Genomic DNA, 72,089 nt, shown 5'->3' with positions numbered 1-72,089 from the left:
TCTTTTCTTTACCAGGACATAATGGCCTTCTTTGTCTCTTTTGTTTAATTTTTGCTTGAAATTAGCTTTTATCAATATGAAAATAACTACTTGGCTTTTTTTCAGACTCCTTTTGCATAGATTTTTTTTCCCTATTCTTTTACCTTCAGCCTATGAGTATCCTTACCTATGACATTAGTCTCTTACAAAAACAGCATACGGTGGATTTTGTTTTTGATTCATTCTGCTACTCTTGGCCTTTTATTTTTTTTTTAATTTTAATTTTGTTTTCATTTTTTAAATTTTTTTTCTAGTTAGGTATATATAACAGCAGAATGCATTTCAATTCATTGTACACAAATGAAGCACAACTTTTCATTTCTCTGGTTGTATGCAATGTAGAGTTGCATCATATGTGCAGTCATACATGTACCTGGGGTAATGATGTCCATCTCATTCCACTATCTTTCCTGCCCCTATTCCCCCTGCCTTCCTTTCTTCCCCTTTGCCCAATAGAAGTTCCTCCATTCTTCCTATGCCCCTCTCCCCTCATTATGGTTCAACATCCACTTATCAGAAAGAACAATCCCCCTTGGTATTTTGGGACTGGATTACTTTGCTTAGCATGCAAATTAATTAGCAATTCAATTCACAGTAGCTAAACTGTGGAATCAACCTAGATGCCCTTCAATAGATGAATGGAAAAATAAACTGTGGTTTATGAACACAATGGAATATTACTCAGCATTTAAAGAGAATATAATTATGAAATTTGCAAATAAATGGATGGAGTAAGCCAATCCCCACCCCCACCCCCAAAACAAACAAACAAACAAACAAAAAAACGAAGTTCAAATATTCTCTCTAACCTAGATCTTTTAATTGGGAACTTGTGACCATTTTGATTCACTATTATTATGAATACATGCTTTCGGTTTGTTCACAGTTTGATTTTTTAGTTACATTTAAATCTATCTAGATTCTTATTTAGGTGATTGGTATTCTAATGGTATTCACTTATTTGGAAATTTGTGGATTTTTTTTGGAGGGTACATCTGCTTACCATTTATATTTGTGTATTCTTTGTAGTGTTGGCTTGGTTGTCATTTATTTTGTCCTTGTCATGGAAAGTTTATAATTCCCCACTAAATATGAAAGAGAGCTTTACTGGGTACAGCAAACTTCCTTGGCAGTTGTTTTCTTTTAGAAATTGGAATATCTCATTCCATGCCCTCCAGGACTTTAAGGTCTGAACTGAGAAGCCAGAAGGGAGTCTTCTTGGTTAGCCTCTAAATGCAATTGGGTATTTCTCTCTTGCAGCTTTCAATATTTTTATTTTTGATGTTGTGAATTTTGATTATTATATGTCTTGGAGAACTTCTTTTCTTATTCAATCTACTTGATGCTTCCTGTACTTGGCTGTAAATCTCATTTCTGATATGGGGAAATTGTTCTGTTACTATCCCCTTGAAAAGCTTTTTAATGCCTTTAGCTTGTTTCTTCATGTTTGCTTGTATCCCAGTGATTCTCAGGTTTAGTCTCTTAATATTTTCCCAGAGTCCCTGTGAATTCTGATCATACTTTATTCTTCTTCCACTTATAGTATTCTGTGTACTCAAATTTATGTATCCTGTCTTCAAGGCCTGAGGTTCTGTTTTCTATGCAATCTAATCTGTTGGTGAAGCTTTCAAATGAAATTTTAAATTGATTCACCGTGTTTTTCATTGCTGGCATTGGATTGGTTTCTTATCAACATTTCTATTGAAATGATCTTTCTTTTCCTATATTTGCTCTCTTACCGTATAACTTAGGTCTTCTTTTAGTTCATTGAACATTTTGATGATAGTACTTTTGTATAATTTCTATATTTCTCTGGAATTTTCTCCACTTCCATTTCTGGTGGATCTTTTGTTGGGGGACTGTGAATTGCTAGGAGTGGGGAGTATTTGTCTATTTCTTCACATTTTCTGAGGTCCTGACATTGTGCATCAGTTAAGTTGGTTTCCCCTTCCTCTTTTATATGGATGTCATTATGTGTATATGTTTTTTACTCCACGATTTCTCTTTCATATATGAATAGATGTCTAGGTAAAAGACTTGAGGTTCCCTTTTTGTAGTATTTTCAGGGTCGGGTTTTTGGTTTGGGGCTTTTGTAGCTCCAATTCTATGAGATGAAATAATATTTAGGCTCAAGTTATTTGTGTATATCATTTGTGGAATAAGGTTCACTGTTCATTGGACGAATTTTGAATATTTATTGGCAGTTATGTCTCTACTCTGTAATCTTAAAGTGTCACAGTCACTTTCCAGCCCCTATTAGAGGGAGAGGGAACCATGAATAGCACTAGTGTCAGTAACAGATGTATAATTTTAAGATAAATATCCAGTATCTACTCTGATATCTTTAACCATAATTGCCACCTATATAGAAATGATGGAGTTAGCATTTAACATCAGTATCAGCAAGAGAATATGACAACTAGATCAGGCATTCAACCTCAAGTGTTTATTATGTCATCCAATGTACTTATAATTTCATCACTATGAATGGAGTGAGAATTGCATAAACTATATGATTTATTATTTAGTGAGGTTATATTTTCTTAGGTAAAGAGAAAATAGGGGGAGTTGTAAGATGTTTGCAATACTTAAAATGTGATTACAGCAGGTATGTAACAGATGTTGGCTGTAAAAAATAAGAATAAAAGATTTACTGAAATAATAAAGAATAAGAGGATGTGGGGGAAGAGAGTGAAGAAGGGGTAATAAGAAAAGAAGGAAAGAACCAAATATGAATAAACCCATGAACTTAAAGCAACTCAAAACTATCAAAACAACTCAAACCCATTAATAATTGAATCTCACCTAATACAAATCAAGACTGACTAATGAACAAATGCAGAGAGAAGCAATTAATGTGAAAGTTAAATTTTATGGATATACATATATTTTTTGAAACCCCATAAAGACAGTATACACACACACACACACACACACACAAACACACACACCCGTCCTCATTCATGCACACAAAATTATGCATAAAGAAAACAACTGAGGAATAATATAATATGATGAAATGACATGTGAAAAATTTTTAAGTTAAAATTTAAAAGAAGACAGAATAAACAAATAGATTAAAAATGGGAGTGTGTTTGAAAGTATAAAAAAGATAAAAACAAAAATCTGGATGAGAAATAAAGACCTAATTTCCTCTGAGGAATTCAAAACTGTTGGCAGGGATAGATGTTCTTTCTTTATATACATATATATATAAACAATATATAGAATATATATATATATATATATATATATATATATATATATATACACACACACACACACACAAAGAATGTGTGTGTTTGTGTATGTATATGTGTATGTGTGTGTGTGTATGTTTGTGTGTGTGTGTGTGTGTGTATATATATATATATATATATATTTTTTTTTTATTTGTAACCCTTGATTTGAGTGTGGGGGATTGTGAAGCCCAACACCTTTGTATTCCTCACTTAGCTGCCAACCTTTGTGGCTAGGTGGTATAGCTAGTTGTAGTGAATCTGTTTCCAGTCACTCAGTATGTGGTAGGGTAGTGCATTTTGGGTATTGGCAAATTGTGTTTTTCTTTGGTTGTGGGGAGTAGACTTTAAATTCAATATTCTAGTAATTGAGGTTTAGTTTTATCACCATGATCTGCACAATGGGTAAACAGTTCTCTAAACATAGGTGATGGGCAGATTAAGAAAATGAGAGATTGTAAGAAATAAAAACACCAAGACTCAATTATAGGTGAAAAGCAGGATTTGGTGTTTGAATCAGCCATGATGTGGTATGATCTAACAAAGAGCTAGGCTCTGTATGTTTATTGTATAGAGTTTAAACATCAAAGGGATTCACTATGAATGGCTTCTTAGGTAAACCAGAGGAGCTGGGATTTCAATTCAGGGCTTTTGAACTAGTAAATTCTGTGACAAGCATGGAACTCTTCCTATCAACAGGAGTCACCTGCAAATAGATGTTTCTCTAGGTGCCCTGGCAGGGAAAGATTGCAAGGAGAGGCATCTTGTTGTCCAGGGTTAAGTAGTTCAAAGCAAGGATGCATTCACACCTCCCTTGATCCAATTTCCATCTTTGGGTGTCTGGATCTCTGGGCTCTCCAGTAAAATCTGCTTTTAGGACACAGGGATAAAATCTCCACAAGTTTCAACTTCACTGTTAAGATTTTAAAGTATGGGGTATCTGCTTTGGAGTGCAGATGTTCTTGTGTGACCCCTGTAGAGCCAGCAACAGTGTGAACTTTCTTACTTTGGATACAGAGTCTAAATGGGGCCAGGTAATTTTTTCTTTGTTTCTATTTCAGTGTCTGGTTCAGGCGCTTTCCAGATTTTTTTTTTTTTTTTTTTTTTTTAATCTAGCTATAGGGCTTCCCAATCTCCTATCCATGCTAGATGTTGCCTTGGGTAGCTGCAGCAACTATTTTCCATGCCAGAATCTAGGATATGGAGGCAAGGATAGGTCAGAGCACCAAGGCCACTCTCCTAATGAGAAGATGGGAGGGCAGGGCACTCAGCACAGGCTGGCAACAGAGCTACCAGGGGCACGGAACCCTGAGGTAGCTTTCTCCACTGGGAGTGCAAAATAACTATAAACAAAATTCCTTTACTTCTACTAATCTTTTGCATCTTTTCTCACATTGGATGTTGTTAAAAATTTAAATTAACACTTTGGTGTGTATCATTGCATATATTTATCTATTCGTAGGGCAATGGCTCATAGGACATATATATTTCTCCAACAAGCATTCTTTTACCTAGTTATTATAGGAATTTTAATCATATTTCAGTTTCAGGTGGCACAAATGTAAAATGTTGACACTTTACATCTCTTTTCATTCTATCTAGAACTTAAAAATTTCTATTCTTCATTGGATTTCAGAGATTTCAGCAGCAATAACATTACAACTTAGTAATAGTAATTTTCTCAATCTGGAAAAACTACTTTTTATTTGGTTTAGGATGTTCTCCTGTTTTTATTTTCTCTTACAACTGCTTATATTTACTTACACTGAAACTTCTATCATTTCACTTTGGCTTTCCCTGAACTCTTTCCTATATTTTTTCATTTAGTCTCTTTGTATTCAAAAATCATCCTTTGTTCTGTGGTGTCTATCATATTCTTTTTCAAATTACATTCCAAAACACAAAGTTAGCTTCCATCTTTTTCTGAAATAGATGATTTCTTTAAATCATATTGTTTTTCAATTTTCAAATTTCTTTTGCACATCTAATGTTTTTCTGAAACTCTTTATATAATGTCATTTTTTTCCTTTGCTTTCATTAAATTCTCCTTTATAACAATCTGCTCTTGTATTCGGATTGATCTTTTTTCTTTTTACTGTGTCAATCATGATACTCCAGTCTTTGGGTGTGGGATTCCTTAACATCTGTTTTGATCTTTCAGTTTAAACAGACAGTAAAAAATAATGAGTAAGTACTTTTCTCATGTTATCAGATGAATAGATAGTTCTTTTCTTTTTAGAGAGACCTCTCTCTATAAAGGTATAGCTTATGAAAGATTACCTTCAAATTGGGATTTTCCTCCAGTGCTAATGAAACAAACATGAATATCTTAATATCCCTATAAATATGCAACGAAGGCCCCACCAATATCACTCATCCTAGTCTGCTCAGAAAAATCAAGAAATTGATTGGATTTAACACATGCTTCTTTCATAGGAACAAAAGTCTATTAAATTCCCTGATAGTAAAAACATTAAACCCATATTTATATTTTTTTTGTTCAAGTGAGAACTCAAATTATTAGATGTAATGAGAATTTTCAGACTCCACAAATTTGTGTTGGTTAATTTAGTTTTTTTAGTTGTTCTTCCTGGAATGAGAAGAAAAAAGATGTCTTTTTTCTTTCCCATAATTACTTTGTGTCCTTATATTTTAATAGACTTTGGTATCATTAATGAAATACCATGAGTTTAAAGATTTAGTACTTTTTATGATATTACAAAATAATGATAATGTTATATTGTTTCAGATATTAATCTCATACATAGGAATCATATTCTCCTCCATTTCAATTTCTACAGAAATTATTTTCTCTACATGAATTTAAATTTATTTATACAACCAGTTTTAATAATTTATTCAAGTTAAAATATGTACTTATAAAATAAACATAATCTAAAAACCCAAGTTCTGCTTAACAACTGAGCATGAGCATGTCATGTTTATGTGGAAGTATTATAATTATTTAGTAGTGGGTAAAATAACATTTACATAAAGAAGAGTAAATTGCAAGACAAAATCTGAAGATAAACAAAAAAATCCTAAGCATTTTGGTAATAGAGTTTCTCTAAGAAGGTTGACTATTTTTATTTTTTAACTTTAATTTTTTTTTTTTAACTTTTAGAGGAGATATTTATTTTGGTCCACAATTTCAGAGTGTTCAGACCATCATTGGCTGGCTCCAAGGCAGAAATATTATGGTGGAAGGATGTGATGGAGGAAAGATACTCAGCACATGGGAAGTGGGAAGCAGAGAAAGAGGAAGGGAACAGGACACATATAGCCCAAGGTCATGCTCCCATTGACCTTCTTCCTCCCATCATGACTCACCTGCTTACAATTACCAACCAATAGTTCATTCAATTTTTTTTATTGTCATTTGGAAGTGATCTTCCTGTTTTATTGGAACAAGGGTAATGTTTGCACATATGAGATTAACAGAAATTCTAGGAGGTCTGTCATTATGAGGCACTAAATACTATATGATAAGAGATTGAGAAGAAAACCACCTAATAATAACAAGCTTCAAGGAATGGAGATAGCCAAGGATCTGGGGATTAAAGGGTAAAGATAACCAATATTTCAAAGTTCAGTTCAATTTTTATTACAAGAGCAAAATCATTTTCCTTCTTTTTTTTCCTGAACTTAAACGTTTTTAACTGTTATGTAAAAATATAAAATTGTACATATTAATTAGTATCTTGTAAGAGTTAAATAGATGTATACATTACATAAAGTTTAAATTTGGTTAAACATAACTAATGCCTCAAATGTTTATTATATTTTTATATACTTATAGTAATATATATTTTATATATTTGTAGTAATATATATTCAAAATACAAATTACTATATTTCATTATAGTTAAAACTTTTCATATATTTTACATTTCAAAACACTAGAAGGATGGATTTAAGTCTTTTTCTTAAATTGACAGATAAAATTGTATGTGCTAATCATGTACAATATAATTTTGCTCATAACAGAAACATTTCTGCACAGTGATCTAAAGGATTAGAATTGGATTCGTGAAAGTATCAGAATAATGATCCATCTGAATTACCAAGTAAAAAAATATGGAGAGTACTTGTTTTGAATCATCTTGGCCCAGAGACAAAAGTCACTTATAGGAATCAGCAACTGGGAAACAGAGATGACAAGTAACACTCAGTCTATGGTAGCAACATTTCATAATGCAATGATTAGGGAAGATTTTCATCTGAAACAAAAACAAAATGAAAAATTCTATAAGTAGAGAAATATAGTTAGCAAATATAAAACAAAGTAAACACTTGTGAGGAGATAGAAATGCGGAAATGACTATATGTGGAACAAAATATGGAAGAAATGGGAATAAAGTAGAGGACAAAGTTGAGAGGTACAATCAAGTAGAAATAAATGCAGGAAGAAGTGCCAAAATATCAGACTCAAGAAGAATTCTTAATGCGTTGAGCCTAAGCCTAATTCATTCTAGAAATCTTAATTACAATCTGAGAATCTGAGAACATAACCGTTTTTTAATATTTATGTATTTTTATTGATATTTAAAAATAAATAAATAGATAAATGACAGCAGGATGCATTACAATTCTTATTACACATATATACCACAATTTTTCATATCACTGTTTGTATATAAAGTATTTATGTACTTCTATTACAAACTTTAATCATGAACCCTCTTAGGAGCTACAAGTGAACTATATTTTTAAGCTTGTTTTGATAACAGGTTCATATCTTCATATGGAACTTTCAGAGTGTTAGAAAAGATATGAACATCAACAGTAAAAGATGACTGAGGAAATCATATTCTACCAAAAAATCAAATTATAGAATGAATGACCTAGAAACAAATGAAAATCTTCCCTCAAAGAAAAAAGTAATTATATCAAATTATTTCAAAATTGAATTTTAGAATAAAATTTGTTCTTTATTAGTGTACTCAGTGGCATACTGATATCAAACATGTTTCCTAGAAATTTTTGTAAAGATAATCTTGTTCCTTCATTGAAAGGCTCATTGAAAATTAGTACAAACTTTGTAAATCAATTTACATTTCTGAATATTTTACCTCATTAATTTTCATTACGTTTATATCATCACTTGTCCATTTTCCTTCTTTGACATTTTGCCTTCTTTTTTAATTTCAGTTACTTTCTGCTCCTTTGTAATTTTGCCTGGCTTATATTGTTCCCAGTTAAAAGATGCTTTGCTATGTGTTTGCCACTCAAAAAGGGCATCAAACCAGCAAGTATTTTTTTTAAAGAAAAATCGTAAATTATTTTGATACTTTGATACATTTTTACTGAGAGTAATTTCAATGCCATTTTTATATTTTCATAAATAAATCTAAATTTTTAAATTTATTTTTATTTTATGAATTCTTTGAACCATTGAAAACAAAAGCAGTAAATTATTTCTAACATGCTTTAACGAATTTCCTCATTTTACATATGAAGAAATTGAAGTTCAAACTCATGTGGTATCTTGTCCACAGTCTCATGGACTGTCAGTATTAACACCTAAACCTTCTAACTTCCACAATATTTGTTAGATTTATTTTTATGGAATGAACTTAGGATTTCCAAAATGTTCACAATTTCATATAGCTGAGAAGTAAAAAAGGGAGGCTAGGAAGATCAAGTTATAGTGTCTTCACAGTAAAGGAAAACTGTTTAGGATTTAGAAGTAGCTGAGGCTACTTTACAAAAATCACACAGCTGACAATATTCTGGGTGCTGACAAGTCTGTTCTTTTGTTCTCATCTCATATAGTTGTTTCCAAGTTGCCATGTTGCTTGGTGAATGCACATATATAGCAAGTCCAATGACTGATTTTCTAGATCCATTATTCAAAAACAGTTTTATGTGGAAAAATCAATAATGTTGGTTCAAATCACATAAACCTCCAAAATGACTCGTTTCAAAATTTCCACTTCATAAAACATATTATTTAATTGCAAAATAATTAAATGATAAATAATGATTTTAAGCATGTTTTTTTTAAAAAAAAACTTTAAAATCATGAATTATTCCATTAGTTGTATGGAATCAACATAGCACCAGCAACTTTAGGAAAGCTTAGAAAACTCTAATTATATAAGACAAGTTTACAGTACTTATCAAGGATATCAGAATCAAGTTGGTCCAGTATTTGGTAAGTACTGGAGCATGATGAAAAGACTCTAGCAAACCCTATGACACATAGTAGTTGTTGCTTAAATTCAGGCATTTTTAGAATAGTGAAAACAAAGTAGCACTGTTGTATGTGATTGTACAGTGTATTTTCACAAAAGGGGAAATAAAGCAGATATCTTTCTCATTTTTTTTTTAGGAGAAAACATGAGAACACAAGTGTCCATGTAAGGGGGGGTCAGTTTATTCATCCTTGAACAATAAATAGCTCATATATGTAGCACAGACCAGAATCTATCAATTTGTCAACTAAGTCACCACCTTCCATATGTGTAATATTGCTTTTTAGAATATACCAAATGCAGAACACACCTATGTACAGAAAACAAATTGGCAAACTTCTTTCAGAAGTATATGAGTTCTGAACATCCTGAAGAGTGTTGGACACTAAAGAAATATAAAAGACTACTGTGTTCCTAAAAAGAAAATTTCTTTCTGGTAGAAGGTGCTGGTTGTATGCATTCTTAAAAAAAAGTCTTAAATATCTACAACAAGAATTAAAGGTAATGGTAATTTCCAACCCTTATGTGGTTGGAATCTAGACCAGGAATCTAGCTGAAGAGCTCATGGTCTTAACAAATGGAACATCCTACCAGTGTTGTATTGGTTACATAAAAGTGTTAACTTTATGCTGTCACACAGTATTTCTTAAATTACAATAGCACAATCACATTACTGTAAACTGGCAACTATAATGACACCTTCACAACTATTCTAGTTTTACACCCAGTATTAGAGAGCTTGAATTTTAAAATACAGTTATAATAGCATTTATGTAATAATCTACATCATTCTAAGAGGAATGCATAAGATTTATCATTGGCCATTCACTGTGCCATTTATTTCACATTATTTATTATAAACAAGAAAAAGCAAAAACTTTATATTTCAATGTAAATTAAAGATTAAAAAGTACAAATTGATTAATTCCTAGTGGGAAACTTTTATATTGTTGCATGATTATCAGCTTATGAAAATAATAATTTTTAAGTATATTTACATTGCCTCTAGTGACCATGCTTAATGACTTTTATATAGTAATGGGAAGATTTTGTATAAATAGCCTGAAGTCCAAAGTTAGGTAATCTACATTTCTGCATTCAAGTGCTACATTCAATGTACATTATTAATATAAAATTATGTTTTAAAAATATGTCAACTCTGTGAACTTTGATATGTAATGGCATTACATAAAACCAGTAATAATTAACATGTTTAACATGATTTGTGTTAGATATAGGGTTCAGAAATATGTATTCTTTAGCAATATGAAACAATCATACTATTTTCATTTATTAAAATGAAGAAAACAGACCTAGATATGTTAGTTATTTGTCCAAGGTCACAGAGCTCATGGTAGACCAGGATTTTAGCTGAAGAGCTCATTGTCTTAACAGATAGAACATCCTACCCAGTGTTGTATTGGTTATACTAACGTCCCCAGGGCTTCTTTTCCTTCATTTACTTTTTCTTATTTATTTACATAGTACTAGGGATTGAACCCAGGGGTGTATTGCCACTGAGCTACATCCACAATCCATTTAATTTTTTTTAATTTTTATTTTAAGAGATGATCTTACTAAGTTGCTTAAGACTTTGTTAAACTGAGTCACCGAGATTAAAAGTATGTGCCACTGTGTTTTGTTCTTTGTTAGGTAAGGTAAAATCCTCTGAACCTCAGTTTTATCATGTGATCTGTTTTGACCGATGACAGAGCAAGGGTAGTGAACTTGACATGATGAGTATGAGTTATGAAAAGCAGTGATATGTGGGCTCATCCTTCTGCCGCTCTCTTCTAAAGAATGCTGCGATGCATTCAAATTTACAGCAAAGAGAGGAGAGATATGTGACATTGAACTTGGTTGGTTCAGTTGTCTCAGGAATGAGCTAGGCCTACATGAATTTACCCCTGTGTCACATAAGCTATAATTACACCATGCTGTTGCATTATTAGTTTGAGTTCAGAAATCATTTATTATAACTCAACAGCTAAATGTTATATTACCCTTCTAATTGTAAAACTACAAAAATAATACCTGTATCTCAGGTTTATGGAAGGGACTGGAGTGTGAAAGTATTTGTATGTGGAAAAGACATGTTTACTTTTATTTACTTTGTGCTATGTAGTTTCCTGATAGGAATTTCTGTTGTGGTTTAAGAGGGAAAAATAAACTGTCTTAGGACCTCCTACACTTAATGTGAATATGGTTCATCAGGGATCATATTGAGTTATCTCTTAAAATGTAAAGAACAAATATTTGACAATTATCCTGATTTCTTCTTCTAGCTTCACCTACAATAAATATCCAAGTAGTCACTATATGTATTCTATCTTAAAATTATTTTCTATAGAGGTCTTTCCTCTCCAATTCCATTTGGACAGGTATAATTCAAACTTTCATCATCTCTTGTCATGACGAGTTTAACAACTCCAAAGCCTGTTCAATAGATTATCAAGTTGTTGCTTCTATGCTAATTCCTCCCTAGTTTATCCTCAACACTACCATTGAGTAGCAAATACATGTGAAAACCAGATTCAGGTATTTTCAGAGACTAGGCACACCTTACAGGATAAATACTTAATTCCTCTGCATCACATAAAAGACCATAGCTTTCTCTTTTGTCTTAATTCCTAATAATTTACAATAGTACACAACAACTTTCCTCCAATAAAAAAATATTAAATTTTTAAAAATGCAAGGTTCTGGAACAGAAGGGAATTACTTTTTTGCTTTTTGGCAGTGCTGGAGATTGAACCCAGGGACTCAAGCATGTCATGAACTGTAACCTCAGACCAAAAATTTCTTATTATTCTGTTTTTTAGCATATGCTGAATATTTAATGATTTTCACATATAAGCATATATACTTAGAATTATTTTCCCTTTTTTGACGTCCAGGAAAACCACAATACATACTTTTAATTCTCTATTCAGGTGTCAAAGACATCTTTCCTGACCCCCTTTTTTTCATGTTCTCAATTTAGCTCCACTCGACTAATATCCTTTCTTAGTACAATTATAATTAATATTTTTCAGGATTCATGTCTCTTAAAATAATGATCATATATTTTCTTGTTTTTAATCTCAGCATATAACACTTGAATATAATTAAGAATTCAGTAACTAGTGGTCAGAACACCTTAAGGAGGTGATTATATAGATAATATATTCATGATTTTTTCATTGTTGCCTTTCTTGAATAAAATATATAGACTCAGGTTGCTATTAATGTGATGAATTTAAAATTATTGAATGATGCAGAGGATATGTAGAGTGGCATTAAATATTTACCCAGGATAACACTGAATAAAATTATCTCAAAGACTCACAAAATTATCCAATGAAAAATTATATCATTGGATGGATTTAAGGTGCAGTTTTACAATGGTATTTTGCTGTTACAGATTCACAGACTTCTCCTAGTGTTGTAATTTAAAAAATAATATTCATTCATAGGCCAGATTTCAAGACTATCTAAATTTTATGAGTTAATTATGCCATTTAAAGATTCCAATTGAGAACATACTTTGGTCTCTCTAATATCTGTCTCCCTTGATGAAGTCAAGAGACTACAATATATAAATATGTATTTATATATGTAAAATATACTATGTTAATATAAATTCACTTTATTAATACTGGCAATAAGTATATTTACACCTAGATACAATTATAATATTGTAAAATTATAACCTTAGTTTCAGCCAAACAATCATATACTAAAAATCGTTGGCCTGGGATTGTGGTTCAGTAGTAGTGTGCTCACCTAGCATGCATAGGGTACTGGGTTCGATCCTCAGCACCATATAAAAATAAAATAAAAATATTGTGTCCACCTAAAACTAAAAAAATAAATATTAAAAAAATTGTTAAAGTGGTCATTTTACTTATCAGGCTAATTTATTTTTCAACAGATATTATTAAGCATTCTCTATCTAAGCAAAGATGAGGTAGAAGCATCACAAGAACAATTTTTAAAAAGAAAATAAGGCAGGATATGGTGAGCCCATGCCTGTTATCCCAGGTATTTGGGAGACTGAGGCAGGAGGATTGAAAGTTGAAGACCAGCCTCAGCAACTTAGTGAGACTCTGTCTCAAAAAATATGTATAAATAAATAAAAAGGACTAGGGATATAGCCCAGTGATAAAGTACCCTTGGTTTAAATCCCTCATACCAAAAAAAAGGAAAGAAAATAATATGTTCTGTAACACACACACACACACACACACACATACATAAATGATAAGTGGTAGGGTAAGTCCAGTATTCAAACAAAACAAGGTTAGAAAGGATTTTTTTAAATCTATTTTAAAAAATCACTTTCAGCTTCCATGCAGAATCTTTTTATTCAGATAGGGAAATAGTTGAGTATAGAAGGGCTAGAATGTGAACTTGCTACTCATCCACTATCCATCCTATTTCTGATGGGAAAAAAAAAAGCAGCAAGATAGAGCAAGAAAGCCTGACACCCTTGATAAATTCCTAACTATAGAAGAGTTTGAAAGAGCACAAATTCTAAATAATAATAAAAGTAACAGGCTTTACATTTCAAATAAGAGCAACCATTTTGTAGTGTGCTAATATTTAAACTTCCTTTCAAATGATAGAAAGAATAGATTGAATGAAGTTATACTAATTTTCTATCCCCACTAAAACAGCAAATGCCTTAAGCATTTTGCATACAGAATCTAACTCAGATTGAAAGGTCATGTTTGTATCTAGAAGCTGCAAAGTTATTTGAATAAATACAGAATGCATATCAACACATTGATAACCTACAGAATTTTAAATTAACACATGGAATAATCCAGCATGATGCTCATAAAGGTACTCCTATTTTCTACAATGTTTCAGCTTTGATAAATATTCATTTTATTTAATTCTCAAACTAAATATAAAAATAATACCAGTAAAGTTTAATAAGCAATCCTGGCATCTAGCATAAACAATTAAAACACTGAAAACACCTACCCTGATGTTTCTATATTCTATTCATTTGATAAGATAATAGCAAATGTGTTGATAACACACTAATGGGTGGTTTTAAATGAGAACATTCATGTTCAAATAATTCTAACCATTATTCAGTAGAATAGATGCCATTCATTATTCCCTTTTGCGTATTAGGAAACTAAGCAAAATAATGAAACTTGTTTACATCATACATAATAAATAGCAAAATATTAACCACATAAAATCATCATGACACATATGTAATTGGAAAGCAAAGAAGAAAAAACCAATTAATATATGAGTAGTATAAAAACATAAATAATAAACCGTGATCAAAATTAAAGCAAAAAACCCCTAGAAAATATTTCAACACATATAACCAAGAGTTTAGTTTCAAAGCACATAGGTATCTAATATTGATAAGAGAAGCAGCCTACAAAAGAGTATATAAGCAATTCAAAAAATGAATATACATACTATTAGAATGCACAAATTAGTATGCATATATTATATGCATATATATTTTGACTACTAAAGAGTTGATTATATTAACCATGTTTTACATATATATATATATATATATATATATATATGTATGATCATATCCCTTAATATTTAAATAAGTATAAATCACTAATGAAACTTCACTTTAAAATTATTACATTAATTTTGTCTCCTTTGGGTATACAACAAGAAAAGGGATTTCTGGGTTGTATGATAGTTCTATTTTTAATTTCTACTTTCAGTTTTAGTCCCATTGACCTTTTTTGGTCATTTAATGCATTGACTTGGAGTTACATTTTGTCATTTATGTACTTGTGTGAAATAATGTTTTAAATAACAAGTATATAAAACAGTCCCTTTCCTCTGAGCATCTCAGAGGTGATAACAATAATTGATAATAATTAAACTACAAGCATGTTACAAATGTGCTCATATTTTTATGAGGGCAGAGGAAATCACCACAGTGAAATCTCACAATGAAATTTATTCAAACATAACAGAATGGCTCTTGGCCTCTGTCCTTTGTAACACGCTCACCCAGGCATTTCTTCCAATGAGAGTATGGCAGAATTTTACAGGGAAATTTCTATTCTATCAAATTAGAAAGTTCTAACATTAGATATCATACTTTGGCCTATGTCTAACATGATGAATGGGGCTCTAACTGATGGAAGCAGGTAAAAGAATTCTTAAATTAAGCAAAACAAGAAAGGCTGGAAAGATAATATGTATTCATCAACTGGTATGCATTTTTTTTCTGCACCAAGTGTAGTTTTGGTTATGAAAAGAGCAGGATATAATCCTGTATATAGACACAACAGATTGTGAATGACCTTATTTGCTGTGATGAGTTTGCTTGCCAGGGTGAAGCTTCTAAAAGGATTTTTTAACAACAACAACAGCAACTATGCATGATTAATGAAACAGACAGTATACAAATTGGAAAGATTGCTGGTAGGGAAATATGTTATTTTATTACTATTTTAGCAGTCAATATAAGATAATGAGGACTAAATAGAAATTAAAAGGAGGTCACAGTATTAAGAGACCCTGAAAACATAATGAAGTATAATTGAAGAATGGGAGTTGAATTAAATGGTGAACACTTTGGATGTAAAAGTGCCTTAAAATATGGTAGAAAAAATGAAGGAAAACAAATAATTTTGTGGGACATGATAGTCAAAAGGCTTTGGAAAGAAGTTAGGAGACAAATCTAGGTTGTTAGGTATATGATTTGGAGCTGGTTATCTAACCAGTTGAGTCTCCAGTGAGTTATTTAAGTCAATTCATAGGAAAATGAGAGATTATTCAAGGAACAAATACTTATGAAATGTTAAAAAATATTTGGGATATATATTGGTTTTCTTTACTATGTTGTGGTATCTCTAAGTTTTTATGTGTATTTAAATGAGGCTTTATTCTTAAAAATAAACTTATTCCTTAACCACTAAATAATTACTGTATTTTCACTATTGCAATTACAGTAAAGAAGCTGTGGTTTGCCATCAATATATGTTTGTCAAAAGAACCATAAGGAGATATCCCGAATTCTCTCAGTTGCCACATAAAGTGTATTTATTTATGTTAACATGTCAACAATTTGAATCTTTAGTCAACAAACTTAAAAGGAGAGGGGGAATTAAATTAGATGATATCTGTGGCCCTATTCTAATTTAAAATTCAGAGCATTTATCAAAATATTCACTTCAGTGGTATTTATCTTCATAATCGATAATGAATATAAAAACTCACACATATTTACTTTCATTCCAAATAGTGTAAATTACATCTACTAATTTTCAGATAAGTTTTAGGAATGGTTGAAAAAGGTTAGGAATACATTCCTGAGTAAGTAAGTAATCTAAGTGTACTATAGATATGATTATGTCAGTCTCATGGTTTAACAACATTAAAACTCATGTCTGAAATTCTTTCCATATTTCATACAAGGTTGTAAGATGGCTATTGTAGCTCTCACCATTTGTGTTTCTTTAAGAAGGAACATGAAAGAACCAGGAAGGCTGTTTCAGTCACCTTTGTCTCTTTTTATAAGGTTATTAAATTTTTTTCTAAAGTGTCTACCCAGCTTTTGTTCAGTTCTCATTTCTTATTTTCCATGGAAGTCAAAGAAGTTTGAGAATGCAAATTTTGATTTTTCAATTTGTAAATTAGCAAAAACTAGAGAAAGATACTGGGAAAGGTTTTGGATTGCAAACTAAAATTAGATTTAATGGCAATGTAAAATTGTATAAATATTTTCTACTGGGTTATAACTCTAAATTTAAACAGCGTTCCAGGTTTTAAAAATATAACCTATGTAAAGCACATATGTAGGATAAATTATATAAATATGAAATATGCTATATTAATTACTAATATTCAATTTTAAAGTGTTCCATTTCATTTTATTGAAAAACATAAATGTTTCACCTCTTTTAAAATATCATTCTCATTCTTTATTGCAATTATTTTCTCATAATCATAAAAGTTAACCACATATTGTTATTTCATTTGAACAACTGCATGATCCAGAGCAAAGCATACCAGGCCCCCCCCCAAAAAAAATCATAAAACCCATATGTGAATTCTAGATAATTCATTCCCCAGATGTATTAACCTTAGCAAGTGAATAAAGCTCCCTATTAATGAAAGTTGGATGTCTGTAATATCTCTGCCTAACTCAGAGAACTGTTGTAGAATTATAGAAAAAGCCTGTGAAACTGCATTGAGATTTAAGATGGTAAACAAAATTTTGATACTGATACTTGGGATAAAAAGGTACTTTTATTCTTAACCAAATAATGGTAATTCACTAATTTTTCAGAAGACATGATATTCTTCTATAGCAGAATTACATTACTTGAGCTAAAATAATCCATCTTCCTGGGTCATTAGTTAACATGAAGATGCCATTGATAGCAAACATGGGCTTTTCAACAGATTTACAGTGAATGTAAAAGGTGATGGAAGGGGTGATAGAAATAAAATGCCTTAAGTCCAGAGACAACACATCTAGAATAATTTTGTAGCATTACCATGCTAAATCTTGAGTTCTAAAAAATGTAGGCTGGAGGAAATGACATTAAAAAACTAAATTGGAAAAGATTTAGCTTATTAAGCATGTTGCCTAGAATAGGTATGATTTTTAGTTGTTCATATTACAATCCAAGTAGATGGGTGAATAAATGAAAATATTTAATACTGTGAAATTTAATATAATATTTTGTTAAACCTTTTATGCAATAAAATAATATATATATATATATATATATATATATATATATATATGCAGCATATTAGCCTAGATCTAAAGAAGGGTTTATTGAGGATTGTCTATGGTGTTATACACCCCTTAGAGCCTGTGAGTTTAAGAAGCATAACAAGTTTCATTCATGTCAAGATCATGATAAAACTAACATGCAACCTGTGAAAGCTCAGATGGGAAATATAATTTGATTGTTCAACTACTATGTAAGGAAATTTATTCCCAAGCCATTTGAGTTCAAATACTACTCTTATGCTCTATTAATTTATTTAAAAAATTAAATAACTGTAGATGTTGATAGCATTAATAGTAAAACCAAAAGCTAATACCAATGCTTTAGTCAATAAGTAAGGGTTCTGTTTTTAAAAATAATGTGGTTATGATCCTTAATAGAAAGAATCACCTTTCAAATCCCTTAGGAAGGTATCCAGGTGGAGATCCTCATATCCTTTCTCAAACCAACAAAGCCATTCTTTTCTTCCAACAGAAAAATGAATCAATATTTCTCTGCAACAATATGATATAGATAGTTGACTTGCATTATAGGGATGTGTTACATAAAAATAAATGCTGCACCTTTAAATACCAGAGCCACATTCAGGTGGAGGGCAACTAACAAAAGAGAGGCACCTGCTGCTGCTGCTGCTTCAGTGTGTTTCTCAGAAAAGGTAAGGTCACTCTCCTCTTGGCCTTTTACTTTGAATGTTAGCCATAGGATAAACCTCTAATCCCAATTGATCCCTTTGGCAAGAGAAGATTTATATAACAAAGAAAGGCAAATGCTTGAAAATTACCTAAGAGATGTAGCAGTGCCAATATATCAACATTGCCAGAAGACAGATTTGAAAACAGGAGCATGTATATTGTGGCTTATCTTTGTATAAAATGCATACTGACTTTTTACAGCTTTTATTACTACCAACAGTGACTTTCCAATGCTTACTTCATAGCAGTTCATATGAACCCGGGTGTGTGTGTGTGTGTGTGTGTGTGTGTGTAATGGATTTGTTCTGTCTTTAGAAAAGAGTCACATTAATTCTTATACTCAGGGAAAAGGATCCCATAAGCATGTGAAACTCATGAAACATTTCAAAAGGTGCCTTTGCAACTATTGTTATTATCTTCATGGAAATTTACTTTTTAAACATTGAATATGATTTTGACCCAGGGAATGAACAGATATCACATGCTTATAAAGTCACACTGCAATTATTTTTGCCCCCAAAAGGAGAAATAATATGTGAAGTACTGGATTCTTATCCCTATTGCAAACTCAGTCATCTAAAATTTACTTTAGATACTTTGATTTTAAAAGTATAATGAGAAAAGTGAACTTGTTCCATTGGTGTCTGGGACTGTGGCTCAAATATTGATAAATGTAAAATGTATTTGAAGCCTGATTTTATTTTAACATTAATGTAATTATATTCAACAGTCACTAATATGGCATTATGTAAAAACGTGGATGTGTAACCGATGTGATTCTGCAATTTGTATTTGGGGTAAAAATGGGAGTTCATAACCCACGTGAATCAAATGTATGAAAGATGATATGTCATGAGCTTTGTAATGTTTTGAACAACCAATAAAAAAAAGATTAAAAAAAAGGACTTAGATCCAGTCCCATTTAAAAAAAATATCTGAATATTTAAACAATATATTTTCCTAAACATTCAGAAAAATTTGACTCTGCTGAGAAAAAAACAATGGGCATGTTGCCTTGTATTCAAGGCTATATACTTTCAAAATGTTTAAATCTAAAGTAACATATATTGTCAGAATCCCAGACTGCAAAGTCTGTGTAGAAGAACAGAAAACATGGGAAGTTCAAGTGAGAACCTCTTAAAATTATACTTTCTGCAATGTTTTAAAATATCTTAAAATAAAACAGGAAAATAAAGGAGTCAGTTTTGAGAAAGGTGTATATATGTTGAAACTGCCTAGCATCAATATATCAATAAAGGGATGTGACACTAGTAATTCTATTTCTGATAAAAACACCAGTGTGGTAGAGTGTAAATGTCCAGAAAGGCATATATTTTAATGGGGAGTTAGCTATAATAATATCTATGTATAACAAGGAATTTTCAGTTAGTTTAGACATTAGTTAAGTTTCTATTATTATTATTGCTTCAAATTCAAGGTAATGTTTCTGAGATTATAAAATTTAGGAAATAAGAGTCAGAATTTAGAGTATTTTTACCTCAAGACTTTGTGATCTTGCATGGTGGTATAGTTGGGATCTGAAATGTGTCCCCCAAAGACTCATGTGTTGAAGCCTTGGCTTCGTTACTAGCCCAAGGCACTATTGAGAGAAGGTAGGATCTGTAAGAGGTGGGACCTTAGTGGAAGGCAGAAAGGCCATTGGGAGCATGCTCTTGAGGGGATAGCCAATCTCAGTCGCTTCTCTCTTTTTGCTTGTTGGCCACTAGAAAGTGAGCAGACTTTCTTCATCACACACTCCCACATTCCTGCCAAGAGATACTGTGCTCCCACAGGTGCAAAGCACCATGAGCAATGAGCTATGAACTACTACTTCTAAAACTATAAACCAAAATAAATCTTTCCTTCCTTAAGTTTTTTTTTTTTTTTTTTTTGGAGGGGGGGGGGTATTTATCAGTGCAATGGAAAACTGACCACACATTTGAGAAGTAAAAAATGTGAAATTTTTGTTTTATTTCAATGATTTTTAATTTTTTTTTTTTTAAGTTCATTTTGGGATTGGCCCCGGGACATTTTACCATTGAGTTATCTTCCAGCTCTTTTTATTTTTTGAGACAGTCTCCAATATCCTCTTTCCTCAGCCCCCTGAGTCACTGCAATAATTATTTTTAATAAGAAACAAATAGTAGTTTATCGAAAAAAAATGCATCATTAATAAATGTCAATGAAAAATAAAGTAGTGAGGAAAGAGATTGGAATACTGATACCTTAGCTGGAAAAGTCCAATAGCACACAAGGTGAAATTTTTAAGTGATAAGATGTTTTAAAGTGCAGTATTTTGTATTAGTCTTAAAGGGATGTTCCAATATGACAAGTAATTAAACTGCTAAAATCTTCATGAGCAAGGATCACCCCATTTTATAGAGTTTATTTTGCACCTCCATGTGAACACTGATCTTACTAGAACATCCAATTACTGTGTTGTCACTGGTATAGTAAACCTATACAGTGCTCTGTGGAATCACATGTTAATGGTTCCTACCAAATACAAAATGAAAGAGGTGGAAACATAGCATATTCCTTGTGCAGGAGAGTAACTTGTAATGATAACCTACTTTTCATTCTGTATATGTGATTTTTAATATTTTTTTAACATTGGGCTGCAGTTTACCACACTGCTGTAAAGTCTGTTATATTACATTTCAAACAACAATGTATGAGGGTTCTAAGTTCTTCACGTGAACCCCAATACTTGGTTTTATAATTATTTTTATTCTTAGCTATCTAAGGGATGTGTAGGTATATGTAATTGTCACTTTATTTTTCATTTCACTAATAACTAATTAGGTTGAGCATATTTTAAAGGACATATATAGCATTTATTTCTAGATTATCTCATTTTTTTTCTTGATTTTTATGCCCAACCTAATGATAATAATAGCATCTTGATTATTTAGATTATTGTAATTTTTGAAACTAGAAAATTTTGAACATAGAAGCTCTTCTTTTTCAAGATTTTTTCTTGGTTATCCTAAATTATTTGCATTTCTCTATAAATTTTAAAATCAGCTTGTCAAATTTTGTAAAAATAAAGGGTACTAGAATTTTGATACAAATGTCATGGCATCCCTACATCATATTATGGTGAACATATTAAACTTCATCTTAACATTTTGAGACTTCTGATCAATAAATATAATGCATTTTTCCATTTTTATGGTTTGGATGTAAGGTGTCCCCCAAAATCTCACTTTTGAGACAATGCAAAAAGGTTCAGAGGGGAAATGATTAAGTTGTAAGATTCTTAACCCAACCAGTGATTTAATCCCCTAATAGGGGTTAACTGAGTGGTAACTAAAGAAGTAGGGTATGGCTGGAGGATATGGGAATTAGGGCGTGACTTTGAGTATATATTTTTGTATCTGGTGAGTGAAGTCTTTCTCTCTGCTTACTGGTGTGAGCTGTTTTCTTCTACTACACTCTTCTGCCATGATGTCCAGCCTCAACCTGAGCCCCAAGGAATGGAGTTGGCCTTCTATGGACTATAAACTTTTCCTCCTCTACAATTGTGCTGGTCAGGTCTTTTAGTAACAACAGCAAAAAAAGCTGACTAAACATCATGTACTTGAATTTTTGGAGCTTCGAGAAATATATTGTAATCTATAGTGTTAACAGTTCTTTTTTTCAATTTATTAAAAAATTTTGAATTTATTTTAAAGTAATGTTACCATGAATTATCTTCTTAAGTTATAGATTGTTTCTTGTGAAGGTACATGTATTCCATTTTCCACAGTAATATGCCTTCTATAGGCCCACTAACCTTGCTTTTATTATATTATATTTTATTTTGTTATGTTTTTATGGGAAAAAGGTTTTGTAGATTCCTGAAGAGTTAAATACAACACGAGCATGTCTTCTTTAAAGAAGCTTAAAAGAAAACTGTTTTACTTCTCATTTGTTTTTCTTCTTGATTTTAGACTCTTAGGTTATTTTTCTAGCCTCCTTTCCTGACTAAAATATGTTATTTTCTTTGGTCATGTGGCTACTCTAGAAATTTTGCTGAGAATGGATGTTGGCTTAGGTCAGAATGTAACAATAGATGTGTGAAAAGATCTAAGATTATTTTTAAAATATTTGGAAAAACCAACAAGATTTTCTAATGGGTTGGATATGGCACAGAGAGAATAATAATAAACATCAAAGAACATTCCAAACTTTAATATGTAATCAGTTTACTTAAAGAAACATAATCATAAATATTAATATCTATGTTACACTGATAATACAGTGCAAAGATATTGAATATTATGCAAAATATAAAAATCAAATGGAATGCCAATTTGAATAATTATTATCTAAAAATATACCTCACTGATCAAATTTCTGAGAACCTCTCATTTGAAGAGAAGAATGGTATCATAAGCACTAAAATTGGCAAAAGTCGAATTTTTCTCTCTTATCAGCAAGATGAATGGGCCAGATGTGGAAACCCATACTTGGGTAGGAATTCCTAGGAATGTATTTCCACACCTGAGAGGCCAAGGTAGGAATATGGCAAGTTACAGGCCAGCCAGGGAAATTTAACAAGACCCTGTCTCAACACAAAATTTTCAAAAGGGGCTGGGAATGCAACTCAGTGGTAGTGTGTCCCTGGGTCTAATACCTAGTACTGCAGAAAAAAGAAAAACAATATTAAAGGAACACTGACCATGAGCATAAAGTTATGAACCTTCTGGGTGTAGTAGATGATAGGAGATGAGGCTATTAAAAGGGCTAAGCCTAGAAACTTCTCAAGAGAATATAGTTGTGATGGTAAGTTAAAGGTTTTTGTGATGTAGAGGCCAATAAAATAATGTTCTTGTTAATTTGAAATAATATTGTGTGTCAGGTGTGATAAAATAAGAGAAAGAAACTGAGTGATTCTGTTAGAAGGAGATAAAATTATAATTATTTTCTTAGACAAGATAAAATTAATTTGTCTTTGATAAAGGTATACTGAGAATTGGTTTTGAACTATTTAACTATATTACCCTGGTGACTTTATAATTTGGGATTTTCTTAACAGAAAGAAGTATTTAAATTATTTTATTCTGACTTCATATTTTACTGTGTTTGGTGTCTAGTGATGCAGAAATTTACTTAACATTGCCTATTCATAATAAACATTATTTAAAACTATTATATTACTGCACAAATAGAAATAATGTTGATATATTTAGATAGTACAAAATCTAATGTGGCAACTGCAACTAACATCAAAATTTAAATATAATGACTTCTTTATTCACTCAATTCCTGGAAGATTGAGATGAAAAATTTGAAATATTTGTGAATAAGACACTTTAAACAAATTCTTAAGATTAAAAAAGGTGTAACTAATTAATAATCCTCTTTTTTTCCCCTTTATGGATCTACGAAGATTATAGTTCTGTAGTTCTATAATGCCAATTCCCATGCTTTCTCTTGACGTTTCTGCAGAAGTTTAAGTAATGCATTAGATTCACAAACATAGGCAACATAATTGTTTCTGATAGAAGAGACTCATATAAATCTCTTAAAAGTTCCATAATTCCACTTGGCAGGAATGTAAGGGAAGTTGAGATTCATTCATTTCCCATTTGGAAAACAGCAGAAATAGATATTCTTATGACATTCAACTGTGACTAATATGTTACATATTTCAGGCATTACACTGAATATGAAGTTCTGTCTCCCCATGTCCACCATGTCTATTTGATATCTATGGTACCTAAGAATAGTTTCATGACAATAATCAACCCTCACTTACTTGCATGGATTTCATAACAGAGAAATTTCACAAAATTTCCAGCTTTGATCACAAAATTAAACTCTGTATTTCTATTACCTAATCAACTTTATAAATGTGAGTATAGCCTTGAATTCATGAACCTTTTTTCTTATCTTTATACCACACTTCATATCATATTTCAAAATGTATACATGTCTGAAATGTGAGAGGGGTAAAATTGAAATATTTAAGATTCATTCCTCAAGATGTTTTCATTTTCTGTAAAAATTACTAGATAAACTCTACCTATGACCAAAGACTCATTTATTAAGTACAAAAAAAAATATGTGCTTGATTTCATCAAAATTTAAAATTTCTCAACACTACAATATATTGACACAGATACCAACTGTCTTAAAGCTGAAGAAATAAATCAAGAATTTTCATCAAACTGAAAAAACTTCTTCACAACAAAAGGAAAAGGAGCTTGAAGAGAAAGCCTTTGGAATAGGAGAAAATCTTTAGCATCTACTCTTCTGACAGGGATTTAATATATAGAACATATAAAGAACTCAAAAAACAAAAACAAAAACTTAACACCCACACACACAAACAGACACACAAAATCCCAACAACCAACAAAATAACCCAATTTATAAATGGGCAAAATATCTAAACAGACATTTCTTAAAAGAAGAAAGACAAGTGGCCAACAAATATATGAAAAAAAAATGTTCAACATCCCACAGGAAAATACAAGTCAAAAATACACTGAGATCTTATTTCAGTTAGAGTGACAATATTCAAGAATAAAAATAACAATAAATGTTGATGAGGATGTATGGAAAAGCTACACTTGTATGTTGTTCATGGAACTTCAAATTAGTACAACCACTTTGGAAAGCAGTATGGAGACTCCTCAAAATATTAAGAATGGAATCACCATATGATCCAGCTATCCTACTACTAGGTATTTATTCGAAAGAATTAAAATGAGCATATTATAGTGACACATGCATACCAATGTTTATAGCAGTACAATTCACAGCAGTCAATTTATGGACTTAAGGTATCCTTCAGTAGACAACAGAATCAAATAAATGGGGTACATATACACAATGGAGTTCCACTCCATCATAAAGAAGAATCAAATCATGGCATTTGCTGATAAATTTATGGATTTGTAGAACATCATGCTAAGTGAAATAGACCAGATTCAGAAAGTCAATTTTTTTTTCTTATATGCAGAAGCTGGATAGAGGCGGAAGTTTTTCAAAAAAGAGAGCTCATGAAAATATAAGGGAGACCAATAGCATAGTAGAAGGAAATTGAGATGGAAGGAGGAGAGAAGTACTGGGGAAAAAAAATCTATCAAATTATGATACGTGCATATGCAAATATACCATAATGAATAATGAACCTTGCATATATATACATAGTCTTATTTATGTATATTTTTATTACTTTAATTAAAATATAATAATACAAGGTATATCAATAGAGTAGAGCAAGTATATCAGAAGGAAGGACAAGGGTAAGGGAAGGTACTAGTGAATAAGATTTATCATTATGTTACATGCATGTCCAAATATGACATAATAAGTCCCTCTCTTATGTACAACTATAGTATACCTATAAATATTTTTAATTAAAAAATAAAAATTTCTATGCATCAAAGAACATAATAAAAAATAAAAGACAATAAAATGGAAGAAAATATATATGGTATCTAAGAAAATGCTTTTGGTATGATATTTAAGAGAGTATTATGTTATCAAAGGGCAAGAATATCTACCCATGTTTTCTTTTAATAATTTAATAATTTTAATAATTTATCTTTTTCTACTTGAAGTTAATATTTGTATATATTCTTGAAGTAGGGATCTTATTTATCTGCCTGAAAATAAATATCCAATGGTTCTAACATCATTTATTGAAGAAATTATTCTTTCTCTTTTGAATAGTATTGTCATTTTTGTCAAAACTCAATTGGCCATAAAGGTATGGGGTGAATCCTGGAATTTCAGTTCTACTTCACCGTTCCATAAGTATCTTCTTATATCAATACCCCAGCATTGTGAATACTGTAGAATTATTGTAAGATTAGAAATTTGAAAGGATGAGCCTTCCAACATGGTTCTGATTCACTATTGCTTTGACTATTTGGAAATTTCTTCCCATATGAATTTGAAGATCAGATTTGTATTTATGCCAAAAAGTAATCCTTGGGATTTCAGTAGGTATTATATTGGATCTATAGATCACTGATTATCATTTTCTTCTGAATAATATTAATCTTCAAATTCATGAATATGAGATATCTTTCCATTTACTCAAGTTTATGGGATACAAGTTCTTCACTTTCTTGGTTCAATTCATTTCTAACCACTTAATTAATTTGGATTCTGTTGTATATGGAAACATTTTCTCAGCTGCTTCTAGGACAGTTCATGCTAATTTACAGACACTTAACGATTTATGTGTGTTTATTTTGTATTGTGCAACTCTGTGAATTTTTTAAAACTTTTTCAGAAAGTTGCTTGGACCTTTTTTGAATTATCAAATGTTTAAGGGAGTGTAGTTTAAATATATTTGTGAATTTTCTAGGTTCCTCTGCTTTAAATATTTAGTTTTATTCCATCATAAAGATACTTTCTGAGATTTGAAAATTTGAAATATATTGACAAATGTTTTGTGGTCAAATACACAGTTTATCCTAGAGAATATTCCATGTGCATACATACATACCTTAATGTTATATGTCTCCATTTATTTAGATCTTCTTAGGTTTGCACAGATTTCTTATTTGATTTATCACTATATATGTGGATACTATTGTAAGTAGTGTTATTGTTAACCTATTCCACAATAAATGTTGCTAATATAAAGAAACAATCAATTTTATTGTTCTTTTATTCTACAAGTTTGCTAAAATTATATGCTAATTTTAGTAACAGTTTTATAAATTCCAGCTGCTTAACAGGCAGACAATAATTTTGACATAAAAAATTATTTCTTTTAAGAAATTTGAATGCTTACTTTCTAACCTCCTTATTGCACTTGTTAGAACCTTCAGTACAATATGAAGGGCACAGGGGAGTATTTATTTTTATGTGAGTTATCTTCTGTGAGTCAGGGTTTAAAACACTGACAAAAGTACCTAGAAGTACATACACTCTGGGAATAATTTCTTGAAATGTGGTATGGTTTAGCCATGGGTCAAAGAGCACATCCAATGGTAAAATAGAAATACAACTATAAGTGGAAATTCTCAAAAAATAATGTTTTCACAAGTTCAGTGAATAAAATGACATGAATGTGACAAGAAATACAACAATTGAGGGTGTCAAATTTTGAGGATGAAGTTTTAGGGAATCCCAATTAATAGAGTCCTGTGTGTTCATGTATGCTAATAACATTTGAGGAAATGTAAAGTGGACTGTAGAATAAGGAATGATGGATACCAATAGGAATAAGTAGCAATAGCAAGGTAAAATGTAGCTTTAACTATGAACTATTTAGTATAAGCTACGTTTTTAGAGATTGCCACCAAATATTCCCATTAAAGTTTTTTTTGGTAGACTAAATTTCATGTAGTGAATGAGTATGTCTGAGTCACAAAAGGCATAGACAAGATTGTGAATAATTAATCATGATCTCACATTTCCCTAACCTCTATTTGGTAGGGTCATTGCTTTTGCAGTAGGTTTCAATCAATGTACTGGTGGAAACTTTCTTCAAATGTAATAGATATCTCTAGCTTTCTGCCTTGACATTTGTTTGCCTCTGAAAACTAAATGAATCAATTGTACTAGTCTTCACAGAAACCTGTGGCAAATCTGGAAATGCAAGGGTGTGAAAACCCTGGGGCAAACATTGATCAATAGGAGATGAAAGTCCCTGATAAACACTTTCTTTTGTGCATCAGGCAGACAATTCTGAGGGGATTTAAAATGGTTCCTCAGATAGTCCCAAAGGAAGTTTTGTTCCAATTTTCCCTTAGTGTTAACCACAGTAACAGTGCTACAACCAGGATTTGTTTTTATTTCATTCATTTTCACTTTCCCAATTCCTCTAATCATTTTGTTTGGGTTCATTTCCTTTAAATTAAAAATTATTTAATGGATTCCTTGCCTTAGATTCTGTGATTGGAGAAACATAAAGTAAGACAAACACTTAAGTCCAATTCATGATCTATTAAAAGCTTAGTTGAGGGCTGGGTTTGTGGCTCAACTGTAGAGCGCTTGCCTAGCACATGTGAGGCCCTGGGTTCGATCCTCAGCACCACATAAAAATAAATAAAATAAAAGTATTGTGTCTACAACTAAAAAATAAGTATTAAAAAAAAAAACTCAATTGAGAACTAGAAGAAAAGTATGTTTTAGCCATGGGTCAAAGAGAAACGCTGTTCATCAAATCATAAATAGAAATACAACTATAAGTTGGGATTTTCAGTATATAGTTTTTTCAAAAGTACAATGAAATAGACTGTCAAGATGATCAATCATATTTTGCTGAATGCATTAAGGACACAATTGGAAGAGATTTAAAGGGAAAAATTTCCAGCTAAATATAGAAGAAGAGAAAGATACAGGTTTTCCTCACAGGGAGTTTAAAATGTGCCAAGTGATAATTCAAAGCCAAAAGCAACAACAAAAAAAGTGGATTAAGATAGTCATGGTGGAAGACAAAAACAGGTAAGCAATGTGAAATCAACAGCTTTTTTGTACAAAACCATGTGTGCTGTAGAAAAGAAATGATTATATTTTCTGTTTACAACAATGTACTTAAATGATCTGTATTTTTACTTTAATTCATACTCAAACACAGGAAAAAAGAACCCAACTGATTATTATCTGAACAAGATATTTACATTATTTTTTTCTGGCATTATAATGTTAAATACAAAATGTTATTCTTACAGAAAATACATTATTTTTAGTTTTCCAAGTGAATTTTCTCATTTTTCAGGATGACCATTGGTCTACTCCATAAAGTGGACAATGCTTTTATATACAGGAGATTAAATGGATTAGAAATTTTAAAAAATAAGAAAAGTTAGGTCATCAAAACAAAATTCAATGTACTGCAATGTAGATGACATTATGCAAGAAATGTTACCATGCAGGACATGTGAGTTCACTATGTACATTGATATGGCTGTATGTTAATTAGACAAAATAATGTCTTCTCCGTTTGTTTACTTATACAGGTGGCTAGCTACCATTGGCCTTGAAAAATTCGCTGATAAAAAATAACAACACATTTAGAAAATGATAGGGTTTTTTAAAGATATAATTTTGTAGGGTCTATTCTTCCACTTGGATAGATTTTCACTTTCTATTGCTTTACCATTATATTTTAGAGCTGCATATATTTTAACACAAATAGCATTCTGCTGTCTTTCATGAATTTCCTATGCAGGACTAGAGAAGAATAAGAATTTGTGCTTACAAAAACCTTGAAAAAAGTAGTTTAATCTTTTTAAAGTGTGTTGCAAGAGAAAGATTGTTTGGCATTATATAAATAGTGAATATGATTATTTGATTAAATTATGTACTTTTCTGATGGCTGTACACTTGTTCAGAATGTGAATGGCTTTTTGTTGGATTTTGTTGGATTTTAGGAAGATATCCTTTTTTCCCTCTGCAAAATAGCACAGTTTTCTCTACTTAGAAATAAATTCTACCTGCCTTGCATAAAATTAAAGTTTCAGATGATTTCATTCACCTTTTTGAAGCTTCAATCATTAGCACAGCCTTATGCCATATTTGAAAATTTGAAAAATGCTTTGTTGAATGAAGTGAAGGCCAAAAATCAGTGAAAACCTTGTTAATTATAATCTTCATTTATGTAATGCAGAACAATTATTACTTCGTTTTGAAATTAGCTCATGAAGAATTGATATTTTTAGCATTAGATTTGAAAAACATTTCAACTATTTTCCTAGAAACTTATTTATATTTCTGCCCAGAACCTGTAAACTTACTGTAAGTATATTTTGCTTACATCTGATACTCCATGAAAACCCTAAGCCTCACCTCCTGCCCATACACTTCCTTTCAGTGCAGCCCTTGGTTGAATGAAGAGAATGGCCTATTTCCTGGCTCTTGGCACATTATAGGATTTTATACATAATGCTATCTTTTTACTGAGCTGCTGATATAGTAGTTGGTCTCCAATCTGAACTTATTATTCATGCATTGGCACAACTGTTTTTGTTGGTGTTTTTATGAATAACACAGTAATAAGACACATAAATATAATAAACACATATATACCTATGTGTATACAAAGGTGTATATGTACATATATATAGTATAATGCATATTTAATGCAACATATTTTCATCACTTTGTTCATTCTGTGTTTTGGTGATATTTTACTTAAAGATTGTCAATCCAATAATTCAGTTTGGTTGAAGTTAGACTTAATACTCAAGCACATTTCAATGTTAATTTGTGTTACAGCAGTGGTACTGTGGATAAATTACATAAACAAGAAAAGCTATTATCCTAACAAAATACTAAGGATATTATCCTAAAATAGCTCAAAATATAAGGAAAAATTCACAGCCTCTTATTGGGTCTCACCAGATTTGAATATTTAACTTCTATTTTGAATTCAATTTCATTTTGCACTAATATTTATAATACCCCTCCTATAATTTATAGTCTTAAATATCTACTTGGTTTAATGAAACTGAGTCATGTATGTAAATATCTAGGGTAAATTATTTTCATAGACAGGTGGAGAATAGATTGAAAATGTCAAAGAAGAGAAATAAATCAATAGTATCTGAAAGAGAATCAAAGGGAGAGGAAGAATGTTTTTAAATGAATTGGAAGTTTGTAGACAGGGCCTAGATTATACAGTAGGTCTTTACTTAAATGTATCTTGGTGCTAGGTAGTACACTTATGTGTAAATACTCCAGACAGAAGACAATAGGAATCAGACACTCTTCTTATAAATTGAAAGAGGCATGCTATGCCTTAATCAGACATTAAAATTCAATGAAAACAACAACAAATATTAGAATGGGTGAAAGAACAATAACAACAAAAAAGGAAAATTAGAAATCAGAAACACCACTCACACCCCTACATATGTATAAAGATACGTAGACACATAAATTTGAACACATAAAGATTTTTTTTTTTTTTTGTAACTAAAGCATATTGATCTTCTAAGTCTTCGTTGACTGTTACTTTCCCCTAGTAATCTCTGTTTGGCTCCTCAGAGTAGGTTAAATACTTCATTTTAAACCCATTTGCAAAAGGCATAGACAAGGTTGTGAATAATTAATCATGAGCTCACATTTCCCTAACCTCTATTTGGTAGGGTCATTGCTTTCACAGTAGGTTTCAATCAATGTACTGGTATAGTATTTGAACATTTATATAATTATATTTTAAAGAAAATATTTGAGACTACACTGTATCCTTTGTAATTAAATGATTCTGGTATTTACCAGAATGGTCCCAAGCTTATGCATAGCACATTCAGTGAATTAGATGATAATAATAATAATAATAATAATAATAATAATAATAATTTTGCCTAAAAAGGGATGCTGATAATTGCCAGGCCCCAAAAGCTTTTTTCCATAAAAATAACGATCTTATAAGAACATGGACAGGTACTTACAGTTGGGTAAAGAAAAATTAAATTCAGAAACAGGCAGAGCTCATAAAGCATTAAATATTGAAAGTGTTAAAGAATAGAGAAAGAGAGTTGGAATAAGCATAATTCCAAAATATGTGCAGAGAAATGCATATATTTCTTTGGGTGTTGATTTGATGCTTTGCTGATTTTGTGAAATTTTATAGAGTGATGTGCTTGTAAAATGTGAAATTTTCCATATATGTGCATTTCAATAGACTGTGTACTATGCATTTGCAAGTATGGGGGAAAAATCAACTAACTTTTGTGACAAAAGGAGCTGAGACAGGCATATTCAGAGAATTTTGCTTTGTCATAGTGACCCATAGCCAAAACCTATTGATGAAAATAAAATATCTTGTTCTCTGAGCTATTCCCTGGATTATGAAACTACTTCTAGACCCTGATCTAGGTCTTAATCTGAGAATCTGGCCCTTGCTTATCCTGGACTTTGGTGAGATTCTTGGATTCATTCTGTTCAAGTATGGTTCTATGATTTCCCAATTGGAAATGTAATTTGTTCTGAAATACACGCACACACAAATTAAATACTAATCTAACAATAAATTATCCATTTAACATCTTCCTTTCATAAAGAAGCTGCCTAGAAACACTGCTAATACCTATTTCCATTAATTTCCCTAATTATAAAAAAAATCATGAGAAACACACGTGTACAACAGACCAAATAAAACTCTTCTTTCTAATCTTAAATACTGTTTGCAGAAAAATTTTAACTACTTTATTTTAAAATTTTAGAGTCTTGGTTAAACAAAGAAGGTATCGAAATTCTCTTCAGTAAATTCTCTTTCCACCTTTTTTTTTAGAATTTCAAACTTAGTACTGAAAATATCTTTCTATCTTTTGATGATTAACTAATGAAATTAAATGATAAGGTGAGATATAATTCTTAAATTTAATTTTAAGCAACTGTAAACTGTTTAAACAGAATTTGCAGATTAATTTTCTTAAAATAATTGCAAACATGTTTAGAACCCACACATTAAACACAAACAAAAGCTGTACTTCAAATTTTCCTTGCTCAAGAGTTTAGATTTCATAATATGCTTTATGCATTATTACATTATTTTAGTTCATGTTTTAGCAATAATAAATATCTGAATAAGAAATAAGTATTTCCCAGCTGGGATTGTGGCTCAGCAGTAGAGCACTCGCCTAGCACATGTGAGGCCCTGAGTTTGATCTTCAGCACCACATAAAATTAAATAAAATAAAAATATTGTGTCCAACTACAACTAAAAAATAAATATTAAATTTAGAAAAGGAAATAAATATTTCCTAGATGTCTTTGATTCAATGTATTGATTTAAAATGCATTCATAAAGGAATGATGAGCTAAAGACTAAATTTAAACTGGACACAGAAGCAATCTCTATCCAGAAGTTTAATATTAATTAAATCCATAGCTAGTACTCACAGGAGTTTTTAAGTGCATCCATCTTATTTGTGAGCTGTTACTTGGAGGTTTGTTTGGATCACCTCCTGATATGGTATGAAAAGAAAAAAGTTGACTTTCAATCATGTGGTATAAATTTATACTATGAATACCTAGATAAAAAGAGTTCCCTTTTCCCATTATCATTTTAAGGATGCCTTATGTCTCATATATGCTTGGCTTAATATCTATTGTAACAGATTTACCTGTCGTGAAAGTTCTAAAGAGTGATGATAGTACAAAAATATAATTTAACTGCTCTCTTCGTATATTTCATTTGATTTAAACAACAAGTTTCAAAGATGGGAATAAAAAAGATATCCTAAGCAAGCTGGGGTTAAAATAGAATGAAAGTCTTGAGGAATAAAACATAGAAGTCCAGATTTTCTTCATAAATAATACATAGGCAAGGACTTATTGAACATTATTTTGGAACTTGTATGAACTTATTCTATTCACCAGAGAAAGCTATTTCCTAAGTACTGAAAAAATAGTAGGGTTAGACTAGGGGATATAAAAGGATTTGCCAGAATAATTTCCTCACTTTCAGAAAGCAGTTTGTCTGGTGGGAATTTCCTATAATAAGTAATAATCTTTCTCCATTTCATAATCTCCCCTTGGTGAAGTTAAAAAGCATCCAAGAAACAAAGCAGTCAAATTCAGTTTTTGTTGAACTAAAATGAATAAAAAATTTAATAAAATAAATACAAAAAATAAATTAATTGCATCATCTCTCATATAGATGAAATTTTGGCTTACAGATGGATGCTAGATCTACACCAAAGACTTTCTGAAAAGACTCCAAAGACAGGACACACTTTGTGCTGGATCACCCCCCTTAAATCACAAGGTTACCAGCTGTGACTCTGAGGAAACAATATTTCATTTCATGGTCTATGGTAAAAATATGTAACTCAAGGATGGTATCACAAGTATAGCTCCAAATTCTATGTGGAAAATGGCTCCATCATTTGCCAGACATTCAGAAAATAATTATATAAATTATGTGGATTTGAAGATTTGCTTTTCATAGCCCTTTTCAAAGAATAACTGGACAACTCTGAAGCACAAAATCATACCCCTCCCTGGAAAGCCCAGCTCTGTGACTGAGCAAGATGAGAGCATAAAGGTGTTGTCTGCAGTCTCGCAAATATTATATGACTATTTAAAGTTAAACATATCAAAGCTATGAAAATCATATTTCTACATATTAATAAGAATGATAACGAAATTAATATTCATAAGACAATCCTATTACAATAGCATCACAAAGGTTGTCACCTTTGAGATAAATTTAACAAAAGATGTACAAGCCTTAATACATGAAAATTACACACCACTGCTAAAAAACTGAAGGTCTAAATAAAGGTAATGACATTCCCTCTTCATTTGAAGACTCAATGACTTTAAAAGTGGCAATTCTCCACAGATGGTAGGCTAGAGTCAAGATAAACTCTGAAAATACCAGCAGAAGTTTTTAGATGGACTGACAAATTTTTCATACAACTTATGTGCACATGCAAAGGAACAAGATAGCCAAAACAATCTTGAAAAAGAAAAGAACAACCTGATTGATACTTCATTGATTTTAAAACTTACTACAGTTCTATAGTGATTGTATGGTAGAAGCACACGGATACATGTAAATCAATGGAACTGTGTTTAGAATTTAAAAATAGACTTTTATATTTACAGACAATTGATTTTTGACAAGGATCACATAAAAATTCAATGAGGAAAAGATAATCTTTGCAATAAATAGTGGTTGGAAAATTGGATTCCACACACACACACACAAATACATTAAGACATTTACTTCAGATGACACGAAGCAATTATTGGTAAATGGATCACACATAAATGTAAGAAATAAAGCTATAAAATTTAATAGAACCTGTGATAGAAAATCTTCATGAACTTGGTAAGGGAAATATTTCTAGGAAGAACACCAAAAGCAAAATCCATAAAAGAAAAAATAAAGATAGATTGAAACTTTTTCAAAATTAAAAATGTCTTCATCAAAAAGATGATAAAGCACACAATGAAAGAAAATAATTGCAAATCATTTATCTGCCAAAACACTTGTCTTAAGAATTTATGAAGAATTTATATAGCCCATTATTAAGAAAATTCCATTTAGTATTGGAGAATATAGTTGAATAGACTTTCATCCCCAAATACAAGAAATGTCAATAAACACATCAAAATATGTAGAAGGTAATTGGTTGTTAGGGAAACACCAATTAAACGCTAATGTAATCTTACCTATTATCATAGCTGTTATCAAATTGATAAATATATCAAGTGACAGCAAGGGTGTGAAAAAACTGGGATATTCATATGTTGCTCAGGAAAAAGCAAAGTGCTGCACCACTTTGAAGAACTTTTGGAGAGTTTCTTAAGATCTTATTCATTAATTTGATATAGTTCTAATACTTCTAGACCTAGATGTCTAAGCAATAGAAAAAAATGTACACACAAAAGCTTATATGCAAATTTCTGTAATATGAATTATTCATAATGCACAAAATAACCCAAATAACTCTCACATTTTAAACATGTGATCTGCTTACACTATGACACTATAAAGGAGAAACTACTGGTACATACTGCAACATAGATGAAATAAGAAATATTACACTAAAATATTTCTAAAATCATAGGAAATATAACAGAAGCTTGGAGACAAAGGGTAGTTTAATATGTCCTGGGTGTGTGGATAGAGACATAAAATGACTCCAAATGAATAGCAAGAATCTGGTTGGGTGACCAAAATCTTCTAAAGTTGGAATTTAGATGATTGCACAAATGCATTTACAAAGCTCATTGAAATTTAAACTTAAGTGAATTTTTGGTCAATAAATAGTGCTTCAAGAAAGCTACATAGGAAGCATGGAAGAATTCATTTGATGCAGCATAATCTCAACCATGATATATATTTATATGAATATACAGACACATGCACACTTTTGCACATGAACATGCAAAGAGGATATTAACTAACATATTAAACAATTTTTAGAGAAAGATGGGATTGTAAGTTATAATCTTATGTTTTTTTCTGCATGTAAGTTTTTGTTATTTTCCTAGTGTTATAAATTTTTGTAATTGAAAAAGAAAATATACTCTTAGAAAAAATGTTAAAGCATATTCTTAAAAATTAGAGATCATTGTAATAAGAATTTAGCATATGATTTTACCAAACTCAGAAATTGAGTAGAAACCAATGGTATAGATACATTTTAATTTGTCAAATCCAGTGTAAGAATGTTTACAATATATTACTTGGCATAAGATGCGTATTTACTTAGAGCCATGCAATAGTGATATAATGTACTTTATGAAACTTAAAAACCAATGTTGTATGTCTATTAACTAAGGGGGTAAAGAAATGTGTGATGTGTCCTGGGAGGATGGCAGCGGGGATGTAGAATGTCTGAAAGTTGCAAATCCTTCAAGCGGAATTGCACATCATTTAACATAGCACACTAAAATATTCATTGATTCTATGTACTGACAGTGATTATTTGAACAGCATGCCATGCACATTATCCATTCTTGAGTCTTTCTCTTATTTCATATTTGATGTGCAATATACTATGGAAATGCACTTACACTTCAAGGAAAAATGCTCTTAAGAAAAGAATTATTTTTTTTTTCAGAAAAGATGTTTGCCACCATAAATACAATTAATAGTCTGTAGTTCAAGCTTCTGATTACAAGTTCCAGCCCCAAGAGCTGTCACTCACAAAGGATGTGCCCATCATGATATAGGTAGGAAATAGAAAAGTAGTAGGCATTACATCTTAGTTCAGTTTTGTTTTTTTTCCAAATATATTCCTTTGAATTTCTATATCAATATCTCTCTTATATGAAACAGAGCATTAACCATGATGTCAACAACAAAAACAATGAATTCCTAAAACTTCTTTAATTTTATGTACTAGCAGTTGATTTTTTTAATGTCAAGAGATTTAGTTAGATGTGAGACTATAAAACATCTTGGAAACACAGGAATTAATTTCTACCCTTATTTTTCCAATAGAGAATCCTGGGATCAACTGTGTTGTAGGTTAATTCAACCTTACTTAATTGTTAATTTCTCCTCAAGAAAGGTGTAATTATGTACATGTATGTATATAATTATACATATTGTTATTAAATACAAATTATTTTCATATAAATTAAATAAATGATAATTATATATAATAAATGATAAAAACCATATAGTGATAATTATATATAAATGATTTTCACTTTTTTATATTAACACAAAATCTAAGTTTTCTCTCATATTTATGATTTGTGGAATTTATATGCAAACATCAGTAACTAAAGACAATTGGTTAGATTTGTTTTTATATTTTAGTTTTATCAGCTGAGTTTTACTAACATATATTCTGATGATTTTAATTGGGTAATGGTTTCATTTAATATCTGTTATTTCAGTGAATATTTAATAAGACTCTACTATGTATTTTGATGGGTCCTTGGAATAAATTACTGAATACAAAATAAACGTAAATTCTGTATGAGTTAAATTTCTGGACCTTGAGATGGAAAATAAACTGATCACAATGAAAGGAGAGAACTACAGAATAGGATTTTGAAGGCCACTCAGGACAACTAAAGAAAATACTTGACCAAGCTTTGGTAAAGACTATGATGACAGTTGCTGGTGAATGGATGGATCTGGATACTATTATGCTAAGTGAAATAAGCCAATCCCCCAAAAACCAAAGGCTGAAGGTTCTCTTTGATATGTGGATGTAAACACACAATAAGGGGTAGTAAGGGAAGAATATAATGATTGTTATAATCTTTTTTTATCATGATAAATAATTATAGTATATTTTCATGCTATAGATATCACTAAATATAACAATCCTCTAGCAGAATAATTTTGGTTCACAAATGATTGGTTAATTGAAATATTTAAACATTTATCCCCAGAAAACTGTAGCACATTTCCCTTAATTTCTTAATCTTGTACCAATGTTCATTTAATTCTGACAAATTGTTTTTTGTTCTATAAAAGTACATGAGTATAGTTTCATTATTAGTGTTTCTTTGATTTAGGTTGAGGTTTTTAGTCAATAATGTCTATTTATTATAATCTAAACTATTAGATTTTTGTATAAAATCTTTAAAATATTAAATGATTAATTTTTATTGAGGCAACAAATTATATGTGGTTAAGAAAAATAAGAATATTTATATGAAAATGTACAATTATTTATTCTCACATTATAAATAGTGAATACCAAGTTACTTCTGATGACCTAAGAATAACCTGAAGTGGGAATTTATCACCACGGAAATTCTCTTGACATTTCCTAGCCAATGATTCAACTTGCACTGCACTACCTCATTAAGGAATGACATTCTGTGAGTCATAAAGTACTTAATTGAACAGAGCCTGTAGAATGCACATTAGGTATAAAGGCTCTCTTCTTAGCCAACTGATATGTTTATTCATATATCTTCAAATTTGAATCAATACAGAGTTATAGATGGAGAAAAATGTACTGCCTTTGTTCAAAAATATATTTTGTGACCCTGAACTTGAGTACATGCTTAATAGTGATTCCAGTTTTAAAATATATTTCTTAAAGCTGGCAGGTATAATAGGTAAGCATGCTGATTGATGGGAGTATTAGATTTAACATAACTTTCTCTGGCAAGAACTGGTTTTCATGCACACGAAACCAGTTCTTCATAACTGCCTCTTTTTAAAAAGTTTCATTTCTTCTTTTTAGTTACACACAACACATTTATGCAAACATGGAGTACATCTTATTCTATGTAGCATCCAGGCTTGTGGTTGTAAATGATGTGAAGATTGACATTGGGTATATATATATATATATGTATACACACACACACACACACACACACACACACACATAGGAAAATTATGTCAGATTCATTCCGCTGTATTTTTCATTCTTGTCCCCCCTTCCTTCATTCCCCTTTGTCTAATTTACTGAGCTTTGTTCTTCCCCTCCACCCCCTTTGTTGTGTATTAGCACTCACATATCAGAGAGAACATTAGGCCTTTGGTTGTTTGGGATTGGCTTATTTCACTTTGCACAATGTCTGCACATCCATTTATTTACTGGAAAAATCAGGAAGTCGTTCTTTTAATGGCTAAGTAACATTCCATTGTTTATATATGCCACATTTTCCTTATCCATTCATCTGTTGAAAGGCACCTACATAGTCTGTCTCGAACAGCATTACTGACAGTAAGATATTTTTCTATATTAACATGTTTCAGTTCACGAAACTCAGCTTATAACATGAACCTGATAATATTTTAATTTTGAGCATGAAATTACAATTGTATCAAATAATTCTATTTGTTTTTAGAAGTTGTAAATCTGAACCAAAAATTATATCAAAGATAAATTTTCATTCCACCCAATTTATACATTTTAAATCTCATTCATATTTCCTGACCCTTCTATCCATCTCTTCAATGGATGACTGTTCCCCAATCCCTGCTTGTAAGTAGTCAGAATAGGCACCTATGGGATTTGGGATGGGGAAAGGGAGCAAAATAGCTATATTCACTTATGAAAGTGATAGTTGCCTCCATTTTATGGTCTGAATATACTTGATGTTTATTTCAAAAGAAAAAGACGGAGGGTGGAGAAGAAAGTGTTACCATCCCCTTTAAATTCAGCAAATTTTTTGGTTTGTTTTGATTTTTGTTTTTGTTTTTTTAATGAAGGTATAGAGTGAACATCTCACAAATAACTTTTTTTATTCATTTGATTCCATTCATCCTTTCAATTAATGAAACTCTTCGCCCCCAATTTTTGTTAACATATCGGCAATGTTTTAGTACTTAAAGCTTCTATCCACAATGCCTCACCATCTTACATACTTGTGTAGAAAATGCTAGAAATAGAACACCAGAATTGTAATACACATATTGGATGCTTAAAAATGAATGCCTTTTTGCCTAATACAATTACATTTCTCTTTTGTAATTCAATAAATAATCTAAGCTTCAAGTAGCTGTCTTTCCTGGAAGATATACATGTTAATGTAAGTAATAAATAAAATATATCAAAAATTTTCTCTAAAACCACATTGATTCCTCCTCCCATTTTCTGCATTTCAATAAATAATTGTGTAAATTTTAACTTTGTGATTTGGACTTCCTTTATACTCTGTGTATTCCACTTTTTAGTGATTTTTTCTTCTTCATTTGTACTACCAGTATTGTTATCACTTTGTTTGAAATAGTCACCCCATAGTGACACTCTGATGAATTACTTATATACTCTCCACCTCCCTACAATCTGCGATTTCATTCACATGATTCACTTTTTTTTTAACCCTACATTACTCTGGAGTGGTCCATGAACTATCTTGGAAATTTTCAATTTCAATCCAGATCCATAATAATGCATATAATAATGAGAAATTTCAAGTTATTTTCATGTTTTAAACATAATGTGAATAATATGACAAAATATAATTATCTCATAATTTTGAACCATAAATGATTAATTTGATATTTCATTTTTGACCATCATAAAATAATTATGTTAATAATAATAAGCTCTTCAGACACCAGGTTTAAACTTATTTAATCAATTAATTCACTATAGTCTATTATACATTCTATTTTATTTATTTTTTTGGAGGAAAAGTTCTTTTTTGGAAGCTTTGTTTGTCAGTAGTTACTAATGAAATAGTTTCTGTATAAAGGGTAGTGACATACTAAAATCATAAACATATCAATATTTCATGACATGGATAAAAATTATACATTATATTGTAATGTCTACTGATTGCCATTAGAAATATTCTTTCAATATATTGATGTTATTAAATCAGTCTAAGTTAACCACACAGAGAAGAATCAATTCACTCTGGTTATTCAGGGCTGAATTTAATGGGGTCACATGTATTATTTAGAAAATGAACAAGTGTGTACATTAAAGACAAGGTATGATTCAAAATACCAATTTAAACCCACTCTCTTTAGTTTTGCAAGGTTTTGGGTTTCAATACTATAATTATACTCAGTGAGAAAATATAAAGGTAAATTTTCTTATTTCAAATGAAAGGGTAGAGTGCCTCAGTACCCAAGAAGGATCACCTGAAGGAATGAATGAGAATTGAAACATCAATTTTTAAATAGTTGATGAATTTCATAGTAATCTGAAAATCATATTTCAGAGTATGAGATTCCTTGGACTATGAATGCAGTACAATGACAAAAATTTAAATCCCCAGCCTGCTAACATTTCATTTATTTCAGGTCATCTTAGGCATATTTAAATTTTACTAAATGTCAACTGTTCTAACAATTAGCAGGAGCATTGTACATAGCCTTCAAGTATAACTGAACACTGATTTCACTTAGCTACATAAAACCAACATCTAACATTTCTTTTCTAAAACACACACACTCACTAATAATTGCACTGTAAAGAGCTTTATATGAAACTAGTATGTCATTTTAAGTGAGACATTTGTTAAATAAGATTATCATATTATTCTAATTAATGTTTATTCAAGAAACAAATGTTTTCTTTACTTGTAGGGGAATCTATGCATCTTTGTTCCCAAAACTCAAAAAGAGAAATTAAAGTTTAAAAAATGTACTTCTTACTTTTTAATCTAAATAAGATCATATTTTAGGCTTAGAGTAAAAACTACATATTTTAAAATAGTTTTCTTTGTCTTTTATTTCTAGATTGAGTCCTGAAATTTATTTACTTTGTAAAAATGGATGAGTCATAAATGCTTACTTAACTTAAAAGTTACTTTCAGTATATTATTCCATTAAGGAAATATATATATATATATATATATATATATATATATATATATATATATATATATATATATAAATACTTAAAATATTTATATGATACAATACAAAATATATATTACATTTAAAATATAAACAGATTCATGCATTTGAAAAGTTTCAACAATGTATTTATATTTAGTTCAACTATGGAAAATTGTTAATTTTGCAATATAAAACCTGTAATTTTATATGGGTTATCCTAATAATATGTACATTTTTGTGTGCATATGTGTGTGTGCCTTAAACTGATTCCATCACTTGATGTCTTTACAAATATTATAATACAGGATAAACAGATGGACATTCACTATTACTTTGTGAAAATACTGTGTGTATTCTTCTTTCAGTTGTTTTTCAATAAAAATGAAGCCAGCTAAAGACACTTAGTTCTTTATTTTAATGAGAGAGTGAATCTACTTTCTTTTTATTGAGCATGGTAATTTAGATGTCTTTCAGGTTCTGGATATCCCAATTAGTGACAATCACAGATGTGATATATTTCTGTTAGCAAAAAGAATCATTAAATTGACTGACAAATATCACCCCAGTCACAAACACCAACCTCAATCATGCCTAAGGAGAACAAGAGAAGGGCAGACAGGTTTAAGAAAGCAAATCTGGCTTTATGGGATTTTCTAGCTGTTCCTCAGTGTGTTAACATATGAAATACATGCAAAACACAAATAAAAACAAAACTTTCTCATGATATTCTCTTTTCATTTTACTTAGAAGCTCTGCATTGTGCAGTTTCACTGTGCACAGGACAATTTTTTTGAGTCTAGTGAGATGGAATACTTACTCACACAAACATTTCCTGGAGTGGGATTATTAGTTACAGATAGGCAGCAAGGGACAATGGAAATCATTTCCAAAGCTCAGGAAAGCTGCCTGCAGTGGACAGAGATCTGCCTGTGCTCCACTTTGCACCACAGCTGATGGGATTCCAGAAGGCTGTGCTCCCTGGGTTTCACACATCAGGAAAACAGGGGTTGCTGGGATTAAGTATTGAAGGACATCCTGTTGCCAGTTGGGTATTAGTATAGAACCCAGGGTGGTTCATCTGGTTCCTCCTTATCTCAGGACATGATATTTCTAGCATATTCTACAGTTATTCTTAAAAACTATGAGCAAGAAGTGAGGGTGAACTCAGTCCAAATCTACTGGGCAACCTACCTACACTCATGGTATGGAAAAGAGGATGAAAAAAGAGAGAAGCTATTCTTTGCTTTAGGATTTCTGAAATTTATCCAGTCCTTAAACACCAGAAATATATCTTTGGAAGCCAAGTATCATCCTAGAAACTAAGACAGAATGTCGTTCACATCAAAAACGTGATGTGGGCGGATTATTTAAACTCCATGAATTTTGACTTACTAATCATACATGATTTTTATGAGACAGAATGAAATATGTATATAAAATTTCAGGCATATTGTAGGCACTCTAAAATAGAAGTATTAGTATATTCTAACTGCATTTTGTTCTTAAATTTTCAGATGAGCTAATTTAAATACAAATCTTTCTTGTGTATTTCTGTTTTTCCTTGTTCAAACATGCTGAGAATAGAATTGCAAAATAGCAGTCAGTGATCTGGTTGCTTCTGGATTCTAAGGGATTATTTATTTTTATCAATGCATATTTCACAGCCTGAAGTCCAGTAAATCTTAAAAGAAATATGGGATTCAGAAATCATTGTTATTAAAAAATATATATATTTTCCAGTTAATTCTGATGTTCTTCCACATTTGGAATCTACTACTGTAGACACCTATCCTATTATTACATTTTGCACATATACAGAAAGGTCATGTAGTTTTGCATATTCACCAGAATAAATTTTATTTGCTTCAGTTTCCACACAAAGGATAGCAAGCACATGTGCCATTCTCTCCATGACCCATAATCATCTATCACTGTGTTCTTTCTAAACACCTGCTCAAAAAAAATCTACCAACATCTTACATCAGCAAAGTTAATAAGCAAGCTTTATATCAAATTTGTCACTGTGTGTTTTGGTGAATGACATAGACAGTGCAAAAAACTCTTCATCAAAGAGAAAATAGAAGATGTATCTGTGTGAGTAAAGCTATTCCAAGTAGAAGTGAAAGTAAAGTGTGTGTTTGAAAGGGAAACTGAATAAAAGGTTGCAGAGGATATTCTGGGTTACTTAGGGTTAAGACTTAGTAGTTATACTCCGTGTATTATAATATGTCAAAATACATTCTACTGTCATGTATATCTAAACAGAACAAATGAAAAAAAAATAGACACCAAAAAAAGTTAATGCAATTTAATTTAATACATGACTAGAGTTAGAGCCCAACAAGACTCCTGATATGAGAAAGGCCAATGCTCACACCCAAAGATACTTCATATTATTTCCAAAGATATCAATAATCACTATTTTATGGTATATTGGCATCTTATCTTAGTCCAAAAAGCATATAAAAAGTAATTGCTACACTGTTCTATTTCTCTCTGTCATGTTTCTTTGAGAATAAAGCTGAACCTGTAATTGGATGCCATAAATCTGACAAACAATCTGTGTCACAGAGTGTTCAAAAACAGATTAAAATTTGAATATCACTGCTGTTTCTAATACACTCTTAGGCATATGTGTTACCTTTAAATGCTGTATTTTCTTGTCTTTCTTTAAGTGGCAATGTGAATCTTAAAATCAGACAAATGAATGTGCATGAAAATCTTGTATCTAATTCTGATCACTCTTCATTAAGTTACATCCATGTCATCATTTTCTTGACTTGTTCCCATGTCCATTATGACCTGTGCTAGTGTACTCACATCTGTCCGGAGACATTGGTGATATTTCCGTATCAAGTATATATTGCATCTTTGACCTCCTCTTCGATAATTTGGATGAAGTTCTTTCCTCTGAAATGCTGAAATATAAAGTGAAAGAAAATTTATGCCAGTTTATCAAAAGAACAAAACTATGAATAATGCAGAAATACAATACAAAAAAATTAAAGACTAACCAATGAAAAATGTGACAAAATTTTAAAACAAACAAGATATAGTGCCTGTCTCAAAGTTTACTGCGAGCATGAAACTCTTCACATAAATGACTAGATTATAAGATAAAATGCATTTTCCAGACTAGTAAGAGCAAAGAAATAAAAAACCACTGACTTATAAAATGTGCTCTGGAAAGAGATGGAAAGAAGGACAATAAATAGATGGTAAATGTCTGAAGCTAAGCCTCAAAACAAGGGTAAATGTTTTATCAAGTGGATATGGAAAATTAGGAGCTACCACCAAAATCAAACAAAGAGAACCAAAGACAAAGTAAAATATCTTTGGTTGTGAGTGTACTCTTTACATTGGCCTTTTCTCATCTCAGGAGTCCTGTTGTGCTCTAACTCTAGTCATGTATTAAATTAGATGGTATTAACTCTTTTTGTGCCCATTTTTATTCTGTGTAGATAAACATGACAGTAGAATGTATTTTGACTTATTATCAAGGTGAGAAAATGCAGGGCATAACACTGTGCAAATTTTAGTAGAATATATTTCAGGGAAGAAATCTGCTGTGATGAAACTGCAGGGTCAACCGATATCATCTTGGAATCAATTATTTTAGCTTTCCTGACATGTCTTCAGATTTTCTAGACACAAGTACCTAGGATTACTCAGTGGCTGGGTTCTTCCCTGAGACATGAAAGGATAAAGAAGGCATAGTTTAAGGTGGACTTGTTTCTGTCTTCTTCAACTTTTTGTTTCCGTGACCAAAATAAGTCATGATATAAACAAGCTAAAGGAAGAAATGTTTAGTTTCACCCTATTTCAGAGATTTCAGTGCATGGTCAGCAGGCTCCATTGCTTTGGGCCAGAAGCAAGGCAGAACATCCTGTTGGAAGGATATGGCAGCCAGGAAGTATAGAGAGGCAGAGAGAAAAAGACTGGGGATAAGATATCATCCACAAAGAACTCCCAAAAAACTTCCACTAATACTTGTTAATCCACTGATGATATTGTAATCCTCAAGGTTCATTATTTCCCCACAGACCCACCACTGAACATTGCTATGTTGGGGATCAAGCCTTCAACAAATGACCTTCTGGGGGACAAGCCAGATTCAAACCACAACAACTTGAAAGAGAAAATGCTTTTTATTTTGTCTGTCTTCAAACTGTAGAGTTTCTAGAATAAATGCAAGATTTGTTTCATAAGCATTGAAAAATAAGGATTAAAAATTTTGGAAATGGATAGGGACCATAAAATATCATCATAACTAATGTAAACATTAATAATAATAGATAAAAATTTAAAAATCCCTCTGAAGTCCAGAATTGAATCAAGATAAGAATAAAATGACAATAAAATATTAACTCCTGACTTGTCTTAAGAAGCAAAGGAGCTGGGCACGGTGGTGCACACCTATAATCCCAGCAGCTTGGGAAACTGAGACAGGAGGATCACAAATTCAAAGCCAGCTTCAGCAAAGGCGAGGCACTTTCAATTCAGTGAAACCCTGTCTCTAAATAAAATACAAAATAGGGCTGGGGATGTGGCTCAGTGGTCGAGTGCCCTGAGTTCAATCCCTGTCCCCCAGCAAAAAAAAAAAAAAGAAAAAAGAAAAAAAGACTTTGACGTCAATTTGGCTGAAACTTGAGCTCATGTATTCCTTGTATTTAAAGTGAAGCAATTCCTGGATTGGCTGTGAAGTGTCTGATACTGAAGAAATCAAGAAGGCCAAGGGATATGTGTCATTTTGTTTCACTGATTTCATCAACAGCTATGCTTAAACTTTGAGACGATGAAGAAGAGGTGGACCATAAAAGAAAGGACTACAGTATCAAATTAAGTGAGAATCTTTGAGGAAAACAAAATATGAAGTTCTTTGAAGGAAGCAAGATCAAGGGCAAGAGTGAGATTTAAAAGCTTTGAATGGATCTTCATGGCATCATTATCCTCTCAAACATGGATACAACTTCTTGTGCATCCACAACCTTTGACCTCATCTTCACATTTCTCTGTTAGTCACTATGTTCAAGCCACCTGCCTCTCAAATACAGTAGTCACACACCTGACCCTGGATTTTGCACTGGTTTTTCTCTTTGCCTGAACATGTTCCCCTTAGATAACAGCAAGAATCATTCTAAATATTTTAGCAAATACCATTTCTTGGTAAAGTCATTTTTTTAAATTGCAAAGCCAGTCCCCCAGTGCTCCCTTCTTTTCTTTACTCTTCTAGAACATACTATATAATTGACTTTCTTTTATTGTAATTTTTAATAGTTTTCTTTCTTCTCTTACCAGAACAGGGATTTGTTTCTGTTTTGTTCACTGATACATCTCCAAAACTTACAGTGATTTTCTTCTACAAGTCTCAATAAATATATTCTAAGTGGATAAAATTTAGATTTGAGAGTTATTGTCACTTAATGAAATGCTATTTACCTGTTCAAACATGTTAGTTTCTTGCCCAGCAGAAAAGGTACTGCCATTTTTCTTGTTCCAGCCGCAGCTTATTTTAAAAAGACAAAATTAACCTAAATAAGGCAACTGGTGCAAGGTATGTCTAAGCACCTATTATATTTTTGCTTGCAGTTGTTTATTGGTAGTGTAAATATTCTTGGTCATGGGCACTGAAATGCAATCAGGGCTCACATCCACGTCGGGCTACACGCAAACAAAATAATCCCCTAAGAGACAAGGAGGTAGTGAAGAAAAGAAAAGAGGCCACAGGGACCCTGAGAGAGAGCAGGGAAAGAATATATACATACACCGAGAAAGGACAAACTGACTTCAGCAACTAAACTTTACTAGTTTCTTTTCCTCTGAAGCATGGACAAACATTATTTTTGCAATCCTGAGAGATTTTGTGTTCTTCCACTGTTCCTTTGCTCCTTTACTTGAGCTAGCTAGCTAAGTCACTGTACCTGATGCACAAAGCTGCTTGAAGCAGTACAATTTGGGAGGGAAGGAGCACATATGCTAATGATGCACCTATCTTAACATTTCCTTCAATAAAAATTCCTAGAAATGTTTCTCCAAGCTCTACTATAAATTTGATTCTGTCTGTACCAAAACACCATTTTTTTATAAACACTTCTTCTGATCATTTAAAAAAAATCATAACCCATTTTTTTCCTTTCAATTCATGTTTTCTCTACTGCATTATGCTTTGTAGTGGAAATAACTACTATTTTTAAATTATTAAATAAGCACTTTTTGCTCATTTAAGCCACTCCTTACGGAATTTATATACCAGTGAGGTCATTGGAAGAGTAGACAAAAATTTAAAAATTTTAAAAAAAGAAACAAATACATAAGTTAAAAGTAATTTAATGTGAAATGATGACTAATAGTATGAAAGAAAATGACAATATAGAACACAAAGGTTTATATGAGGTTGTTTCATGGACAGAATTTCTATAGCTTTTTCTCGATTATAGAGCTTTGTTTAATTGCTTAATATCTAGAAAAGTGCGATGTGTGTAGGTGTGTGAGTGTGTTGTGAACACATGCATATGCTGGTACCTGGAGTCTACTTGTATGCCATACTCCTTGGTCCATATTTCTTTGCAAGTCATCTATGTCACATCTTTCAGAAAACTACTTGGGTTATATCTTAACCATATTTCCAAACATTTCTGATTTATCACTGTAATATTATGTTGTAACTGTTTGTTTCCTTGCCTGTCTTCTCCACTAAACTATAAGGTATTGTAGACAGAGAACATGATTATATTAGTTTTGTATAAATTAAAAAAATAGCAAGAAGACAATAGCCTGAGAGTTTAAACATTTAAACTACAATTTTTCTTCTTTTTCCTTTTCTCCCTTTGTAGTAGTTCAAATGCTAAACTCTCAGACTATGTACAGTGTTGCATTCTGGGTCCCAAGAGATACATTCATGTGGGTCCTAGGAACTGAATTTAATGTATTTTGAGGAATAAAAATATCTTTGCAGATATGATTAAGCTGAGGATTATTGGCATGGTCTCTAAATCCAATAACAAATATCATATGAGACACACAGAGACAGATGAGGAGAGGAGGAAAAGGTCATGTGATGAATACAGACAAAGTCTGGGACACCTGGAACCCGGAAAATTTAGAACAGAGCAAAAGCAATTCTCTTTTAGTGCCTGTGAAGGGTGTGGGAGCCTCCAGGATTGTGAGACAATATCTTCATTTTGTTTTTAAACCACCAAATTCATGGTAATTTGTTGAAGCAGCCACATGATACTGATACACAATTGAAAATGCATTAAGCATTAAGTGACATAGACTGGGGAGCAATCAGTTTGCTAATGAGCTGAGAGATGCCTAGCAGGTGTAACAGAAGGTAACCAAGATGGAGCTTCAAGAACCTTTATGACAGGAGCAGATGCAAACAGGTGGGAAGCAGTATGCATGCCGAGGCAAAGGGAACACAGAGATCTTAAAAGCAGCTTGTGTTTTAGGGGTGGTATATGCTTCTGTGTACTGAATGAGTTTACAGGCAAATGCTCAATTGCACTGCAGTTTATACCAGTTTAGAGATTGTGCTATTATTTGACGATCATAAGACTTTATAATTTTAACAATTTTGCATAATGAATAGTACAGTATGGATTATACGATAGTGCAGATAGTTTATAAGTAAGCAATAGTTCTTTTCATAAGGAAGAACACAGTCTAGAAACTAAATATATTCATTTTTATTTTATTATATAGTTGTTATGTGATTAAAAACTAAGGCAAGCCCTAAACAAAAGCAAATACTATTGGTGGAATTAGAATAGACTTGATAGCAAAATGTTTAATTCTAAGCATTAACATATGAATTAAATCATTGTTTTTTTAGATAATATGTTAAGGTATCTCTAATACAGTTTTATATCTGGATTCTGATATTTAATATATTTTATAGTTTTATTTTTTATTGTGTTTGTTTACTAGGTGAAGTTATGGAAGATAAATAATAGGGTTTGCTGAAAGCAACATGTTTCCTCAGCTGTTATTAAACAAAGAAATATCTGAAAATACTACAAATATACTGAATTTATATGACTGAAAAATGTCTTTTGTTTTACTATTCTTGTATATACAGGGAAGAAAAATCTGGGGTACGAAATCCCTTACATTAAAAAAAATAACAATATAATTAAAATCTGAAAGTTTGTAGAAAGGTTGCTAATGTTCTGCTTCCTTTACTTCAGATATGTGTGTCCCATAAGGATTCTAAGTTTCAAGGACACTCTCCATTCTAGTGAGCACATTGGAAGAACAGCTGCAACATCCACAGAATAATTTGATAAAGCGTATGAAATGAATATGTCCCAATTAGACTTATTTCAAATTGATACACAGGGAAATAGGATATGTTCTTGTCACCAGTTATTCTCCAGTGATCCCTTCTCCATCATCTGTCCCTGGGCTGTGTTATATTTCAGCTTTTTGTCTTCTCTACCTAGGTCACATTGTATTATGCCCGAATCAGTTATTGAAAATTAAATATACCTGGCAAGTCTTCCCTCTAGAACTAAAAACACACGAACAAATAAAAAAGAAAATACCCATCCAGGAATCTAACACTTTAGGCGCCAATATTTGCTACAGTTTTGGGATTGTGTTAGAGTTCAACTATGTAGTGAGAGAAAAGAAAAAGAATCAATATTAGTTCTTTTACAATATAAGTTCTAGCAAAGCGTACAGAAAAAATGAACAAATTAAAACTTCAAATTTTTTTTCAAAAATTAATTATCCATGTGTCAGAGTCTTTAGGTTGCAATGTGTCAGTGTCTTTAGGTTAAGCGTTCGTTCCTTAATTATGAGTTTATATAAAAAGAGCATAAAGAAAATAATTAAACCCAACCTTAGTCTGTGCTAAAATTTTCTACCACTATAAAATATACTTGATGAAACAAGTACCCTAAAATATTATTTTAAAAATTGAGAATATCTGATATGTTTTAAATGCCCTATATTCATAGTTTTGCCCATTTTCTCAATTAATTCCTCAAAAATATCATTTAGATTGTGTTTATTATTGTCCTCACTTTATTGGTGTGAAAAATCAATATATGGAGTGGTTCGGTGGGTGCTAATTTATGGACCTAGTAAATAATTTTCATATTTACAACCAGCAGTTCAACTCCAGAGATCTCATGCTGCCTTCACTAATTGATGGTGGGAAAATGTTTATTTTTCCAATATAGAAATATGCATTTCCCACTTGTTTCCAGGTACAAATGAAGCTTTATTGATATGGCAGTGAATAAAATAAAATTCTTTGTCCAAAAAAAGCCTGGGAACAGGGTCTGGACATGGGGATCAGGGAGAGAACTTGCCTAGCATAAGTAACACCTTGCATTCAATTCCTAGCATCTCAAGAAAAAAAAATATTTGGGAGGATATTAGTTTTTTAAATTACTTATTTTCTTTTTTAAAAAATCAGTTAAGTGTATCAGTTAATTAGCACTAAGAAGACAAAAAGTTTGGTCATATGCTTCTAGTCATTCATGAATTCTCATTCCCTCTGGTAGAAAGAATTAAGAATAAAAAAATTCAATTAAAAAATATCATAAGTATCTAATATTAATTTAGTGGTTTTCATCAGTTGTTGTCATCAGTAACTAATAAGTCATAAGTAAATAATATGATAGGCTTTGAAATAGAGGTAAACTTGACTTTCATTATCTGAAATGTCTGCTGTTAAATGATACTCCATAAAAAAAATTGGGGGAATATGAGGGACTCCCAAATATATAGAAGATGAAGCCTTGGAGTTGAACTCAAAGCTAGCAGATTTCTTGAGAGGATTGTAAAAACAATAACCAAATCAAAAGCATTGTTACACAAACCACGGCACAATGAAGAATAAGCAAGAAAAATACTGTATATGTAATACAGTAGAATTATTTAGTCTCAAGGAACATTAAGCAGAGAAAAGCCTTGGGGAGAAGACTGCAGTTTTGTGTAGAGTGATTATATATATATATATATATATATATATATATATATATATATATATATATATATATAATTTATATGTGTGTGTATAATTTATATGTATGTGTATAATTTATATATATATATATATATATATATATATATAAATTATACACATACATACACACATTGTTGTGAGACATAGACTATAAAGTATATGGTCAAATGAAATGAAATTTCTGTTTTTCATATATATTCCAAATGGGTTTTCCTTTTTAATAGTAGCATTCCTCTATGTAAGGACTCAAGCATCCTGACCTATTCCATCTTGGGGTGCTGGCAACTGGACATCTATATCATGGAAGGAGAAAAAAGTTTGAGAATATCCCTTAGGAAATTTTTGTGTCAGAGGCTAAAGTTGGTAGAATATTTGGGTACCCAGGATTATGGGGAAAACTGGCCATTAGCTAATAAGTACTCATAAATAGATTTTTAAAGGGTGTATTAACTAGTCATTCAATTAAAGTATCTGAACTTAGATTCATATATAAAAGTTATTAGGAGGAGATAAGAACTTGAGGTAGTGAGGAACTGAGATTTTTTGGTATTGAGGGCAAGGGTATTCAAAGCAGAGAAAATTGCCAATGCACAGGAGCTGAAGTAGGTACTTCATTGATATGTTTGAGAAACAGTATTGGAATTTAAAAGAAGTTTAGGAAAATAACAAGGGCCAGATGCTATAAAACCTATAGGTCATATAATTTATTTGGTTTTTATTTTGGATGAAATAGGGAATCATGGATGGATTGGGATAAGGGAGTGATGTATATTTTAATGCAATCACTTGCTGCTTATTGAGTATAAACTGAAGAGTTTTTAAAAGCTCTTTTAACTTGCAAGCTATTTTAGTCATTCAAGTAAGCAGTGAGGGGTAGCCCAGAGTGTGGCAGTTGTCTAAAGTTTGAGAAATGATCAGATTCTGGAAATCTTTTGGGAATACAGGAGTAAGTTAGGTGGCAGACTGGATGCAACATTTGGGGTTGTCTGGATTTTTTCCCCAGGGTACAACAAAATACCTGAGACTGGGTATTTGTAAAGAAATAAAATTAATTTCTCACAGTTCTGGAGGGTTGGAAGTTCAAGATGAAGATGCAGGCATTATGTGTGATGAGTACCTCACCTGGCAGTACACTGAAGTGCAAGATAACAAAATATGTGTGTAGCTTCCTTTAATGAGGGTGTGAATTCCATTTAAAAGAGACATGACCTGGGTCTCTGGTTGTGGCTCAGAGGTGAAGCACTGGCCTAGCATGCATGAGGCACTTGGTTAGATCCTCCACACCACAACAAAAATAAAATAAAGATATTGTGTCTGCCTATAACTAAAAGATATTTAAGAAAAAGAGAAAGACAAACCCTCATGGCCGAATCAACTTCCTAAGATTCATTCTTAATATTAACACGCAGGTAACATCTTAATTGTGGATTGATATATTCAAACCAGAGAATAATATTAAACAAGAATGACTATAGCTATTTTGACTTAAACAGATAAAAAAAAGGAACTACAATTACTGAGAACTTAGAAGTTCAGTTGGGACACAATAAGTTTAAAAAGTTTCATTGATACACAAGTACCATTGTTATATATTATTGGATATGGATCTAGTGATCAGGGAGGGGAACTGGGGTGTCAACAGCAGGTATATATAAACATGAAAGAGACTGAAATCATCAAGATATCATAATGTGCTAATATGTCATATACCTTAAAAACAATTATTTGTGGATAAACTTAGGTACATATCAATTTATGTCAATTAAAATGATGTTGATCCAGCAATAGTAGAACAAACCAATTTTCTCTATTTCTATTAGTAACTACATGGATTTTGTCTTGTAAATTGTAATTTAAAAAATCAGATACTGTAAAGTGCCAGCACTTCTTTATGTACCATTAAAAAATAACTCTATTATTTGATTAAAAACAAATATTACCTCTTCAAGACATAATGGCAATAATTTAGTGAGTTAAGCAAACTAGATTCATGAATTGTGTTACAGGTTTGACACATTATATGTTCTATGAAGTCATATTGTGGAAATTAATAATTTCTCTATGCACATGACTGCATGTTTATTTCATCATCTTTCCAAATTAATAACAATTGAAATTGAATATACCCTAAAATATTTTTTCTCAATTAAATGAAATTAACTTTATATTATGTCAATTTGTTATTCTTTTGCACTTTATAACCCTTTAGAAATGTTTCAATTATGGTTAAGTATTGCTGTTTTCCACTTTACAATTACATTTATTATACAGTCATACTATTTAAATTACAACATAAAATTTAATATTAAATCAATTTATGATATTTTATAGGTTCTATAGTTTCCATGCTAAGTGAATTAAATGTAGGGTTATCAATAGCACATACCCCTTCAGAATCAGGGTGGATTCTTGCCCCAAATTTGGTTCAGGTATTAAGGCTGAAGGTATCATACACAAGTACTGCAAGAGGCTATGAAAGGTATTATTGCTAACACAATGTGGCATTCTGGGGAAAACAGTTTGCAAATTTCCTGTGATGGGCCAAAAATAAACTGGAGGAGAGAGAGTATGCAAAAGGAGACAATTTGGGGTTTGTATGGAATTAACAGATGAGGCCTATATGAGAGTTTCTCACCCATTAGGAGCTTAGGTGGTTTGAACTTTCCATCAATAGTAAAGAAATGAGCTTGTGTGTTACCTTTCCTAGATGAAGGGGAATGAGAGGAGGTGAAAAGTAAAGGATAGGGTCAGATCCTTCATTATACTCAAAGAAAAATAAGAATATGGTACCATATTGATTTTATTTTTTTAAAGAGAGAGTGAGAGAGAGAGAGAGAGAGAGAGAGAGAATTTTTTAATATTTATTTTTTTAGTTTTCAGCTGACACAACATCTTTATTTGTATGTGGTACTGAGGATGGAACCCTCAGTAGGCGAGCGTGCTACCGCTTGAGCCACATCTCCAGCCCCCCATATTGATTTTAGAATTGGGATTCCTTTAGGAAATTATACTCATAGTACCCTGTTTAGTGAAATTAATTTTAAAATTGAAATTAAATAGAGGGATCACATACATATTTCTAAATAATAAAACACCATTTATATAGAGAGATATATAATGTACCTAAATATAAATTGTTGTCTGGATATAAATATAGATAACTCCTCCTTCCTTTGTTTATATTTACACAATCTTGTGTTTTACTATGTTCTTTGGGGTATTTTACATTCTTTCAAACATGAGTTCTGTATAACTTACTTGCAGAAAGAGAGAGAAAGTATTCTTAACTTTAATGCAATTCAATGATAATTTACTTTAAAGGTAAAATGTTACTGCTCACTGAGTTCTCAACTCTTAGAAACCTGTAAACAGATTGCAGGAGTAAAAAATCAAAGGCTTATGCAAACCCACGAAGGACAGGAATTTAGCTCTTGCTTTCACATAGCAGAGGTGTTTTTCATTTGTCTTCAAATCCTGTGGGATTGATTAGACAATATACTGTGTAAGTATATCTATATTTGATATCTTTGGTTGAAATTTTTACACTAGAGAAACCTTGACAATAATAGAACATGTCTACAAAAAACAATTTACTTTCTGGTAATTGGGCACACTCCTCTTGTATTATTGACATTGTATGTTTGAATAAAAGCTTTTTTCCTATATCTCAGCCTTTATTTGATGATTTGTTACCAAACAATGACAATAATGCCATCAATTTATGGTTATTACTAAAGGACTAGGAAGGCATTCAAATGTAGTTTGATAGGAGCAACTTTAAAAGAAATACTTTAAAACATTTTACTATAGAATTATTAATGCTATATCCATAAAAACTGATTATGTGACCTTGACATGCTAGGTATGATATTGTTAATCCTGATATAAGAAAGGAACTGTTTCAAAATGTTATCAACTTTTCAATTACCATCTTTTTGACAGTTGATACTTAAAACTGATCATTAAGATCTAATACTAAGAAAGACATGAATTAAAACTAAAGCATATTACTAAGATAGATTTCTCATATTTTATATTGCTTATATATCATGTAATTTTTAGAGTGTTTTTTGTTTTCTGTGTAAATGATTTCATTTGTGTCTAATAAGATACATCATCTGTGTCTTTATTTTCAGGAATCTTGGTTTTATTTAGAATTAGAATTGGGTTTTCAGCTTTGTAATATCACCAATGAATATTCTCTTTGACAATAATATAGTTAGAACTTTTCAGAATTTCAGATGTCTGCTATATTCAGTATCCTGAGAGAGTTAAGCACATAAAGATTCAGAAATTCAGTAACTATATGCTTTAATTATGGAGTTCTTAAGTGAACAATTTGATTCTAAGAAAAGGATTCTCTTTTTCCCTTTGCTGCTTAGAAAATAAGAACAGTAGAAACTTATTTGCTTAGGATGTTTCAACAAATTTCGAAATTTCAACTTACTATTAATAACCTCTGCTCTCTTTCCTGTGGAGTATACAGAAAATTCTCGGGAAAAAAAAAGGTAAAGAATGATTATTATTATATATTGTCATGTATATATGTTTCTAAGAGCATTAATTAGTGAAATGGGTAATGAGAGTATTTTAATGTGCTAACTGTTTACTATCTTCAAAATTATATTTTAAATGATCAAATAAGAGATTGTCAATTGCTTTCTTAGCTACTCTTTTCTCACAGCAGGCAATCATTGGAAGTCATGCTTTTACAGTAATCTTCATTTTATACTTGTCTAGTTGCTACTTCATTTATTCTGAAATATCTTAAAAATAATAAAATACTTGATTGCCTTGATATTGTTCTATAATTTCTTGGACTGTTGCAAAGCAGTTTAAAAATCAAAATATTTAATTATATTATATTTGTAGTAGTTAATATTTATAAGAATATATGCAAATATATACAAACAAAAGATATCTCATCATTTTATGAGGACTAAAGAATTTACTTCTAAAATAATGAAAAATATCAAAACATTCTTGGAAAACATATTCAAACTTCAGTTTCTTGCTTAAATATATGTTACAAATTACTTAAAAATATATATTGGTACAGGTGACTGAGTATGGTGCAGATAAAAATTTTCCACTGTTGAAATGAGAAAAGTAAGGTCAAGGGACACTACTTGTACATTAGGTTTTCTTACACAATTCCCAGAACTCAGAATGTCTGGAAGAACTCGTTTGAAATTGGAGATGTAAACACTGGCAAGGTCTTGTAGGGTCTTGATCTACAAATATTTTGAAATGCTACATCATTACCAATTCACAAAATGAATGCCTGACATAACAAATAAGTATGGTCAGTAGGAGGAGGGAGAAGGCATAAGTCTGTGGATGGTTTAAATAACAGAATAACATTATCATATTTACTACTCATAAAGGTGAGTTTGGAAAATGAGCATGAACAAGACTATTTGATATTTGGGATGATATTTAAGTGACACTTTATAATGGCCACATAAAAGTTAAAGTAGATAGGAATTTCATCAAAGCAAACAACGTTTATTTTTATGACCTTAACTTACATTGTGAAACAATTTCAACAGTGTGTTTTTGGTTTCTGTCTGTCTTCTCTTTCTTTACTCAGCTTCTGAATATGAGTCTATGTTGCACAACACACTCTTCCCTGAATGGCCTAACAGGCTGCAACCCCTCTGGGTTATCTTAGCTATGCCAATGAGTACTGCGCAGATAACTGTACCAGAAATTACTGTAGAAATTGAAAATATTTGTCTTGATATTGATATTGGCTCTTAAACTGCAAGTAGTTTGCCATAAAATGGAATAAAAACATAGATGACAAATGAAAATCAAAGAGGCATAATACATGGTCTGCATACAAAGTCATAGAAGCAAGAATGGCCTCAATTGCCTTTAGTTTCATTGGCTCATGTTGTACATGATTTTCACAGAATATTTTCTTCTTAATTTTTCTACAGGTAGAGTAATATGAAAATAAATTTATATTTAATAAAGATGGAAATTTTTCTGAAATTCATTAGATTATACATCACATGTGCTTTAGATGAATAATTTTCTAGTGAGATCTAAGAATGTAAATTAAATTCACTCATATTGTATAATTTTAAGACTATTTTAAATGTTCAATTAACATATCTTGTACTCCACATGTTTTTATTTATGTTACAAGAAATAAAATTTGGAAAGAATGATGTATTTCCCTGACACTTCTTAACATCTTTTAAAAAAAGCAGATGGTATCTTTATTGAGATAAATAATTAAAATCTCCAAAGCCTACAAACAATAATAATTTAGTATTAAGCATTTAGTACTTTTTAATTTGACATCCTAGTCATTCTTTCCTATTTATACAAAGGCTAAAAAAACGTTTTCTTCTTTTAAAATGTCAGTCCTATAAGTAGAATCAGCACATTTGAACAATGTGAAAATAGTCAATAGGGAAATGCAAATCAGTCACAATGAGACACTATTACATACCCACTACTATGTCTGTAATCAAGAAAAAACAGCCAAAAAGTTGTGGGGGGTGTGTGTGGAGATATTGGAAGCCCATATGTTGATAGTGAATCTGTAGTAGCTCAGTAAGGGAGTGTCTATGGGTTCAATCTCCAGTACAAAACACAAGCATAAAAACACAATGAACATGTCATTCTTTTGGTGTATACCATTTGAGGTATATTCAGCTTTTTAAATATGTACCTTTATGTCTTTCAAGAAATTTGGGAGATAGTCATTCACTATTTTTGTAAATATTTTTTTCAGTCCTACTTTCTCTAATATTTTTGAAACTTTAATAACATAAATTTTGAATGTGTGGTTGCTATTTTTCCAAGATTGATGAGTGTTTTTTTTTTTTTTTTTTTTCCATTTGTTTTGTTCAGACTGGATAAATTCTACTGATCTTTCCTCAGTTTTTTTTTTCTATCTTGCCACTCTACTTTTCTGTTGATTCCATCTAGAAGATTGTTTTTCCTATTATTAATTTTTAAATTCTATAATTTTTATCTAGCTATCATTATAACCTTAATATCTTTGCTCAGATTTTTAATTTTTTTTGTTTCAAGAAAATCTAGAAAGAAAATTGACTTTGAAAAATTGTAAAATAACTGCTTTAAATATTTTTGCCAGATAAATTTAACATAAGATTAATCTCAGTGTTTAGATCTGTTAATTGCCCTTTCTTTTATTTTTTGGTATTTATTTATTTTTCATTCTAATTTGTTATATATGACAGCAGATTTCATTACAATTCATATTTCACATATAGAGCACAATTTTTTCATATCTCTGGTTGTATATAAAGTATGTTCACACCATTTATGTCTTCATACATGTACTTAAGGTAAAAATTTTCTTAATCAAATTGTGATTTTCTTGGTTCTTCATATGCTGAAAAATTTTTAATTATATCCTGCATCTTTATTAACTATATTAGAAGATCTTTGGCCCTATTTGAATATTTTGTTCAAGTAAGCAGGCATTCTATTTTAGTTCAGCACGCATGTCTCAGCCTGTTTTTCAGGTCTATTTTCAATGACCATTAAAAGTTCAAAGCTTTTACGGTGTTACTTTAGTCTGCTGCGTTAGTTGGTGCTGTTGGGATTCTCACCGTTCAGTCAGCCCCTATTGGTTCTGCCTTAAAGGATAGAGTTATCCCATACCAGGGGGTCTGTCAGTGGGGGAGATTCAGAACTAGGAAGATGAAGGTGCTTCTCAGACTGGAAATGTGTGGCTGGACTTTCCTTGCCTCTGTTGGACAGAGACAGCTTCTGGGATGAGTACACTTTGTGACCCCCCCCCCCCTTTTCACTAATGGTTCCTTGTAGTCTATTTCAATATTTTGTTTAATTGCTCATTATCTCATTTAATCAAGTAAAATAATTATTTTTTTCTAACATATTAATTAGCCATTATCCATGGAAACTTGTCCTTTTGTCTAATACTTTAAATTAGGGATTTTGATTTCAAAAGTTCCAACATCTACCTCCATTAATTTGCTTAAAATTTAAAATATTTTATATAGTTTCAAGAAGAAAGTCTTTCAAAACTATTAAAATACTTAGAGCTCATTAATAATGTTTAGCTATGTAGTTATTAAAGAAAAAAATTCTTATTTTTTTCTACTAAGTTGACTTGGTGATTAGGCATACTGACAGCATAACTTTCCTGAGGAAAAGCAAGTTGAGATAATAGTAAGATAGGACCACATTGTCATTTATAGAGACCTGGGCTCACATATTGACTCTGCTATCTGCTAATTGTATAAATATTACTAGTCTATGAAATTTTCCCCTAGAACTCCTTACCACTGAGTAGTGAGTGAGGTGTGCCTCTAGGTAAATAGAACTATTAAGTGGTTATATGTAGGAAATTTTCTTCAGCCATTCTCACTCACTGCCCATGGGAAAGAAGTTTCAATCATCTGTATCTATTTGTTTGAGTTGTAAATTTTATTATATCTAAGTAAGGTGTCACTCTTTCACAGTTTTAGGAGAATAAAGAACTAAGAAGTTGTTATTTTTGGCCTCCTATGAGGCCAAAACTTCAAAACTGCAAAAACTTCAAACTTCCAAGAATTTTCATCTATTTATGACTAAAGAATTACAGCAAGGAAGTGACTAAAATTATGGAAAACAGCAACTGAAGGAAATTCCTCTAAGAGTGCATTTTGACAGCACTAGTTTCAGAGTACCACATCTGAAAGAGAAATATAGCAAGTACAAAGAAATAATCCTACTAAATGTAACTGCTCATTCTAAAACCTAATCTTATAAAATTACCTTCTTAAAAGTAAGATTTATGGGTTTACAACCTACATCTAAGTATTGTTCCCTTATAGGATAATAGTATTTAAAAATTCTCAAAAATCACAATTATTATAGCTATAAATTGAGTAGCTATAAATTACATTGAATGAGTTTTATATTTTTTTGTTGTAGCATCATTTTTCTGCTAGGAACCTTGTGGCTTAATTAAATCAGGTACTATACCAGAATTCAGTAAAATCTAAATTCTACTCTTTCATATTTAAAGGTATTGTAGTAAAACAAGTGCATATAAATTTTTTATCCCCAATCTTTTTTTTTTCAGAGCAAAATTAATACTTGATAGAAAAAAGAGACCTGTTCAGAAATACAACCTGTGTATTTCTCTTTTGATTCTTAAAGTTTAATTTGGCAGACCATTCGGTAAATCACTAATTGAGAAAGGCACATGTCCTTCTAAAAGGCATTACTCATAAATGCATTGATTTAACTGTTCAATAAAAACTTACCTAGTTAAACTTACCTACTTCACTCTAGAGGATTTCCTGTGTATTTGGAATCCACAAATTAGGGGAAAAAATAAAATAAAATTTCATTTCTTCATGGAACTTTCCTTTGTTCTTTCCAGTGGAAGAGAAAGATACTAAATGCCAAATATATATATTTATATATATGATTATAAATATATAAATATATATGATTATATTTTTATATTAATATTACAGAGATAATAAGAATGACAAAATAACTGAAATACTGAGGACTTAATAAAATTTACTATTAATGTCTTAATGAGAAGGTGACATCTAAACAAAGATTTAAAGAAAGTGAACTTGTAATCTAAGTGTATACCTAAAAAAAGAATATTCTGGGAAAATGAAATAATAAAGTAAAATATAGCTGGGCATGGTGGTGCTTGCTTATAATCCTAACAGCTCTGGAGGCTGAGACAGGAGGATCATGAGTCCAAAGCCATCCTCCGCAATGGTAAGGCGCTAAGCAATTCAGTGAGACCCTGTCTGTAAATAAAATACAAAAATAGGGCCGGGAATGTGTCTCAGGGGTTGAGTGCATCTAGGTTTAATCTCTGGTACCCAAATAAATAAATAAAGTAAAATATAATAAAAATTTTAACATTCCCTAATGTGGAAGTCTTATTTTGATTTTCAGAAAATTTAGGAGTTCAGAATAATTGAAATACTGTTAGCAAACTATGCATTAATAAAGATATTATAGGAGTAAGAAAGGGGCTATATCATGCCTTGATCCTGAAAACCATTATTGTGACTTCAACATTTGTTTTCATTCTGAATGAAAGAGAAGACACAGTAGACATTTGAACAAAAACTGACATGGTTTGAGTTCAATTTACAATAACTGTCTCCCCACCCTTCTCTCTCACTCTGTCTCTTTTAATTTTAAGGAAATAAGGAAAAAACTAAAACCTGTCAGGAGATTATTATAGTAGTTCAAGTAAGGGGAAATCACATCTCTGAGAGAGATGCATTTTAGCAGCAGATTAGGCTAGATGTGATTTTGCATTAAGTGCAACAGTTATCCAGATATATGAGACTCTTTATATCCAAGCTGCATATACATAGGATAGAAAAGAATAATATGTGAATATTTCTTCCTTATTACTCTTTTGGAAATCTATCCTGCTTTTTGGCCATATATGTTCCCATGACTTAGTGTGGGGAAGGAAAATATTTTTGTTGAAATTCTCATAATTTCAATCATGCAAAATTTTAGGTCACATCCTTACTTTTCCAGGTGAGTCATCTTCTAATTTTTAGAGAATATTGATGATGGATGTAACCTTTCTGTCATGGGTTTTATGTTTTTAAAGTGAAAAATCAGCTAAAGGGACCATTTGGAAAATGATTTTTTTTCCACACAAATTGCTGGACTCAACATGGGTAATCATTAAATATTATTTAATATTACATTTTCTTAGGTAGTACTCTATAGTCTTACAACCTCACATTCACAGGAAATGATCTTATAGACATTATACACTATAATAGTAAATTATAATGAATTTTCAGTTATCTATGTAGAACTTGGCAAGAAAATCAATTAAATTTCTCTACACCTTATAGTTATTAGGAATATAAATTGTTGGGACAGCAATTAAAATGGAAATTGTATAAAATATCCAGATAAAACATGTTCAAAATTATATTTAATATATTTTCTACTATTAAATTCATTCATATTAGTGATTTTGCTTAAACTGGAATTCCACAATAGGTTTTCTGGAATTTTTTTAGTTATCTCCTGAATATCATAGAATCATATTCATTACAGATGATAAAATTTTTAAAGCCATTTTTACAAACCATTCTGTGTTTGATATATTTTATATATAAAGGATCTTAGGATTTTTTTCTGTGGAGACTTGTGATATTTTAATTTCTTGTAATCATTCTAAAGTGCATCATATGAAATATTTGAAAACAATGGAGAAGCCCTAATTTGCATAATAAATATGCACTGATTTGAATCTCTTGTTGTGGCTTGTATGACACTAAAAGTGTAACATTTTCTAAGCAACTGTCTGTAGATTCACCTGCTAGATGTCTAACAGGTCTCTTGCTTCCAAATCCAACATTTTAGGCAGTTTACTATCTTTCTAGGACCATTAGAAAAAGACACCTCTTGTAGTGCAACAGACTCCTTGTCCAGTATTGGCAGGGGCACTATTTCCTCTTGATTTCTATGATTGGTGTTCACTTGAATACGTTTTGCATTTAAAGCCAGGTAGGAAACATCTTATGCTGTTCATCACTCTCACTTCCTGACTGCCTGTGGGATTGCAAGATGTGCCCTTAACCTTTGCTTTTCACCACCTACTGAGTAGCTGTACAAAATGCTGCTTGAATCTGAAGATAAACTATCCAAAAGCTTCAGGCTCTGTTTAGATGCCACAAAGTATTTTTAAAAAGGAATAAAATATCAAGTCAAACCTGTGAACGATTTGTTTAATCAGCAGTGTGGCATAGCACGGAAGGGGATTTGAGTTAGGGATTAAAAACTAGTGCAGTTCTAAATTTATTCTGTCTCTTTTTCTCATTAGACATGCAATATAACTGTGATCAAAAAATTTTAAAAGCAATCATGGTAGGTAGCACCTTAGCACTTTTTCATCTGGCATAACCTATAACAAAAATTGAAGTAATTAGGGACAGAGACACATTATATAAATATAATAAATACCTATTTATATGTAAAAATAAAAGCATAATTTATTTTAAAATTGGTTGTCACATTCTTATTGGTATAATATTGAAATATATACATTTTGATAGAATTTGATTATGTGTGTGTGCATGCATGTGTGTATATTACTATTATATCACCAACAACCAATTAAGATAAATAAAAGGTATATTGACAAGAATGTACAACAATTGGATCTCATGCATTGGGTTTAGGAAATTTAACAACTCAATTAAACTGGAAAATAATTTAGACATTCTTAAAATACTAGACATAAACCACACAGTGTGACTCATGCATTCCCTACCTAGGTATCTACTCAAGATAACTTAAAGTGCTTGTGTGTACTGTTCATAGAAGATTCATTTATTGTAATTCTAAACTGAAAACAAACCAAATGCCAAATAATAGGCAAATAGATAAATAAATGATAGTATATTCATAAAATGGAAAACCACTGTGGCATACAAATGAGTCAACTATCGACACATATATCCATATGGCTTTATCATAAAATAGTACACAAAGTGAAAGAAGTCAGATGAAAAAAGAGTACATGCTGCATGATTAAATTTTTATAAAATTTATAAAATGCAAACTAATCTTTAGTAGAAATCAGAAGAGTGGTTGTCTAGTATAAAAGGGAAAATATGAAAAAAGAATATGTAAAATGACACAAATAATTTTTTTAAGTTTTATTATTAGCTTGATTGTGGGAATTGTTTTATGAATGCAAATGTAGGTCATAATTCATTAAGATGTATTATTTAAATATGTTAATTTTGTGTTGGTGGAGTCAATTGATATGGCTTGAAATGTATCCCTTCCAAAATTCAATGTCTAATGTTGAAACTCAATGTTTAATGCAGTATTTAAGAGATGGGATATGAGTGATTCAATCATGAGGTCTCCTCCCTTCCTCAATGAGGTTGAGGATCTTATAAAGAGGCTTCCTGTAGTGTTTTCTAGCTTGCTCTTCCATCTCACACCATGTGTGGATATGAGTTCCTCCTGTCTGCACATAGTGCTCAAGGTTTCCATCTTGGAAACAGACCAGATTCACACCAGGTGACTGAACTTGCTGACACCTTGATCTTGGACTTCCTACCCTCCAGAACTGGGAGAAATAAACATTTTTTTTAAATAAATTCCCAGTCTGTGGTAACTTTTTACATTGGCACAAAAGTCTGAGATAGGAATACATTTCTTATCTTTTGAAATTTAATTTGTTTTAGGAATTTATCTTTTAAAATATATGGAAATATGATCTGGAAGAAAACTAAATTGGTGATGACAAAGCAGAAAAATAGTGAAATAATCACCCTGCATAAACAAATATAAAAAACTGGGGAGAGAGACTTAGACCTTGGAAAGTGTCCAAAATACAAGAGTTGCAGAATAATGTTGTTATTAAAAAAAATACCCAACTGATATATACTGTGAATTTTAGTGTATTGGCCTGGGGTTACCATTAAAACTTCTAAAGCCAACAAAAACAAAGGTAGGAAAAGCCACAGTCTTACCTATTAAGTTTTCACAGATCAGAATTCAGGACTGGGAAAAGAGCATGAAAGGGTATGTGGAAATTCTGTCTGTTCAAGAACCCCAGAAATAATTAGAACTGAATCAAAGCATGATCTGCTTGAAGTGCAGACTAAAAGATAAATGATGTACAAAAAAGATCTCAGTTTATCTTTAGTTAATAAACAAACAAATAAAAACTAAACATCCTGGTAGATACCCAGGATATAATTCCATATTCTAGAATTTAGAGTTTACAGGGGGCCAGTTCATCCACTGTTGCTTCCCTTAACTGATTGCATTCTCAAAGGTTCATAGTGCAGGTGGTGGAATTGTTATACTGAATGTCTTTGAAGTATCAGAGTATAAAATGAGAAGGAAAGACAGAATTTGAACATAAGGGAGCAACTCAGAAGCAAGGGATGCAGAGAAAAGGTAAGCCCATCTCTGCCTACATCATAAACTGAATAAAATTTACTTTGAGACAAGGGAACCATAGAAGGCCCAGCCTAAAGATTATGCCAATATTGGAAACCATGGTATTAGGACAGAGAGATTAGATGATGAACTGCATACATTCCTGTTACTGGTGTGGTCAATTAGTTGCTTGGCTACCTCAGTCAGGTAGAGACACGGAGTCAACACACAGGAGCTGGTGAGAGAACTGGCAGGAGACAAACCTCAAGTCGTTGCCCAGTAGCTCAGTTTATTTTTGGAATGCACACAACTGTTATAGGGTTCCAGTAGGGCGTGCCTGTCAATCATACATAAGCAAGACAATATCTATAAGCCAATCATCTTCTGCCTAATGTAACCACACTGTGAGGAAACTCTAAATATTGCTGTCATGGCAGAAAGCAATCTGGAAGAGACTTTGGCCCTTACTGAGTCAGGGGTTTCATGCCCTGAAGCCCTTGACTGTCTGTTTAACCCCATCCTCCAGGCCCTCCTGTCAAGTCTGAAGGAATGTGGATATATCAAGCACTTCTGAGCTGTTCATGGCTGCTAGCTGCGACTGAAAGTTATTCCAACATTTCCTCTCCTTTTATTAAATTTATTGCCAAAGGAGAACCCTGATGAGAGAAGAGAGGAAAAGTCAAAAGCATGGAAAAGGGGGGGAAGAACTAAGAAAGAGAAATGGGAAAACTTCCAGACATGGCCCTTTCCTGTAGCTGCAGTTGTTTCCTGCTGTGGTGAGCCTGAGTGGACAGCTGCTGTTGACTAGGTCTCTGTCTGTCACTTGGGTCCTGATCTGAGCTAGGCTTGGGGAGCAGTCATGGGGGCAGGAGACCTCTCTCAGAAAAAGTGAAGAATTAGGCCTTTTCACAGGTGGTGGGGTTGAGGTTCTGTGCCTCACCTCTGTTGGCCCCTAAGTTTTCTCCTGATGGCCCCTCTGCGACTGTGCCTGTCTTAGGTTGTTCCTCCCTTGAGGAATCTTACCTGTCATTGACTAACCAGCCATCCTCCAGGGCCAAACAGGGTGATGTGGAGTGTGCAAGGCATTGCCCCCGAGAGGGTTCTCTGTCTCCTTGATAGATAATGCCCCCGTGGCCTCCACGCCAGCATTTACCTTATGATCAGGAAACACAGGGTTCTTCTCCATGGAGGGCCCAGATCAAGCACTGGGCTGGTGAGGCTTCATCCAGGAAGGAAAGAGAAAAGCCATAGACAGACAGTAATATTGTGACAGCTGAGAGACACAGATAGATGAAAAGGAGAGCAGTGATAAGACTCAGGGCATGATCCCTCATAGAAAACTGGCCCTTAGTTGTTACTACTTAGATCCTATCCATAGCAGCCATCCATACAGATGCAGGGGAATCATTATTTTCCTTTTGAGTTTCCTTACATGCATGATCTAACATAGCTTGTTTTGTTTCTACTTTGTTGAGCCGTTTTTGGAAGCTTCTTAATATAACATATACTAGAACAAGAAAAACTATGCCAATACCAGTGAGGATCCAATTAGCAAGGTGAATTAAAGCTGACAATTTATCCCATAGACGCTGTAAGATTGAGGGGTTAAAAATTAGCTCTGCTCTGGTTTCATTTAGGCTGAGAAACTGAGCATGCAGCATCATAGTGAAATTTCTAAAAGTCATATCCAAAGGCCTCTTAAGTCTATTTGCCAGTTCAAGCCGAGCTTCTGTTACATTTTTTACCAACAGAGGGGTTTGACAAACATACAGAAATTGAGGACTGCAGGGTACTCTAACATTCAATTGAAGCATATCAATTTTTTCATCAATAAGGTCAATGTGTTGTTGTAACATTAAGATACCTCCTTCCAAGTGCAGGTTCAGTCGCTCCTGGGTGGTCAGGGCTTTAGTGGAGCACTGCACTACCTGGTTAATGGTTGCAGCATTTGCTGTGGACTGGCGGTAGCTGCTGCCACTGCAGCGAGGGAGGCAGCTATAATGGCAGCAGTAATCCCAAAATCTTGCCTAACTCTGGGAAGGGAAATATCTTTTGTAAAGTGAACCTCTTGATCGGAGGAGTCATCCTTCATTGGAAACCATAACATGTGGGGGGGGGGTGTTCTCATTAGCACTACTGTCTTAACAGAGAAATTGCAGAAATTGGTTAACTCACATTGGGAGTCATCACAATTAAGATGACCATTTTTGTGATTTCAAGTGGAAGTTACAAAGAAAAAGGGTGGCTTAACACATATATGGCCTTTAGTAGCACGTTTAGCTGAGAGTTTTTTGAAAGAGCCGTTAAACCAAATGACATGCATGGTGACAATAGGACTGATATCTATACATTTGTAAGCACCACGTAACGATTGTTTGCCTAATTGCAAAAAGTCTCCTGTCTTTCTTTTGTATTTTGAGAATTTGTTATCCAATCTGTATGATATTTAAATATTAATGTATTTGTTTCTGTTGAAAAATCCATTCTCCATCCACCTTTTGTATAAGGTCTGGACTAACTAATAAGCTCATCAGAAATGAAATAGGGTTGGGAAAGGGAGAAACAGTTTCTCCAAGATATAGCTCTTAGAGGTACACTTTCATTGATATCTTTAAATTTCCTCCGGGGACATCTCTGCAGAAAGGGTTGAGACCAATAACATGAGTCTTCAGCATGAGGGGTCATGGTCATGCCATTAGGCAGACCACTGACAGAGACTACTTTTGCTTCACCTTCTAAGGAGAGTGACTGGAAAGCCTATAATGCATCCTATTCCTGGCTTCCAAAGAGTATCATTGTGAAGGCAAATTGTAGACTGACATAACCTCTGTGCCCTAGACACATTCCTTAATATAGTAAAGGCCCATGAATGATCAAGTGAGAATGACATATTCCAAGGGTGCCTTGCTATTGGGTTAGATGTAACAGGGCATCGTGAGAAAACATCAGTAGCAAACCAGAAAGGCAATGCAGTATCATCCAAACCAATGGGTAAAAGAATCCCAGGAGATGGAGCCCCCACCCACCAAGCATGTATTTGAGGGCTGAATGACAGAATGATGCACAATAGCATAAAGGGGGTCCTTTTCTGCATTGATGCAAAAGAAGGGGAAAGTCCAATTAAAGTCCCAGCAACAGCATAAGTTGTTTCCAATCGGTTGGGTGTGGTCCTTCTGGTCAGGTGCAGGAGAGTGAAGAGAGTGGCAGTTGCAGTTGTGGCTGTGAGGACACTGCTAATCCAGGGGGCTCCTGTTCTACTGAGTTTTGTCCTTGGGATGCATTCTGCAAGATTTGAGAGAGAAGTATGTGCAACATTCCTGATCATGATTAATTGAGCATGGATTGCTCTTATGGTTTTTTAATTGCAGTGGCATGAATATTTTGCTCACTGAAAGGTTTTTGCCGCTAGGTGGTGCTAGAGTCCTTCCACTAGAGGAGAACTGTCCCACAGACAGCCGTTCATGAGTAATAGCTGTCTGCAAAGCAATTTTTCCCTTATGGGACATACTTTGAAGTGTATCGGTTTTGCTTGGACAGGCCAGCATAGGCCCTTGAGTTATCAGGCCATTAGGCAGATGCCTTTCTTCCTCCATACTTACCTGTTTTGCACTTACCTGTAAGTTGCAGGTTTTAATTGCACACATAAGCAAGAAGAGAGTACCAGGGCTCTGGTTTCTGGCAGGTGACATGGTCTGAGCTTGATCTGATAGGTCTTTAATTTCAACCCAGGTTATCTTGTGAGCCCTCCGGTGGAGAGGTCATATTGGTCTCTTTCTTTCATCCAGGCTCAGTTTCCAGAGCTTGGCAACTGGTGGCTGGTGTGACATTTAAGAGGGGCCCGTAAAATCCCATGCATTTGTTATGAATCTTTTCATGAGACCATAGGTAGATGGGAGGATTCTGAGAGGGGGGCTCAATGCTTATGGGCTGCTATTTTAGTAGAAAATTTTGAAATTGAAAGAAATTTTAAACCAAATATGATTCTTTACAAGGCATCATGAGGGGACTTAGTATGGTTTCTTTTGTCTTCTTACTATAATGCCTTGAGTCTAAGTGCTATAGAGAATCCGAATTAAGTGATGTATATGGCAACCATTGCAAATTGCTTGAAATGTCTTGTTAGTATAGGTTGGCCCTTTATCAATTTTAATAGACATGGGGACATTCATAATTTTAAAACATTTAAATAGATGGGAGATGACTTTTCTTTTCTTTCTCTCTCTCTCTCTCTCTCTTTTTTTTTTATCTAGAGCAGGGTATCTTGAGGCCAGGGAGGCTGCCATTCTTAGGACAGTAATCCTCAATGTGGCCTGGCTGATTACAGCCCTAGCAAATGGGATCAGATCTTAGTTGTGAAGGCCCATCATTTTTGTTAACTGCTAGTTTGCTAATGGCAGCTGTTAATGCCTGAGGGCCCTGAAGAGGGGGCTATTTCTTTTGTAGCAGAGGTCTATTTCAAAAGGGATTCGCTGCATGCTGGGGCAATTGCAGCCCTAATTCCTGTAGTGGCTCCTTCCCCTGCCAATTGTTTAACTAAAGAGCCTTGAGTAGGGACAGGTTGAAAGAGCTTCATAAGCAAGACAACATCCTTAAGCTAATTATCTTCTGCCTAATATAACCACACTGTGAGGAAACTCTAAATATTGCTGTCATGGTGGAAAGCAATCTGGAAGGGTCTTTGGCCCTTACTGAGTCAGGGGTTTCATATCCTGAAGCCCCTGACTGTCCATTTCCTGGCAAGGTAGTTTGGAAATGCTAACCACAAGTGCTGAGGATGTGGTTTCACCCCATCCTGCAGTCCCTCCTGTCAGGCCTGAAGGAACGTGGATATTTCAAGCACTTCTGAGTTGCTCATAGCTGCTAGCTGTGACTGAAAGTTATTCCAACAATGAACACCCCAGATGGGGAATAGATTTCCATTTGAAGACAGAAAAGTCATTAGACAATTAGAAATACAATAATTCACAAAAAAATATTGTATACAGGCTTATTAAACACATTACAGACGGGTGTGGTGGCTCATACCCATAATCCCAGAGACTCCTGAGACTAAGGCAGGAGGATTGTGAGTTCAAAGCCAGCTTTAGCAATTTAGTGAGGCTCTGAGCAAATTTGCAAGACCCTATCTCAAAATAAAACATTTTAAAAAGAGCTGGAGATGTGGTTTAATGGTTAAGTACCCCTGGTTTCAATCCTTGATTAAAAAAAAAAATCCATACAATGTGGAGATTTCTATTAAATATACTAAACATTAAAGACACAGGAATGTGGGACCCAAATTTTTGATGGGATATGTCATTAGAAACCGACTCACAGTGGATTAGATGTTAGATTAAGCAGAGGATGACTTCAAATCAGCTAACATGAATATATTCAAGTATTAAAAGAAAATATTTTCCAAGAATTAAAGGCTAATATGCTATTAGTGAAACAAAGGCAATGAAGTTCAACACAAATTTAGACACTTTTCTAAAAAGGAGATCCTAGATAAGAAGTGTTTACTAAAGAAAAAATTAAAATTTTATAAAAAGGATTTAGAAGCATATTAGAAATATCAAAAGAAAGAATCAGTGAACGTGAAGAAAATACCCATAGAAATTTCAAAACGTGAAGAATAGAAAAGGGTAATAGTATATAGAATGAGTGG

The sequence above is a fragment of the Marmota flaviventris genome, chromosome 15, assembly GCF_047511675.1.
Source record: "Marmota flaviventris isolate mMarFla1 chromosome 15, mMarFla1.hap1, whole genome shotgun sequence".
Lineage (NCBI taxonomy): Eukaryota > Metazoa > Chordata > Mammalia > Rodentia > Sciuridae > Marmota > Marmota flaviventris.
This window is presented reverse-complemented; position numbering follows the sequence as displayed.